Source organism: Lynx canadensis, chromosome A1, assembly GCF_007474595.2.
Source record: "Lynx canadensis isolate LIC74 chromosome A1, mLynCan4.pri.v2, whole genome shotgun sequence".
Taxonomy (NCBI): Eukaryota; Metazoa; Chordata; class Mammalia; order Carnivora; family Felidae; genus Lynx; species Lynx canadensis.
The window spans coordinates 190,048,086-190,120,174 of record NC_044303.2 but is presented as its reverse complement, the minus strand read 5'-3'; the positions used below and the strand labels follow the sequence as shown (position 1 = coordinate 190,120,174).

The following is a 72,089-nucleotide window of genomic DNA, read 5'->3' as shown; positions in this document are numbered from 1 at the left end:
ACCAACATCTGTTGTTGCCTGAGTTTTTAATGTTAGCCATTGTGACAGGTGTGAGGTGATATCTCAATGTGGTTTTGATTTCTATTTCCCTGATGAGTGATGTTGAGCATTTTTTCATGTGTCGGTTGGCCATCTGGATGTCTTCTTTGGAGAAGTGTCTATTCATGTCTTTTGCCCATTTCTTCACTGGATGATTTGTCTTTTGGGTGTTGAGTTTGATTATTTCTTTATAGATTTTGGATACTAATCCTTTACCTGATATGTCATTTGCAAATATCTTCTCCCATTCCATCGGTTGCCTTTTAGTTTTGCTGATTGTTTCCTTTGCTGTGCAGAAGTTTTTATTTTGATGAGGTCCCAATAGTTCATTTTTGCTTTTGTTTTCCTTGCCTCCGGAGACATGTTTAGTAAGAAGTTGCTGTGGCCAAGGTCAAAGAGGTTTTTGCCTGCTTTATCCTTGAGTATTTTGATGGCTGCCTGTCTGACATTGAGGTCTTTCATCCATTTTGAGTTTTTGTGTGCATGGTGTAAGAAAGTGGTCTAGGTTCATTCTTCTTCATGTCGCTGTCCAGTTTTCCCAGCACCACTTGCTGAAGAGACTGTCTTTATTCCATTGGATATTCTTTCCTGCTTTGTCAAAGATTAGTTGGCCATACATTTGTGGGTCCATTTCTGGGTTCTCTATTCTGTTCCATTGATCTGAGTGTTTTTGTGCCAGAGAACTATTATTTATATTTAAAACTTTACATTAAATTAAAAGAAAGTTTAGTTTGATAAAAAATTGAGACATAAGCTTTTTTTAAAAAATAAAAAATAAAAATTAATTAATTATTTATTTATTTTAACATTTAATTATTGTTGAGAGACAGAGTGCCAACAGGGGAGGGGCAGAGAGGCAGGAAGACACGAAATCCAAAGTAGGCTCCAAGCTCTGAGCTGTCAGCGCAGAGCCTGACACGGGGCTCACACCCACGAACTGTGAGATCATGAGCCAAAGTTGGATGCTCAACCGACTGAGCCACCCAAGTGCCCCTAAAAAAATAAAAATTTAAGTGGACTCTCTCTTCTCTTTTTCTTCCCCTGTTGACTGGTGTTTAGAAGCAAAAGATAGTTTTGCCAATCTCATCTGGACAGCTCTTTTCAAAGAATGTTGATAACTGTGGAAATACTGTATTTAAAACATAAAGGTTTAATAATGAGTACCATGATGAGACTGCTGGTTTTAACTTTCTCAACATAGGGACTCATGGAGTCTTTTCTTCTCTGATGTTATATACACAATCTAAAAAATATTTTGATTCAACTAGGTATTCTGTGTAGACATAGCCAACATTGTTGCTGGAGGGAAAATATGAAGAGGCCAAAGTGAGAAAAATCATAGCCTGGGGATAAAAGAAGAATAAAGAGGAAAAACAATTGTACTCTTTATGAAGAGCATTAAGACCAACATTTGAGCTGTCTCCAATGTTTATTGTGATCTGGGGCCAATAGAAAATATGTTCCTTGATAGTGTCATCCAAATTTTAACTGATAGGCCGAAATAGTGTCTTACTGTTTGATACAACTAAAGTTGAGCAAAGTATTTCTTTTACTGTGGACTTTTGTTCTTAATCTTCTGCCCATTTTTTATTGAGTTGTGTGTTATTTATGTTAAATTGCTTCATTGTTATTCTTGTGTTATTTATTAAGCTTATTCTTAGTGGTTTGTAAAAACTCTTTACATGTCATGAAAATGATGCATTTAACATGAAGAAATTTTTGTATTTCATATAGTCAAATTAATGGCATTACAGTGTCTAAGATATGAATCAGGAAAGCATCAATGTCTTAAGTTCTGAAAAATGTGTGTGTGTGTGTGTGTGTATACCTATTTGTTTTATATAGTTTATTTGCACTGTAGGCATGAAATATCACAAAATTAGCACTTATTCCTAATTAAAAGAAAGCAAAGAAAAAACAAAAGTTCAAATTTTATTATTGTTTCTTTTTTTTTAATGTTTATTTATTATTGAGACACAGAGAGAGACAGAGCATGAGCATGGGAAGGGCAGAGAGAGAGGAGGAGACACAAAATCCAAAGCAGGCTCCAGGCTCCAGGCTCCAAGCTGTCAGCACAGAGCCCAACTCGGGGCTTGAACTCACAAACCGTGAGATCATGACCTGAGCCCAAGTAGGACACTCAACTGACTGAGCCACCCAGATGCCCCTATTGTTTCTTTTTTAAAAGCATCTCTTTCTTATGAACCTCTATTAACAAAGATGTTTGATACATGTGTGCCACTTTTCTTCTGAGGTTCACTAAGAGTTTTATTCATACATTTTAGTCTTAACAACATGTCCAGATTGGATAAGAATTCTGTTAAGAATGCCACAGTATTTATTTTCTCTGTTTTTCCTTCTAGATATAACATTGAGCAACAATAGTATTTTGCTTAAGGAAGCTCACTGCATACAACTTCTCCCGAGGTACTATCTTGTGCCCTTACACTGTTTGGATATATTTGAATGTAATTTCTTGTCTTTCTTATTTTTACCAGTAACATCTAACACTATTTTCAACTTCAGGTGTGTAATAATACTTATTAAATAGTGAAATTAAACTAAGTCCATTGATGCATTATTAATACTCATTATAGGAGCAATAGTAGCAGAAGTAATATTTAGAGTTACAGTTTTTAGTATTTTTTCCATAGGACATAAGAAAAGAGGAAGATATGATCAATTTCCTAATTGGTAAAACAGGAACACTAATAGCATTTTCCCTAGGAGAAAAGGGTGTCCTTTCTCCAGTCCCAAGAAAATATACAGTGCTCAGCAATGCTCAAATCACTCCCCAAATCAGCAAAATTAAGTCCCTTTTTAAGAAAATTACCCAAATGGAGGAAGGAAAACAACTACAAGCTATCCAGTATTGTGTGCATACTGAGGACATTAATTACAAGGAGTTTGGTCCTGTGCTTGACCAAGAGAGAAATGAGATTCTTTCTGAGTTGAGCACATAGGCATTTAGAGACGTTTATCGTCAAAAGTGCTTCGGGAAGAGTTTCCCCTCCATTGTCGTGGTTTATTATTGGATTATATGATTTTCATTTTTCCATCCCCAGACTTACCACTTTAAATGCTCCATCCTTTGCAATCAAATGCAATTCTTAAGCTTCATTTAGAAGCAACAATAGTGATGTTCTATGGAATGGAAAAAGAAAAGGAGGGAAAAAAAAGAGAAGAGATGTAATTTACCAGAACACATCTTAAGAAATGAGAAGAAGATAAACCTGTCCCTTGGAACTCACATGCTCCAGTACAGGGCCCAGTGTGGGTTCACAGGGGTTTGGGTTTTACAGGCAGATTTCTGGGAAACAGGGTTTTGTTGGAATGGGAAACCACAGAGCCACAGACCTGTTGCAAAAGTGTTGTGTGGCCCTGTCTCCATAACAGCTACTAAACACTTCCAAGAATAAGAAATGCTAAAAATAATAAGCAAATATTACCAACCTCTCTGAGTTAGGAGCAAGCTTTGGAAGTGTGAGGGTCATAGAAAACTAAGACCCTGCATATAGAAAAAAAATCAATTTCCTTTATAAAGCCTTGTTTGCTACATCTGCCTGTTGGTTCTTGTCTGTGACCATGCAGAGGGGAGAGCACTTAGGAGTCTGAAGAACCAGGGGTTCATAACCACACTTTGATCTCAAATTATTTTCTCTATGAATCTACAACTTTGAGGGTCCTCTTATGATGGCCTGTAATCTGTGATCCTACCTTGCAGGGGCCAGATCACAATGTTAAATGTTAGCAGAGCCTTTCCAAGCAAGTTAGGCTATTTTGATGAATATGCTTTTATGTGAAGTCCTGGACTTTGTGACCACAAAGTTATTAGCTTTATCAGTGTCTCAGCTGCTTCTACCTCCCATCAACCCACCCATTTCCCATGCATTTTTAGATTGTTTTAAAACCAGCCTGAGACATGCTGACAGGGAAGTATAAAATATAAGGTTGTTAGACTAACCCTTGTATCTTAGGATTTCAGAGTTGGTTAGGCCCTCAGGGATTTTCTGGTTCAGTTTCCTTATTTTAGAAAGAGCAGCAAAATGATTTTTACCTACAGATCAGATATTGCCACTGCCATACTGATAACCTTCAGGACTTACCATTTCAGTGCAGTCGGCCTGAACACTGACCAGGGATGCATCTCTTTGCCTAGGGCTTTCTCTGGTCTTTGAAGCCCACTCTGTCCACACATATGACAAGCCAGAAATGCCTGGGGAATTACTGCCCCATACTCCAGCAGCCTTTTGTCAGCGATAGACAGGAATTCATAAATAAGTACCCCAATTTTTTCACCATCAGTCTCCCTCTTGCCTGCTAAATAATTGAGGCATGTGTTGTATACTGGCCCCCAGGGTTCCCAACAGATTAAGTTCTATTTGCTCACAGTGGTAACTTGTATAGTTACCACCTATAGGATATAATATGTAATATCAAATAATAGGTGGTAACTATAAAATACATATAATATATATTATAAATATATATAATATGTATAAATAATTATACATATTATCTATAAATAATCTATAAATAATTATAGTAGAACACTTCCTCCCTTACTGGCATGTTTCCTTTCACAGGTCATTTCCGCATTACTCTAGCCCTGCTTCCTAGATTGCCTTCCAAATACCTGTCATTTCCACTCGATCCTAACCATGGGATTAGGGGATCCTAACCCTTGCTTCTAGGGGAATTCAAAGTTAAACCTCTGCACCTTGCATGTTAACTTCTACTCCTTTTTTTCTAGCACGAGGTTTCCTAGTGATTTGTTTTTGTAGCTGTTACTCCTATCAGTTAGCTGATTTGTTGAACATTGTCAATAGCTTTTCAGCTTTGCTTTCTCATGTCTTAGCACTAGCACATAGTAAGATGCAGTACATGCTCATGGCAGTGAATTAAATTGAATTTGTAAGACTTCCTCACTGGTTACTCCAGAGCTGGAAGAGAGTGCTCAGGGTTCCCCATGGTGGTCTTCATGCAACAGTGCCATCCATGCCTTTTGTGGTGGATCTTTACTGTTGATGCCCACCCAGCAGGCATTCTACCTTGGCCAATCTCTGTTTTGTTTTGTTTTTTTTTTTTAGAGAGAGAGAGCACACGAGAGAGCATGGGAGTGTGTGTGCACACACGTGCACGTGCATGTGCATGTAAACACAAGGGCAAGCAAGCCGGGCAGGTCCAGAGAGAGAGGGAGAGAGAGAATCTTAAGCAGGATCTATGCTCATCCCAAAGCCCAACTCAGGGCTTAATCTCACCACCGTGGGATCATGACCTGAGTGGAAATCAAGACTTAGTTGCTTAACCAAAGGAGCCGCCCAGGTTCCCTAAGATAGGACTTCTGATCCATGTAGTTCTTACCTCTGACCATAGTGATTTGCTCAGAGATCCAAAGTGATGCAGCTGCTGGGAAAGAGAGGCTTGTTCTTTCCCTCTTCTTATTTCCTTTTACCCTTCCTTCTTGCTTTCCTTCACCCCCCTCCCTTCTTTGATTTTTCTCCCTCTCTTCCCTCCCTTCTTCTCCTTTCTCTCTTTCCTCTCTCCCTCACTCCATCCCCATCCCCCTCCCTCCCCTCCCTCCCCTCCCTTTCTTCTTTCTCTTTCTTTCTTTCTTTCTTTCTTTCTTTCTTCTTTCTTTCTTTCTTTCTTTCCTTTTCTTTCTTTCTTTCTTTCTTTCTTTCTTTCTTTCTTTCTTTCTTCTCTCTCTTCCTTATTATTAGAGTTACTGAGCTTGGAGGAATAAAAGCATAAAGTTTCTTGATGAACAGCTGACTATCAACAGAAGACAGTCTGCTTATGGTAAAATCAATAGAGGGGAAGGCAGAATGAATGTTTAGAGGAAGTGAGGGACGGGGCTGAAACATGAAGACGCTTAGTTTTTGCATACAGATGTGTCTAAAGATCTTGAACTTTTCAACTATGTAAGTCAGTATGTTACCATTTTTGCTTAAGTCAGTTGAGTTGAGTTTCTTAGAGTCAAGTACAAACTTTTGTTAAATTACCCACTTTGCACCAGATCCTGGCCAGGGACTGGAGACACAGGGATATACATACTATCACTTTCCCCATAATATTTGCATATTAATGGGTGATTTGAGGAGTAATAGTATATACAACACTGCTTTTAATCTTCTTGGCTTCCTTTTTTGGAGCCACCATGTTTCTTCTTTTCATGTCTTTCAGAAGAGACAAAGAAAGCTGGTTTATTTTCCTTTCAATTTCCTTAGTAACACAAAACTCCCTTCTAGTACTTTTTTTAAGAGGCCAGCATATCCTGGTTGTTTGTTCCATATGATGAATGTCCCCATTGCTTATTAACCTCCAAAATAGGCAGCCCCCACCATTAGGGCTTATGGTCTATATGAGACAACATAAAAACAAGACACATTCTCCCCCATGCACATTTCAAATGAAATGTAACGGAAGAGAAATAAATAAAAATGGGAAAAAATGCCTTAAATGGTTTATGTTAGAAAATGTTATATGGGCAATAATGGTGCTTATATGGGCTTTGGGCAGAGACTTTGATAATGAAGGTTAAATGAGGGAATGTTGCAAAAAATGTTCACTGTTCATAAAAATAAATCTCTGGTATGAACCAGAATGAAATAAACAGAGTTGCAGGCGCCGGGAGCAGCTGGGGTGACCTCAGCTTCAGGTTGGTAATAGCCAGACTTGCTGGAACCACACACTCTCACCTCAGCAGGATTCACTTAGCTCTCCATCACAGGACATTGAGTTCTACAGCCTTAGGGGTGGCTCTTCAGCTGTCTCACTGAAAAACAAAAGCCTTGTCGTTTCCGGTATTTTTCCTCCTTGGGTCCTGGCAGGGTTTCCAGGAACCCTGCCTTTCTAGGTTAAGTATCAGCCCAGGAGTTTCAAACACAAATGTCCATGGGGGCAGCAGTGAATGAGTGAAATGGACTTGGAGAGAAGAGTGGCAAATTGGAGAAAACATGCCCCATTTGAAAGGGTCACCACCACTCAGCTCCAGCTGACAGTGGGAATGCTGCTAGCTCAGTGGGGTCAGATCTTTCTATTTTTCAAGGGTAAGCTGGAAACCTGAATTTTATATGAATTTTTCTGATTTTTAAATGGGGCAACACATTTCTCTCTCCGTCTCTCTCTCTCTCTCTCTCTCTCGTGTGTGTGTGTGTGTGTGTGTGTGTGTGTGTATAGTATATATAGTAGTGGGGGTAGGGTTGAAGGCAAAAGAATACATGTTTATGGGACAGAATTGGCTTAGCAGCAGTCAGTTTCAATCCCTCACTAAGTGAATGCTGAGATTGAAACTATCATTGTTTGGTTTCATTGGCTGTTGATGCAGATCTGTCATATAAAGGCCTTCCATAGTATTCAGTCTTGGAGGTAAGAGTTTATATTAGAAACAGCCATTCATTAGCATGTATTATGTGCTGGGCATTTTGCTTTAAGCTTTACGTGGATTATTTCATCATAGTCTCCCTGCATTCTTAAAAGGGAAGCACTAGTGTTACCTTATTTTTTAGAAGGGGAAACTGAGGTTTCCAGAAATGAAGTAGTTGGCCACAGTCATTGCAGAGGACACCCCGTGTGTACCACCTTACTTCTTCTTGGCCTTGCCATTGATGCCAGCCAAAGCTTCTCTCCAGCTTCCTCCGGTTGCTGGGGATGGTAACACATCATGGGGCAACCCTCAACCAATGGGGGCAGGAGCCAATGGATAAAAAGGTTTTTATCCCTGGCTGACAGTTTTGACACATATTCCATAGGATTCCTCGGAAAGTCCTGCTTGAAGTAAGCAGTTGCCTACAGCAATTAGTGCTTTCTTGTATTGGTTTTTCCTCTTCTGTTCAGTTCCCTGCCTCTCGTTTGGAGGATCACATTCTCCAATAAATACACACATCCTCATCTCAGTCTGTGCTGTTGGAAAACCCACACTAAGACAGTGAATGGTAAAGCTGGAATTTGAATTTAAGTTTGGCTGGTCCTCAAGTGAATACTCTATCAAACAGTCACTAAAGTCTCTATGTGATTCCTTTACCAGGTCCTTTTGGTATGATTGGTCCTGAAATAAAGCTTTAGAGCAAAAAAGTCTCTAAAAGGATTCTTAAACCCACAAGAAGAGAGGATGGTGGTGGTGGTAAAGGGGAGTTGGTATACAGAAATCAAATGGGGAGGGGGAAAAGAGTACAATATAATTTTAGTTCATAACACATTTTATTTTTCGGCACCCACTATATGCCTGGAACTGTGCCAAGAACTAAAGAGGGCACTTGGAACTATGAATGAAAAGTATCAGGGTAAAGACCAATTTCCAAAGATTTTCAGTGACTTTCAGCAGCGATGTCAACCTCAAATGCTCACAAGGGCCAAGTGAGAAACTTAAGTTATACCAGCCTGTTTTTTGTTTGCATATCAAACACAAATGCAGTTTTCACTCCTACAAAGAATTAGGCTTTAAGTTTTCTCCCATTTTTCTTCCAACATGTGGCTATCCCAGTTTGCCATTAATTTTCCCACTTTAGACAGACATGTGGGTATGAAAAATATTTCACTTCCTTTTCTTTTTAAATTAATTAACTAAATTTTTAATTGAGATATAATTGACATATAGCACTGTTTAACTATAAGGTATATAACATGTTGGTTTGATACATTTATACACTGCGATATGATTATAATAGCGTTAGCTAACATCTCTATCACATCACATAATTGTCATTTCTTTTTTATGGTGAGAACAATTACAATTTAGTCTCTTGGCAACTTTGAAGTTTATAATACAGCATTATTTATTATAATCACTATGCTGTGCATTAGATCTACAGAACTTATTTTTTGACTAGACCAAAGTTTATATCCTTAAACAATGTGTCCTCAATTTTCCCACCCACAACCCCTGGTAACCACCATTCTACTCTGTTTTTGTAAGTTCAACTTTCTGGGGTTCGACATACAAGTGGTAACATAAAGTATTTGTCTTTATGGTTCTGATTTATCTCACTTAACATAATAGTCTCAAAGGTCTACCCATGTTGTTGCAAATGGAGGGGTTTCCTTCTGTCTCAAGGAATATTATTCGTGTGTGTGTGTGTGTGTGTGTGTGTGTGTGTACACCACATCTTTATCCATTTATCTTTTGACAGACACTTAGGTTGTTTCTGTATCTTGTATATATGAATATTGCTGTAATGAACATGGGTGTGTAGATATTTCTTTGAGACACTGATTTCAATTCCTTCAGATATGCACCCAGACGTAAGATTGCTAGATCATATGGTAGTTCAATTTTTAATTTTTTGAGGTAATGCCATAATGTTTTCTATAATGGTTCTACCATTTTACATTCCTACCAACAGTGTATAAGGATTACTTTTTCTCTATATCCTTGCCAACATTTGTTATCTCTTGTCTTTGTTAATAGCCATTCTAACAGATGTTAGGTGATATTATGGTTTTGAGCCCTGATGATTAGTGATGTTGAGCATCTTATCATATACTTATGGTCCATTTGTGTATCTTCTTTGGTAAAGTGCCTATTCAGGTCCTTTACCTATTTTTTAAGTTTTATTAACTATTTTGCTATTCAGTTGTGTGAGTTCCTTATATATTTTGGATATTAAGCCCACATCAGATACATGGTTTGTGAATATTTTCTCTCATTCCATAGGTTGCCATTTCAATTTATTAATTGTTCTGTGCAGAAGCTCTGTAGTTTAATGTAATCTCACTTATTTATTTTTAGTTTATTTTGCTGTCTTGTCCAAGAAATAATTGAAAAGACCAGTGTCAATGATCTTTCCCCCTATGTTTTCTTCTTGGGGTTTTATAGTGTCAGGTCTTACATTTCAGTTTTTTACCAAGTTCGTGTTAATTTTTGTGAGTGGTGAAAGATAGTGGTCCAGTTTCCTTCTTTTGCATGTGGATATTTGGTTTTCCCAACACTGTTTACTGTAGAGACTGTCCTTTCCTCATTGTGTGTTTCTGATGTCCTTCTCAATAATCATTTGACTATATATGCATGGGTGATGTCTGGGATCTATATTCTGTTCCACTGGTCTACAGGTCTTCTGTTGTACTGGTCAAATCTAAGGAAAGTAGAAAAACTCAAAGGATAATGACAAATGGCAACTGATCCTGTCTTTCTGACAGGGAAACATGATGAAGTCTAGGAACTGGGGTGACTGGCCCCTGTGCGAGCTAAGACTCAGCTCCAGCTGGCTGTCACTATGCAGGAATGCAGATCCTATCATGCCAGATCTCCTAATTGTTCAAGAGAAGTCAGAATTCAGAAACACTTGTGATATCTCCAGATTTTTAAATATTAACAATGAATTCAAATTTCTTAAAAACAGTAGGCAAGCCAATACTGGCAGACCAAATAGAACACATCTGCAAGTTGTATTTTACACATAGGCCTCTGATTTGCTTTCTGTTATAGGTTCTGCCCTCTTTTTCCTCCAAAATCCTTGAGCCATGTTTTCCTGGGAGAGATGCAAGACTTGGAGGAGTGCAGAGTATGTGGGAGGCCACTGCATTTGTCACTTAGGATTCTCTTCACTTTCTGTTTCTCGGGGAAATAGGTTAAGACATGTTTATGTATTTGTGTGTTTGTGTGTTTGTGTGTGTATGTGTGTGTGTGTGTGTGTGTGTGTGTGTGTGTGTGTGTTTGCTAAGGATCCAGAAAGAGACCTAATTCAAGAGAAACAAACAAATATTACATTGACTTTCCTCAGATACTATGAGAAGGCCAAGGAAAAACAAATTAATTATCTAAATAGGTGTCTTTTGCTGATGGATGGCAATATTTGAGTATGGTAGGTAGAATTTTTTAAAAAGCATTCTTAAATCATCAAGAAGGGAGTATATGACTTTCATTTTTTTCTTTGTGTAAAATTATTGTGTCCCCTGACCAGATTTCTATTGGCCTTGATGATTAGTTGGCTATTTTAGCTGTTCATTGTGTCAGCCTTTAGTAAGAGCCTCTTCTGAATGGGACTCACTATGTCATAGCTATATAAAATATTCATTAACATGATGCTTTTAATGGATTTGTTTGGAATGAACTTAAGTGGAGGGAGCCACCACTGATTTGTGGAGCAGGAGGGCTGTTTCAGGGCTATGTCTGCCCCAAGTTTGGCCTTGTCCAACAAGCCCCTCCACCTGCCCTCTTTGCCTGCAGGCTCCAGTCTGAGAGGGGACACTGATACCATTCTGATGACTAGAAATTATATTCCTTTTGAACGAGTGTGTTCCAACTTGGAATTTTTTTTTTAGTGTTTATTTATTTTTGAGAGAGAGAGAGAGAGAGCAGGGAAGGGGCAGAGAGAGAGGGAGACACAGAATCCGAAGCAGGTTCCAGGCTCTGAGCTGTCAGCATTAGCCCGATGTGGGGCTCGAACCCATGAACTGCAAGATCATGACCTGAGCCAAAGTTGGGCATTTAACCCACTGAGCCACCCAGACACTCCTCAACTTGGTATTTTTATATTGTGTTCAATAGGGGTGTGTTTCACCTTTTCTGAATCATACTAAAGTACTTTTGCCATGTAGAATCGATTGTCCAGTGTGTGAATGCTCAAGCTCTGGAATTAGACAAATGTAGCTTTGAATTCTGGCGTTGCCACCTACTAATTGTGTGGCCCTCAGGCAAGTATCTTAACATCTCTGAGCTGCAACTTCATCATCTTTTAAACTAGAGAAATGCTAGTGTTTTTTTTTTAAATTTTTTTTCAATGTTTATTTTGAGAGAGAGAGAGTGGGAGCAGGGGAGGGGCAGAGAAAGAGAGGGAGACACAGAATGTGAAGCAGGCTCCAAGCTCTGAGCTGTCAGCACAGAGCCCCACACAGGGCTCTAACTTACAAACCATGAGATCATGACCTGCGCTGAAGTCAGAGGCTTAACTGACTGAGCCACCCAGGCGCCCCAAGCAATGCTAGTTTTTAATTCATATATTATTTGAAGATTGAATGGGGATAGTTTGCAAAGTAACTTATTGCCTGAGACAAATCAAAAACTTATTAACATTAGCCATTATTCTCCAAGTGATAGGCATCCAACTGCTGTCACACATCTGGGTCCATTTGAAGTTTGTATGGAAGCTTCTGCTAGACAAATACCATTTGGTTCTTACATACCAACCCTGACAGTAGAGCAGGTATAACTGAGCACCTTTATAATTATTTTTTTAATGTTTATTTATTTTTGAGGAAGAGAGAGAGAGAGAGAGAGCATGAGCAGGGGAGGGGCAGAGAGAGAGAGTGGGAGACACAGAATCTGAAGCAGGTAACTGAGCATCTTTAAACAAATGAATGAAATATGGACCGGAGAGGTTAACTAAAATGATCAAGATTGCAGTGCAAGGTGGTGATGGAACCTGGGAACAGAATTAAATATTTTGACTTCTTCCTTGGCATTAATTTCAATCTTTTATATCAGATTTGAACCTTTTTTTTTCTTTGTATTTTTTTCTATCCAGAGGATATCTGAATTTGAAACATGCCATTGTGAGTTCTACTATTTAATTTCTATCTGTGTACCTCTGTACTTTTCAGTCTTGAGCACCCACCTTTTTTTCAATCTTTTGAAATATGGTGACGTGAGATAAATAATAATAAAGAATCCTCCCTGTCTTAACACTACCAGTCTCAAAATCTGGAGTCTTGAGGCCCAGTCCAAGCATCCAGCAAGTATGCTATCATTTCAGCCCATCTCACTCTGTTCCCTCCTGGTTCTGTAAACTGTGTATCTATTAGGGACCTGTAACTCATTTGGGACGTGACCTTGGGCAAATAGCTTCACTTTTTGGGTCTTTGTTTCTCTATTCTTAAAGTGGGAAAGATTATTAATATATGAATAAGGGGATAATACTTCCCTATAAAGGTATGGAAGACATTTAACAATGATCATCTTTGCATGTTGCAATCTGGGGCTGGGTGGGGCTAAGGTTTTATTTTCATAATCTTCAAACTGGAGTCACAAACAATTTTCATAAGATTGCTGGAATAATGAAACAGCTGTTTCTCAGGGCAGCGTCCAGGGAAGTGGCACAGGATGGATCAACCACATGGGAATGGGCCGGAGGCTGCTTCAAATAGACTCTTCCTTGGTGCCTTAGTCCTGGGAGGGAAAATACGCTCATCAAGATCCTGATTAAGCAGGGATTGCCAAGGGCACTCTTTGTAACCAGGCAAACAATAGCTGCACCGCCCTCCCCACCCCAACTCCTTCAGCTCTTAAAACAAAAATCTATCAAGATTTAATCACATTGCTTTATCTCTAGGATCTAACCTCTGAGTGTTCATGAGAACATTTTGCTTTGTCTCCAGGCCCTAAGGCATGTGCCTCTATGGGAGTCATGGTCCCTTTAGGGTTTTTACTTGAGTGAAAGAAGCAAAGATTGCTTTTTGTTCCCTTTTGACTCTCTTCTGAATTAACATGAAATTGAAGATGACTGTAGTTAGGGGGGAAAAAAAGGAGTGTGTGTGTGAGAGAGAGAGAGAAAGAGAACAAGGAGGAGGGGGCAAGGGAAGAAGGCTGGGAAAGCCTGTGTGAAGAGAGTGTCTTGGAACCCAAGGGAAGCTCTGTGTTCATCAAGCTGATAGTTCCCTTCCAGGCCACCAGCAAAATGAAAATGCCTCACCCAAAACCATTTAAATCCTTTCATCTAGGTCTCTAAAACCTTTCTCTGGGGAGTGCACATTGGAGTATGAATTTCTCCAAGTTGATTATCTTGGTGTAAGTGCCCCATGCCATCCTCCCCCCCCCCCACCACCTTTGGTGGCCCTTCCATTATGAGGGACTTTCTGGGGCTTCAACACCAAACTCATGCCAGCACAAGGGGGCTGCATCTGAATGTGTAATTGAGGAACAACACAGACACTGATGTCTCAGCATTAATTAATGGAATTTGATGTTTACTGCTGTCATGTCAACCAATCACTTTTCTCAGAAAATTAATTAAACCATGGGTAGGGGTTTAACAGCTCCCTACACAAGGCCGAGGGCTGATTGGGAGCCTTTGGGACTCGGGAAGGGAACTGCATCTGTGGTTTGAGTTGTGTGTGAGCCTCGTCTAAAACCACAGACTTAGATTCCGACACTGAGAGATTGGAGAGAAATGTGGGGAAGGGCTCCTTGCTGCCTCTTACCTTAAACAATTCTCACTTTCTTCACTGGATTATTCTTTCTCGCTTCATTCCACTGACTATCCCTGTTCTGTGCAGGGCAAATCCACCCATTTGCCCACTGAGATGAAGTGTGGAATGAACAGTGCAAAAGAACTCTCAAGAAAAATCTCAGTAAGGCTTGTTCAGATGCAGTCACCAGATGGCTTGTATTACACAGAAAGGCCTGGATTTCAACATTCTGTCCTTCTAAAATGTTCCTCATTAGCATTTTTGAATGCTTCCTTCTTTTCCTCTTCCTTCCTCCATCTCTGTTCTTTACTCTTTTTTCTTTTCTGGCTAAACAGAAATTGCATTTATTTCAAGTGTTTTGGATAATGTCATTTTCTGATTATAAACTGAAATGATATATATTCATTATAAGAAAATTGATTAAAAACAGAAAAGTGTGAAAAGAATGCCAATTGAAGTATAATAATTAATGTTCCAGTGTTTACCAGGTGATAAGCTCTGTGCTAAGTGCTTTATGTATATGATCTTATTTAATCATTTTAACAGCCACGTGAAGAAGATACTGTTTTTATCTGTTTTGTAGATGAGAAATTGAAACAGAGAAGTTAAGTAATTTTTCCAAAGTCACACAGCTACTAAGGAGTATCATAGGCTTTGAACCAAGGCAGTCTGACTCCAAAGTCTACATTCTTATCATATGCTATACTGTCTTGCAATGGGTTGTGCCAACTACATTCATTCTGGCCTAGGCACACACATCAAGATAGAGGGTACAAACTGAAGAGGTCTCCAATCACTCAGACCAGTTCTCCTGGAAGACATCTAGTCTGGGAAACTCACCACCCTCCACACTCAGGTTCTCTGCCTAATAGGTTCAGAAGCCTGTTTTTCACAATGATGAATTAACATGAATTGGGTTCATAGTAACAGCTATGGTACCCAGAATTTTAAGCTTGTTGAGTTACAAGAGCAAAGCCACAGTCTAGAAGCACTTGTGTTCACCTATCAGTGCATCGTCACCCTGCAGTGAGGCTGCAGAAGCTAGCCAACAAATGTTTTCTTGGACTGGGTGTCTGGGATCAGTGCCTGGGGGGACTTGTTTAGCTAACTCTTAGCTGAGTTTTCTTTTCAGTACCACCTCTTTCCTCTCCTCCTACCTGCCTCATGACAAGAGTAATGGAAACACCAACACAATGATGCTCTCTAAGTCAAGACCATCTCTCCCCTTTACCTGTAGTCCCCAAACTGCCCACCCTCCATTTCGATAACAGATTCCTTCTGTAGATTTCTTCCTATGTTGTCAGGTTATAGTCAAGTCTTGTTGGCCTGGGAGTCATTCTGTCTTCCAAAGGTGATTTTGTAGATCTCTGCTGAGGTCTACTAACTTAATTTAAAGCTCATCTTTAAAAAAAAAAAATCAATTTTTAAAAGTTTTTATTGAAATGTACTTTACATATCAGAAAATTTACCCATTTTAAGTATACTGTTGAGTGATTTTTATCAAGTTTACTGGGTTGTGCTTATCATAACACATTCATCTGTTCAGTAAGATCCATAATACTCATTTAAATTTAATCTCTGTTCCCATTCCCATTTCATATAAATAAAATCCTATAGTATATGGTCTTTTGTGTCTGGCTTCTTTTGGTTACAATAATGTTTTGTAGCATGCATCATGCATTCCTTTTTATAGTGTTTTATTGTATGGATATGCCATATTTTGTTGATGGACATTTGAGTTGTTTCCATTTAGCTATTATGAATAACGCTGCTATGAACATTTAAGTGCAAGTCTTTGTGTGGCCATGTTTCCATTTCTTTCGGGCAGATACCTATGAGTGGAATTGCTGGGTTATATGGTAAATTTACATTTAACCTTTTTTTTTTTTTGAGTGGGGGATGGGCTAAGGGAGAGGGAGAATCTTAAGCAGGCTCCACACCTGGTGTGGAGCTCAAACTCACAACTGTGAGATCATGACCTAAGCAAAAATCAGAGTTAGACACTCAACTAACTGAGCTACCCGGGCCCCTCACATTTAACTTTTTAAGAAGCATCCAACATATTTTCCAAAGGAGCTACATCAAAGGGCAGTTTTAATGCTCTAATTTCCAACCTGTTGGGGTATCCATCATGCTAGAGCCCCATGACTGGTAATAAAAGGAATAAAAATGACCCATAATCATCCTTCTGAGCATTTTACTGATACATATAAAAGTATTATTTTATGTATAATATTTTATAAATATAAGTGTATAAAATTTTATTTCATTCATAACAGAAAATATATGTTTATATATGTATACCTGTATTTTGTGTTGAAAACTATATATTTATATACATATATATGAAAATTATATATGAGAAGATTTTATATATATGTATATACAAATACATACTTGAGATCACATTATATTAATAATTGAGCTTTTTTAAAACTATAATGGAATTTATGATCATTTATCTGTTACTAAATATGAAGTTTGATGTTTAATATCTTCATAATATCCATATGGGTATGCCATAATTTTTAAATCCATTGTCCTAGTTTTTATTTTTTTAATTTTTTTTTTTTTTTTATTTTGAGAGAGACAGAGACAGTGTGAGCAGGGGAGGGGCATAGAGAGGGGGAGAGAGAGAATCCCAAGCAGGCTTTGCACTGTCAGCACAGAGCCTGATGTGGGGCTCAAACCCACGAGATCATGACCTGAACCAAAACCAAACATTGAGAGTTGGAAGCTTAACTGACTGAGCCACCCAGGCGCCCCTCCATTGTCCTATTTTTTAACTTTTGGATTGTGTTTTTACTTCTAAATCATAATTTAAATATGTTATACTTTCAATTTCAGATTAAACTTTTAGCTGGTCCCATTCTCATGCTTTTCTTTAATATTTTATCCCTGTGACTTCTCATGGACATATGTTTGTTCACCCTTCACCAGGTTTTCCCTCTCTGTTGTCTCTTATGGTCCCTTCACCAGAGGAGTGATTTAGAAAGCAAATTCCTGTTGAAAATGTATTTGTTGCTAATAATATCAAAGCTGATGATCAATTAAAATATAATAAAGAAACAATAATAAGCAGGATGGTAGTTTAATGAGTATAGATAGATTGGCTGAAAGATTTTACCCTACAGTAGGGTTTTATATATACTTCATCAGAGGATTGTGAAAAGGAGGTCACTTTTTAAGATTCTCATAGAAAATTTGGACATTTTAAGAATGGTATCTTAATTTAAAATACTAATGACAGTATAATTCCTTCAGTGGCCTTCTCCCACATTGCAACCTGTAAGCCATTCTCCTGACAAGGCTTGCTACTATAAGAATAAATCGTAAGTGCAGGTCTGATCGTGTGGCTGTTCAGTTCTCTCTACAGGGTCATTCAAGGCTCATCATAGTCTCCCACTCTACTGCACAAAACTTACCCAAACTGAGAAATTGTTCAATAAGAAGAGACTTAACCCCTCAACTTTTTTTTTTCTTTTTGGGACATTTTATTGAGGTGTAATAATTCAAAACCCCCAAATTTCACCCTTTTAAACTATATACTTTAGTGGTTTTAAGTACATTCATCGATAGAGTTGTACAGCCATCATCACTATCAAAATTGAGAACATTTTCACCTTCATCATTCTGAAAAGAAAATCTGGTCACTCCTTGTTCCCCTCTCCCCTGGATCCTGACAACCACTAATCTGCTCTCTGTCTCTACCGATGTCTCTGTGACCTTTTATATCTGGCTTCTTCACTTAGTATGTTATCAAGGTTCATACACGTTGTAGCATGTATCAGTACTTCATCAGTTTTCTAGGTCAAATAATATTTAATTAGATGGTTACATTATCTTTTTAAAAAAAATTTTTTAAATGTTTATTTTTTTTTTGAGAGAGACAGAGACGGAATGCGAGTGGGTTAGGGGCAGAGAGAGAGGGAGACACAGAATCCAAAGCAGGCTCCAGGCTCCAAGCTGTCAGCACAGAGCCCAATGTGAGGCTCGAAATCATAAGCTGTGAGATCATGACCTGAGCCAAGTCAGATGCTCAACTGACTGAGCCACTCAGGAGCCCCATTACATTTTTTTTAATCCATTCATCATTTGGTGAAATTACTTTTTGACTATTTGTATAATGCTTCCATGAATATTTATATACAAGATTTTGGTTGGCCTATACTTTGGAAGTTTTGCATATAGCACAGGTTGAGTGGATACTTGTCATTTGGGAAAATAGCAAATTTATATAGTAGAGAATGAGTACAACTGGAATTAGGTTAAATGTTTCAAAAAGATAACTTGCCTCTGACTGACTTTTTTCTTCTGAAAAAAATTTATTCCCTTGAAACCTTTCTATAGCAGTGTGCACAAGGTAAGAATTAGTAACTCCTCGAAGTAACTGCTCAAAAATCTTCTAGAAAAGAAACAATGTCAACCACAAAAATATAAAGAGAAAAATTCTTAGAATCAGGAAAGAAGTGTTGTGGCAAGATTATTGATCTGTTAAAACTGGGTTGGACCTATTACTATGTTTTTGTTCACTCAAGATACACTGCTTTTTTTCCCTCTTGCTGCAGTTGACCAGAGCTAGAAAGGGCGGAGGGCAGTGAGGAGACAACTCACCTCTCTGAGAGTGACCAGCTGACTGCATTCAGAATTAACACACAGGACCAAGTAACTCTCTGATGACTATAATGCTGACCGTGAAGTACATGAGGGATTTTTACCCACCAAATTTTCGAGTCAAACACTGTAGTCAGAAGAAGAAAACTACTAAACAGTATATGGATATAAAACTTGAGCCTGAGCAAAAATTTTCACCATTCACCTCATCTTCTAGATATCTACAGCAGTTTTCCTTGCTCTCAAATTTGAACATCAAAATAAACTAGAACACTTTTAATACACATGGTCCCTCCACAGACTCTCTATTCAGTAGATTCCTAACAAATTTCCAGGCAATTCTAATGCTGTTGTTGTAGGGAGCGTACTGCTCTAAAATTGTCATGCTAATCTCAACTCAAGCCCATAAAATTCCCTTTTACCACAGTGTTGCTCTTATTTGGCTGTGTGGATAGCAGTCTGATTAAACAAGTCTCTTTGAAAGCTGACTGAGTTTGCTTATTTTTGTATTCACAGTCTCTAGAACAATGAGCTTTTGTCTAGGTGCTTTTGTCTTTTAAATGAATGTATGGAACTAATTTATATTAAGTTATCAGTGCTCTATAGCAGCTTATTATTATTTATATTATTATTATTATAGAAGCTTATAATTCTGGGATATTTAAATTTTAAAGGCAGATCAACATGAATTAATCTTCAAATTATAAGAATATCACTAAACAAATGACACAGTGTAATTTTTTAAATGTATAGAAGATTTGGGGTACCTGGAGGGCTTAGTTGGTTGAGTGTCTGACTCTTGATTTCAGCTCAGGTCATGATTCCAGGGTCCTGGGATTGAATCAAGTTTCGGGCTCCACACTAAGTGTGGGACCTTCTTAAGATTCTCCCTCCCTCTCTCTCTCTCTCTCTCTGCCCCTCTCTCCTGCTTGTGCTCTATCTCTCTCTCTCTCTCTCCAAAAAAAAAAAAAAAAAAAAAAAAATGTATAGAAGATTTGAGAGACACTTTACCAGAAACGATATTTGGACAGCAAATAAGCATATGAAAAGATACTCAACATTAGTTAGCTGAGAATTGCTTTAGAGCCATGATGAGATTTCGCCACACATCTATAAGATGTTACAAAGAAACAAACAGCTACAAACAAAGAAATGAACAAAAAACCTTGACAATATCAAGTGCTGACAAGGATGTGAAACAACTGGAACTCTCATATGTTCCTAGCAGAAATGCACATGTTACAGTCACTTTGGAAAATAGTTCGGTAGTTTCTCATAAAGTTAAACTTACTATATAACCCAGCACTTCTGTTCCTAGGTATTTACATAAGTGAAACACAATCTGTGTTTTCAAAAATACATTACACAAAGTTTTATACCAGTTTTATTCATAGTCCTCAAAACTAGAAATAATCCAAATGCCCCTCAACTGTCAAATGGATTAACAATCTATGGAACATGGAGAGGTGAGGAAGCCGGGAATAGAGGAGAAAGCTGTTTCTCGCTAGCCTTGGTTCTCACGCGCCATGGCGGCCCCTGTCCAGCAGCCTCCTCGGTCTAGCGGTGGAAAGCGCAAAGGGAAAGCTCAGTATGTGCAGGCCAAGCGGGCGCGGCGCTGCGAAGGCGGTGGGCCACCGCAGCTGGAACCCGGGCTACAGGGCATTCTCATTACCTGTAACATGAACCAGCACAAGTGCGTGGAGGAGGCCTACAGTCTGCTCAACGAATATGGCTACGACGTGTACGGGCCGGAAAAGTTTACAAAGATCAGCAGCCCTCTGGAAGTGAGGCAGAAGATGATGATGTGGAGGCTGCCTTGAAGAAAGAAGTTGGTGACATTAAAGCATCTACGGAGATGAAGCTAAGAAGATTCCAATCAGTGGAGAGTGGAGCAAATGACGTAGTCTTGATCAGGACACTTGGGATAGAACCTGAGAAATTGGTACATCATATTCTTCAGGATATGTATAAAACCAAGAAGAAGAAGACTCGGGTTATTCTACGAATGTTACCTATTTCGGGCACATGCAAGGCTTTCTTAGAAGACATGAAAAAATATGCAGAAACATTTTTGGAACCCTGGTTTAAAGCTCCAAACAAAGGGACATTTCAGATTGTATATAAATCTCGAAATAACATCAACATGAATAGAGAAGAAGTTCTCAAAGAATTAGCAGGAATAGTAGGCAGCCTGCCAATTCGGAAAATAAAGTGGATCTTACCAATCCACAGTACACAGTGGTAGTAGAAATCATTAAAGCTGTCTGTTGCCTGGAAAAAAAAAATCTATGGAACATCTATGCAATGGAATATTACTTATCAGTAAAAAAAGAGTGGACTAAACGCTGATGAATTTCAAGTGCATTACGCTGAGTGAAAGAAGATTTGAAGGGATACACATTGTACTATTGCATTTTATATGACATTATAGAAGAAGACAAATTAATAGGGACAGAGAATAATCAGCTATCGGCAGGATTTAAGAGTTAGGGTGGGTGACAATAATGGGATAGCATGAGATAATTTATGGGGGGAGGATGGAAGTGCTTTTATCTTGATTGTTATAGTGGCTATACAACTGTGTGGATTTGTTAAAACTCAGAACTGTACACCACAAAGAGGGTCTTTTATTATATATAAATTGAAAGTAATTATTTTTTTTTTAAAAAAAGTGTCACTAAAGATCTTTTTTGAGAGAAAGGGGGTGTGAAGCTTGAAATTTCACGGATTAGAGAACAGGTGACCTGGGTTAGGTATGGCTCTCTGACCAAGTAGGTGCAGTGAATGGTATGCCGCCAGCAGCAAGAGCTAGTGAATAGTGACTTAACTTTTTAGGGCATCAAGGAGAGCCCACAAGTACCAGGAAGAGACGTGGCTAATAAAAGAAATGATCTTTCAGAATAGAAGTGAGGTCATAGTGTAGCTACTTCAATTGTGAATTGTTTGAGGAGAAAGGGGCCAATAGCAGATTGCTTCTTGTGGAAAAGATAAGGAAGGGGAAAATTACATAAAAAGTAGGATGAAAATGTTCTTCCTTGAATGGTTATCCCCAGAAGCATTATATTCCAAAGAGAATACACTCAGTGGTCGTCACTGAAAATACAATAGCAACCTCCTTATAGAGTGCTTATTCTATGAAGGAAACTTTCCAGGGGTTTAGCTAAGGGTACAAGGGAATCAGAAAGGCCTAGAGGAATATCAACTCTGTCTTTTACAAGCCTAGAGTTCTTGTGAAAACCACTATAATTTTTTTTTATTTTAAGTTTCTCCATCTATAAAACAGGGTTAACAATAGCACATGTGTTTTGAGTATTGAGAAAATTAAATGAGATAATGCATGTATAGCATTGAGCACAATGTCTGGAAGCACTCATTAGGAAGCACTCAGTAATTTGCAGTAAGCATCACATTGATGCCTCATTTTAGGAGCATGCATATACTTACTTTTTTCAAGTTCATACTTGTATTTAATATTTTTTTGGTCAGCCTCTCATCAACAGGAGATTCTCAAGCCTAAGAAGCATCATCTTACTGCCTAGAGTGTATATATATATATATATATAGAGAGAGAGAGAGAGAGAGAGAGAGAGAGAAAGGGAATTTGAGGAGAGACATCTTATTCCCAGAAACATAAAATCGATTATACTCAATACAAAGAACCTTTAAAAGCAAGCTGTGACTTCCTTGCTCCAGAACTGGTTAACCTGTTGGGATATTTGGTAGATGAATGCTATACCACGCTCTTTCCTTTACTATGCACTAGACTGAAAGGCAGCAGCTGCTCGTGGTGCCCTTCTTCCAACATAGAAAACCAATCTCCCAGCACCAGGGGAGACATTAAAAAGGGAAAAAATGCAAATGCCCAACACTGATTAGTTTTGCCAGCTGCTCTTCTTGCTCCAGAATCAATGGATTGGCCACTTTAGCTGCAAAATCCATTGGACAGACTCAGGTTTTGTTTTTGTTTTTGTTTTTAAGAAATGGTATTAAAAATAAATAATCTTTTCTAGGTCAAACCTGTCAAAAAAGTTGACAAATGGATAGAGGGTTTAAATAAAGAGGATAGATAATATGTCTATATTGGACTATTGCTGAAAATATGTTTGAGTCTGGTTATTTTAAACATAGGATTGCAAACTCAAATGCTTTGAGAATCCAGTCTAGTTATGTAAATGAGTGAGGAAGCATCTGGGTGTGAGGCAACAGGGAGTAAGTGGTGAGTATGGGTCTACTACTTTTGTTTTCCTACTATTAGGAGACACTTGGATACAAAAACATTTCATTTTTTTCTCAACTCTGCTACAGAGGGAAAAATAAAGAATGTATGATAATAAATGACAACTGATGCAACCTCAAAGATGTAGGACAATCTTGGTTCCCATCTTGGTCATATGGTGGACTGGAGAAGTGCATGCCATACCTGAATTCAACAGCTTTTATTCAGCTCCAGCTAACTACTATTGGACAAGCAGTGAGTCCAGTATTGCTGAGTATTTAGTTATTCAAGAGACACCCAACATCTTGATTTTGATGTGATTTCTCTAAATCACATCACAATTCTGACCATTCTAATTCTGAAAAGTCATTCCATTTGGAAAAATAATCATGGATCAAACACAACATGTCTTTATATTAGTTTTAGCCAGTGGCTATCAATCTGGACCTCTGCTTTGGACTTCAATTTGACAACTGCTGTGGAGTAGAGTACAACTTTTTGGTAGATGGTAATAAATGATAGAAACAATGTACATTATGTTATAAATAATATCTTGCTGATCTTTAAAAGGATTGTGAATTAAAATGGTATTGTAAAGTATGAAGTTATTAAAGCATTATTCTAAAAGCAAAAGATGGGAAATAGACTAGATATCCACTAATAAGGAATGATTATAAAAATTATATTACACCCAAACAATACTAGGTATCTATTAAAAATAAGGGAACTCTATAGTACTAATATGGAACACATGCTAAGATACATCATTAAGTAAAAGAAAAAAAAAGAAAAGAAAAAAAGAAAAAAAAACACAGAAAATGGTGTAAAGCATGCTACTGTTTTATTATTTAAAGTGTGATATATATAATATATATATATGTATAGTATAATACATATGTATAATATGTATAATATATGTACAACATAAGATGTATGATATATATACACACACAAATTATGCTAGATTTAAATAAAGTATAGAGTGATATGTAAAATATAATCTCTGGAAGAACATGAAAGGAAAAGATAACAGTGGTGGCTCCCTCTGGGAAAGAGATGGAGCCTGGGGAACTAAGGACAGGGATAGGGGGAGACTTACTTTTTTTTTTCATGTATATTTGGCAACATTTGATTTTTTTACCACATGTGTATATTCCCCATTCAAAATAAATGTAATTAAAACAACAACAACAACTTCTAATCCACAGGAAATAACCTCTTCTAAAAAGGTAGTGACAGGGTAGGGATGGGTTGCCATAACATAGAGAAGATGGACATTTTTTTAGGAAATGACATGGCTAATATGTGCTTCATCATCTTTCTACCATCTGTTCCTGAGGGACAATTATATTGGCTTCAATGGATGGTCACAGACTCCAATATGAAATAGGACACAGTCCCAGAAGTTATTAATTTTTATTATCAAACTCACAGGATCCTACACACAAAGGACCAAGTGGATACCATGGCAGTTTAAGTATATGGCACTTGCTAGCAGCTGGGTTTTCCTACTACGCTGTCTATTCTTTGTTATCTATATCATCTTCTTTGGGATTTGCTCATATCCTCAAAAATTGTCTTCTGTTGGCTTCCCACTTCCTTTTCTTGGTCCTGAGTTTGTCTCATTTATGAGCATGATTAGTGTCAGCTGTTGGTTTTACAAAGGATTTAGTGTTTCCTAGCATATACCTGGATTTGCCTGAGGTTGTGTTGCACATATGCACCTCTTGTGAGGAAAGGAATGAGATCATGAATGGACCTTCTTCATTTTATGTTTTTAACTTTATCTATAGCTAGATAGATATGGGTATGTAAATAAATATGAATAGGTACATAAATATACATATATATGAAACAATATAACAGAAACTGACAATGGTGACTGACTTTGGGGAGAAAGCATGATAAGTGCTCTTTTTATACCCAATAAGCTGATTGTGGAATTGACAAACTGTATTCCCAGTATTGCAGATGCTGTACTTGAGGAAAGGAGAAATGACCTAGTTTGAGATATATATACTGTATCGTTCTAAGGAAAACAGAAAAAGTCAAATTTCTAATCAGTTAGGGGAAAGTTAGGTAATTTAATAAATGATATTGAGAACTTGGCTAATCTTAAAAAAATGTCTATTCCTACCTCACTCTTTTCACCAAAAAGAGGTTGTCGAGTACAGAAATAGAATGGTCCTCAGGACCCCTGGCTCCTGGTATTCATAGCTTTGTGTAATCCCTCTGGAAGGATCAGTGACTCTCTTCTAACCATTGTAACGTGAAAAAGGTGAAATGTATGTGATCACATATGTGTAATTACATAATGGTGTAAGGTCTTGCTAGAGTCTCTCTCTCTCTCTCTCTCTCTCTCTCTCTCTCTCTGGATTTGATGAAGGAGGATGCCATGAATCCTATAGCATTAGGAAGTGAATTTGGACAACAGTCTGACAGAGCTTGGAAGTGGATCTTTCCCCAATTAAACTTCTGATGAGACACAATTCTAGCAAAATCTTGATCAGAGTGTATACAATTCTAAGCAAAGGCCCCGGTTAAATAATGCCCAACTCCTGATCTGCAGAAACTGTGAGATAATGAATGTGTGTTGTTTTAGGCTGCTAAACTTGTGGTAATTTGTCATACAGCAGTGGAAAACTAACACAGTTCCATATGGATTCATGGATTAATTGTAAAAAGGAAAGAAAAAAAAACCCATACAGATCTCTAAAAGAAAATGTGATGGAATACTTTTGTAATCTTGAAGTACAAAAGATATTTCTGAAGAAGAAATAAATCCCCAAAACCATACACAAAAAAATGACTGACAAATTTGACTACATAAAATGTTTAAAATTGAACATGGAAAAAATACTATGCTATAACTAAATTTCCTTAATTCAGTGTCTGCAAATAAAGAGATAAAATCACCAACTGAAAGAAAAATGAATCAAGGATATTAACAATATGTTCAAAGAAAAAGAAACATAAATGTCTTTAGCATTTAACAAAATGTTCAACCTTATTCATAATTAAAGAAATACAAATCTTCAAAAATGATATTTCATTTTTCACTTAATAGATTTGTGAAGCTGGAAAAACTTGATAACACTGGGGAAACAGATATGCATATGCTATTGCTTGGAATGTAAATTGGTGCAGATTTTTTAGCAACAGAAATCAAAATTTGTGGCATACCTACATAGGTCAGTCTTTGTGTATGACGTCATTCAATAGTCATGCCCACACATGTACAGTGACTTTTGAATAGGAAAACCTAGAAGTAACCAAAATACTCATTGGTAGAAGGCCTATTAAGTAAACTCAAGGGTACCTTACTATGAAAAAAATTGTCTTCTGTGTGTAAGTCATGATAAAAATAATTTATAAGCTCTATTAAGTTAAAAAAATCAACATTCACACAGAGAATGCTGGTAATTTGCCCCTACTTTTTCAAAAGGATATATTCTAACAAGACAAGTTGTGTGTGTGTGTGTGTGTGTGTGTGTGTGTGTGTGTGTGTGTAATTGGAAAAAAAGAGTATACCTGAATTTGACCTCAGCCTAGGAAAGTGTCAACATGGGGGTGGAGACCTGGATATGTATGCCCCTATAATAACATATTCTAAAAAGCAGTAGCCAAGATGAAGTATTGAGAAAATTACTATAATCACAAGAATGGAGGTCTGGGAGCAGAAGACCAGTAAGATGGGAAGGAGTAATCCTCCCTCATCTTGGAGGTCAGTCAGGGAATCAGTGTATCCTGGCAGTTTATGGTTCTAGCAAGCAGAGAATCCCAGATGTGCCTAATTCTGGAGCAAAATCTGTTTGCTTTCTGTGAAATCAACAGATAGCAGATGCTGTTATCTGGGCACTGGGGTGGGGGTCTGAGGATGTACAAGAAAGAATAAGAATTAGTCTCTATAGTATTTTTTTATTCACTGAATTCAAACATCTTGTAATCATCTATTCCTGGGAGTCAAATTTGTCATCAAGTTCTAGGTAGTAGTTTTCACTTCTCCTATTTGATCTTCTCAACTAATTTTTACAGGAATCTCAATACTCCTATTCTGTAGGTGGGATTTATAGAGGTAAAGCTCTTCTTTTTAAAGACCTTAGAAAGTGCTCTCAGGATCTGGGAGGAAACATGGGGATGTAGAAGGTTAATGAAAGATTGAATCCAGCTATGGAGACCAATTTTTAGATACCTCAACCAGTCCACAAGATAATTCATCATCTTGCCTCAAACATGCTAATTTTCTGTATACTCTGTCTTCACAAATATTTTTTAGCACCTCCTATGAGCTCAGATAATGTTTCTAGGACACGAGGACATGGTGAACTAGATAGACATGGATGTTTTTGCTCTTTTGAATAGAGAATTCTAGAAAGGAAGATAGAGAATGAGGGAGTAGCAAATAAGAAAGTAACATTATAGAAGAAGAGATAAAGAATAAGAGCAGCATCTACACAGCAAAGTTTTGATAAGTATTATAAAAAAAAAGAGTGAAGCAAGATAAGAGGACAGAGATTAGTAGTGGGGAGTAGGGGTGGGGAAAGTAGTATGCTTAATAAAGACTGTCTGAAGGGGAGTTGTTTGAGGACAGATCTGAATAAAAGAGAGAGGATCATGGGAAAACTGAGAAAAAAAAACTCAAGGGCAAGTGGTGGGATGGTCGTGAGCTTGCCTTGTTGAGGGAGCAGCAAGAGCTCCAGCATAGCTAGGCAGAGCTGAGCAAGGGGGGATGTGCAAGGAAATTGAGCTCACAGGGGTGGGAAGAGGCCAGATCACATAGAGCATTTTAGGGCATGATGAGGAGCTTGGATTTTATCTGTCAGGAAGCCATCAGAAAGATGGAAGCAGAGAAGAGATGGGTTTGATTTATGTTTAGAAAAGATGGCTCTGCAGTGGGGAAATCATAGGATATGGAAGCAGGGAGTTATAAGGAGACAGTCTCAGGTGACAGGTCATGGGGACAATGAGGAGGGTAGAGGCAGGCATGGGGAAGATGAGTGGCTGGGTTTTAGAATCCACAGGATTATTTAATGGATTAGATATACAGTGAAAATGAATGATGAAAAGTATAAGGTTGACTCCGAATTTTGGTCTGAGCAACCAAGTTATGAAGGTGGCGAGGACCAAACCATTCCACTTCTCTGTTTAAGGCACTTGCTGATTCTATAGCACCTGCAGATTCTTTAGCATGGCTTAAAGCCTCTCCCATAATCTGCCTGACCTGCCTTTCCAGGCTTCTCTCTAGCTCCCCTGTACTCCTCCCTGTGTTCTCCAGCAACCGCCTTGTTCTACGGCACACCTGATGCTTTTTGCTTCTGTGCTTTTGCTCAGGCTCACTGCTCACTATAGACTTCCTGGGCTCCTTATCATTCATGCCTCAGCTTGAGCATCACTTCCTCCAGCAAGCAGTTTCTGATTTCCCAAATTTAGATTCACCCTATTCTCCAGTTATGCCTCATTTTTAAAAAATAATTTCCTTTTTATGTTATTTTTATTTATTTATTTATTTTTAATTTACATCCAAATTAGTTAGCATATAGTGAAACAATGATTTCAGTAGTAGATTCCTTAATTCCCCTTACCCATTTAGCCCATCACCCCCCCACAACCCTTCTAGTATCCCTCTGTTTGTTCTCCATATTTAAGAGTCTCTTATGTTTTGTCCCCCTCCTTGTTTTTATATTATTTTTGTTTCCCTTCCCTTATGTTCATCTGTTTTGTATCTTAAAGTCCTCATATGAGTGAATTTATATGATATTTGTCTTTCTCTGACTGACAAATTTCGTTTGGCATAATACCGTCTAGTTCCATCCATGTAGTCACAAATGGCAAGATTTCATTCTTTTTGATTGCTGAGTAATACTCCATTGTGGATATGTGTATACACACACACACATGTACACATATATATATGTATATATATATGTATATGTACATATACATCTTCTTTATCCATTCATCCATCAATGGACATTTGGGCTCTTTCCATACTTTGGCTAAATTGATAGTGCTGCTATAAACATTGGGGTACTGGTGCCCCTTCAAAACAACATACCTGTATCCCTTGGATAAATACCCAGTAGTGCAATTGCTGGGTTGTAGGGTAGTTCTATTTTTAATTTTCTGAGGAAACTCCATACTGTTTTCCAGAGTGGCTGACCAGCTTGCATTCCCACCAGCAGTGCAAAAGAGTTCCTCTCTCTCCGCATCCTCGCCAACATCTGTTGTTACCTGAGTTGTTAATGTTAGCCATTCTGACAGGTGTGAGGTGGTATCTCAATATGGTTTTGATTTGTATTTCCCTGATGATGAGTGATGTTGAGCATTTTTTCATGTGTCGGTTGGCATCTGGATGTCTTCTTTGGAGAAGTGTCTATTCATGTCTTTTGCCCATTTCTTCACTGGATGATTTGGTTTTTGGGTGTTGAGTTTGACTAGTTCTTTATAGATTTTGGATACTAACCCTTTATATGATACGTCATTTGCAAATATCTTCTCCCATCCCATCGGTTGCCTTTTAGTTTTGCTGATTGTTTCCTTTGCTGTGCAGAGGATTTTTATTTTGATGAGGTCCCAATAGTTGATTGTTGCTTTTGTTTTCCTTGCTTCTGGAGACATGCTGAGTAATAAGTTGCTGTGGCCAAGGTCAAAGAGGTTTTTGCCTGCTTTATCCTTGAGTATTTTGATGGCTTCCTGTCTTACAGTGAGGTTCATCCATTTTGAGTTTATTTGTGTGCATGGTGTAAGAAAGTGATCCAGGTTCTTCTGCATGTCGCTGTCCAGTTTTCCCAGCACCACTTGCTGAAGAGACTGTCTTTATTCCATTGGATATTCTTTCCTGCTTTGTCAAAGATTAGTTGGCCATACATTTGTGGGTCCATTTCTGGGTTCTCTATTCTGTTCCATTGATCTGAGTGTCTGTTTTTGTGCCAGTACCATACTGTCTTGATGATTATAGCTTTGTAGTACAGCTTCAAGTCTAGGATTGTGATGCCTCCTGCTTTGGTTTTCTTTTTCAAGATTGGTTTGGCTATTCTGGATCTTTTCTGCTTCCATACAAATTTTGGGATTGTTTGTTCTAGCTCTGTGAAGAATGCCAGTGTTATTTTGATAGGGATTGCATTGAATATGTAGATTGTGTTTTGGGTAGTATTGACATTTTAACAATATTTGTTCTTCCTATCCAGGGGCATGGAATATTTTTTTCCTTTTTTTGTGTGTCTTCTTCAGTTTATTTCATAAGTTTTCTATACTTTTCAGTGTATAGATTTTCACCTTTTTGGTTAGATTTATTCCTAGATATTTTATGGGTTTTGGTGCAATTGTAAATGGGATAGATTCCTTGATTTCTCTTTCTGTTGCTTCATTGTTGGTGTATAGGAATGTAACCTATTTCTGTGAATTGATTTTATATCCTGCAACTTTGGTGAATTCATGAATCAGTTCTAGCAGGTTTTTGGTGGAGTCTTTTGGGTTTTCCCTATAGAGTATCACGTCGTCTGCAAAGAGTGAAAGTTTGATCTCTTCCTGGCCAATCTGGATGCCTTTTATTTCTTTGTGTTGTCTGATTGCAGAGGCTAAGACTTCCAATACTATGTTGAATAACAGTGTCGAGAGTGAACATCCCTCTCTTGTTCCTGACCTTAGGGGGAAAGCTCTCAGTTTTTCTCCATTGAGGATGATATTAGCATTGGGTCTTTGGTATATGGCTTTTCTGATCTTGAGGTATGATTCTCCTATCCCTGCTTTCTTGAAGATTTTTATCAAGAAAGGAGGCTGTATTTTGTCAAATGCTTTCTCTGCATCTATTGAGAGGATCATAGGGTTCTTGTCCTTTGTTTTATTGATGAGATGAACACATTGATTGTTTTGTGGATATCGAACCAGCCCTGCATCCCAGGTATAAATCCGACTTGGTTGTGGTGAATAATTTTTTTTTTAATTTTTTTCAACGTTTTTATTTATTTTTGGGACAGAGAGAGACAGAGCATGAACGGGGGAGGGGCAGAGAGAGAGGGAGACACAGAATCAGAAACAGGCTCCAGGCTCCGAGCCATCAGCCCAGAGCCCGACGCGGGGCTCGAACTCACGGACCGCGAGATCGTGACCTGGCTGAAGTCGGACGCCCAACCGACTGCGCCACCCAGGCGCCCCTAGATTAATTTTTTTAATGTATTGTTGGATCTGGTTGGCTAATACCTTGTTGAGGATTTTTGCATCCATGTTCATCAGGGAAATTGGTCTGTAGTTTGCCTTTTTAGTGGGGTCTCTGTCTGATTTTGTAGTCAAGATAATGCTGGCTTCACAGAAAGAGTTTGGAAGTTTTCCTTCTGTTTCTATTTTTTGTAACAGCTTCAAGAGAATAGGCGTTAACTCTTCCTTAAATGTTTGGTAGAATTTCCCTGGAAAGTCATCTGGCCCTGGAGTCTTGTTGTTTTGGGATATTTTTGATTACTAATTGGATTTCTTTACTGATTATGGATCTGTTCAAATTTTGTATTTCATCCTGTTTAAGTTCTGGTAGTGTATATGTTTCTAGGAATGTGTCCATTTCTTGCAGATTGCCCATTTTATTGGTGTATAATTGCTCATAATATTCTCTTATTGCTTTTATTTCTGCTGTGTTAGTTGTGATCTCTCCTCTTTCATTCTTGATTTTATTTGAGTCCTTTCCTTTTTCTTTTTGATCCAGCTGGCTAGTGGTTTATCAATTTTGTTAATTCTTTCAAAGAACCAGCTTCTGGTTTCTTTGATCTGTTGTTGTTGTTGTTGTTGTTGTTGTTGTTGTTGTTTGGTTTCAATATCATTGATTTCTGCTCTGATCTTTATTATTTCCTGTCTTCTGCTGGTTTTGGGTTTATTTGCTGTTCTTTATCCAGCTCTTCAAGGTGTAAGGTTAGGTTGTGTATCTGAGATCCTTCTTCCTTTTTTAGGAAGGCCTGGATTTCCATATACTTTCGTCTTATGACCACACTTCCTGCGTCCCAGAGGTTTTGGGTTGTGTTGTTATCATTTTCATTGGCTTCCATGAACTTTTTAATTTCCTCTTTAACTTCTTGGTTAGCCCATTCATTCTTTAGTAGGCTGTTCTTTAGTCTCCAAGTATTTATTACCTTTCCAACTTTTTCCTTGTGGTTGATTTCGAGTTTCATAGCATTGTGGTCTGAAAATGTGCATGGTATGATCTTGATCTTTTTGTACTTGTTGAGGTCTGATTTGTGTCCCAGTATGTGGTCTTTTCTGGAGAACATTCCATGTGCACTGGAGAAGAATGTATATTCTGTTGCTTTGGGATGAAATGTTCTGAATATATCTGTTAAGTCCATCTGGTCCAGGGTGTCATTCAAAGCCATTGTTTCCTTGTTGATTTTTTGATTAGGTGATCTGTCCATTGCTGTGAGTGGGATGTTGAAGTCTCCTATTATTATGGTATTATCAATGAGTTTCTTTATGTTTGTGATTAATTGATTTATATATTTGGGTGCTCTCACATTTAGCGCATAAATGTTTACAATTGTTAGGTCTTCTTGGTGGATAGACCCCTGAATTATGATATAATTCCCTTCTTCCTCTCTTGATACAGTCTTTATTTTAAAGTCTAGATTGCCTGATATAAGAATGGCTACTCTGGCTTTTTTTTGTTGACCATTAGCATGATAGATGGTTCTCCATTCCCTTACTTTCAATCTGAAGGTGTCTTTAGGTCTAAGCGGGTCTCTTGTAAAGGGCATATAGATGGATCTTGTTTTCTTATCCATTCTGTTACCCTATGTCTTTTGATTGAAGCATTTAGTCCATTGACGTTTACAGTACTGAAAGATACAAATTTATTGCCATTATGTTGCTTATAGAGTTGGTGTTTGTGGTGGTGTACTCTGGTCCTTTCTAGTCTTTGTTGCTTTTGGTATTTATTTATTTATTTATTTATTTATTTATTTATTTATTCATTCATTCATTTTTGCCCTCAGAGAGTCCCACTTTGAATTTCCACAGAGCAGGTTTGGTGGTCACAAACTCCTTTAATTTTTGTTTGGGAAATTTTTTATCTCTCCCATTTTGGATGTCAGCCTTGCTGGATAAAGAATTCTTGGCTGCATATTTTTCTGATTCAGCACTTTTAATATATCCTGCCACTCGTTTTTGGCCTGCCAAGTTTCTGTGGATAGATCTGCTGCAAACCTGATCTGTCTTCCCTTGTAGGTTAAGGACTTTTTATCCCTTGCTGCTTTCGTGAATATTTCTTTGTCTGAGTATTTTGTGAATTTGACTATGATATGGCTTATTGATGGTCGGTTTTTCTGTAATCTAAGGGGAGTCCTCAGTGCTTCCTGTATTTTGATGTCTCTGTCTTTCCCCAGGTTAATAAAGTTTTCTGCTATGATTTGCTCACATAACCCTTCTACCCCTATTTGTCTCTCTTAGTCTTCTGGGATCCCTTTGATTCTGATGTTGTTCCTTTTTAATGAGTCACAGATTTCTCTAATTCTTAAATAGTGCTCTTTTGCCTTTATCTCCCTCTTTGTTTCTGCTTCATTATTCTCCATAAGTTTGTCCTCTATATCGCTGATTCTCTGTTCTGCCTCATCTATCCTTGCCACCATGGCATCCATTCCAGATTGCAGCTCAGTTATAGTGTTTTTTATTTCATCCTGAGTAGCTTTTACTTCTTTTATCTCCACAGAAAGGGATTCTAATGTACTTTGCACTCCAGCTGGTATTCTTATTATTGTGATTCTAAATTCTGGTTCAGACATCTTGCCTGTATTTATGCTGGTTAAGTCCCTGGCAGTCGTTTCTTCCTGCTCTTTCTTTTGGAGTGAATTCCTTCATTTCATCATTTTGAAGGGAGAAAAGGAATTAATGAGGTAAAAAAAAATTAAAATTAAAAAAATTAAAATTCAACAATATATTAAAATTAAAATATTAAATACAAACACACACACAAGAAAATCGAATAAAGGATGCTACATCCTAGGTGTGTTTTGGCCTGGGTGTTGAAAGGGGCTTGATACATAAGAGAAAAAAGGGAAAAGGAAAATAAAAGCAAATCATTTGAAAATTTGAAAAAGTGAATACACTACAGTCAAGTAAAATGAAACGATGGAAGTGAAATAGGATTTGAAAACATTTACACAAAAGTGAAAAATATAGTAGAAAAAAATTAAAGAAAAATATTTTTAATAAAAATTGAAAATAAAAATGATTTTTTTCTCTTTCTATATTCAAGAAAAAGAAAAGAAACGAAAAAGGGAAAAAAGGAAAAGAGAAAAAAGAAAAAGAAAAAAAAAACAGATGGACCAGTGAACAGACTGAAATATGACTGAAATTACTTTGTTTTCCCCTAGAAGTCAAACTATTAAGCACTTTATAGTCCATAAACTAAGCAGGTGAAGAGACTTGTGTTTCTGAAGAGCGTGGTTGGCCCAGTTGGGCGGGGCTTAGTGTAACGGCTCTGCTCTTCTCTAGATAGCACTGCTAACCTACTGGGGTGGAGTGTTGTGGCACTCATAGGTGCGTATGTGCGTGCACAGGAGCGGTGAAAATGGCATCACCCAGCTACCAGGTCTCTAGTATTGGAACTGCGCTCTCCCAGATCAGCAATCCCACAATCATCCCTTGTCTTTGGCTTCCATCCACTCCCCGCTTTTACACCATCCGTAGGCAAGCTCCAGGCAGAACCTCCCTACTGAGTTTTATCTCAGATGTGGCTGTGTTTCCTTACCCCTTATTTCTGAGGGACTGCAGCTTTGTCGCATTCTGTGCCTCTGCAGGAGGATCTCCCAAGCAATGGCCAGGTGCAGGCCGCACCCTGAATGTTTGCACTCCAGAAAAAGTGCACATTATTGTGTAGCAGCAGCGTTTCAGTGATGGTGGCAAATCACAACACGCATCTGGCACCAGGCTTCACCCCCAGTGACCTTGTTCCAGCACCAGTGAATGTGGTTGTTCTCCTGGGTCCACTGGCACCTTTGCCTTTTGGAGAGTCACACAGCCTCTACCAGTGTCTTCCCAGCAGGGGAACTTGCTCTTCCCATGTGCCCCTAAGACCTCTGGACTTCACTCTGCTCCTGGGGATTAGCCCTTTCCACCAGAGCACCGCCATGTATGGACCTGCAGAGTTTCAGAATCTGCATTCTGCCTGTTTATAAAGTCTTAATGGAATTTAAACCCTCTCCTCTCAGCTTTTCCTGTATTCTCCTCCCTCTCCTCCTCCCCACCCCCACACCCCACCTCTCCATCCTCAAAAGCAACTCCCTGCCCTCTGCAGCTTCTTTCTCCCCCAGTTCGCCTCTCCACACTGCATACCAGCTGAATTCTGTGGCTCATGTTGTCCAGGTTGTTGTGTTAATCCTCAGATCTATTTTCTATGTGTGCAGGATGGTTTAGTGTTGGTCTGGCTGTATTTCATGGACACAAGACACAAAAAAAAACCTTCCATGCTCTTCCATCATCTTGGCTCCTCCCCCATTTTTTATGTTTTGTATTTGTTTTTGAGATAGAGACAGAGCATGAGCAGGGAGGGCCAGAGAGAAGGAGACACAGAATCCAAAGCAGGCTCCAGGCTCTGAGCTGTCAACACAGAGCCCGATGTCAGCTCAAACCCACGAGCTGTGAGATCATGACCTGAGCTGAAGTCAGATGCTTAATCCATAGAGCCACCCAGTCACCCCTAGCTATGCCTCTTTAATGGGCTGAGCTCTTTTTGAGGGCAAGTAGCTCATTTCATTCATTTTTGTGTCCTTTGGGCCTAGCATAGAGCCTGGCACATAACAGATGGGTACAAATAGTGTTTGATGAATGAGTACATGAATGCAGACTGGTATGTACATAAAACTAGGTAGCATTTGGGGTTAAACATTAAATGATTGTACATTTTTTAAAGTATGTAGATGTATAAAAGATGAAAACAGGATGTATAAAAGATGTATAAAAGATGAAAAAGATGAAACAGACACTTCATAATTTTGAATCCTGAGTTTTGGACACTAAGACCATGTCTAGAACCATCAGGGAAGCTACATGATCTCTGTAAAGGCTTTGCCCAAGTGGGTTTTGGGGCTACATACAGGAAGGAAGAATTTAGTCTAGAACTAAGAGGATTATGTGCAAGTTAGGCATAATCTGACCCTCCTTTTTATCCTTCCTTGAAAACACCCTACCTCAAAAGTCATTCTTGAGACATCTCCTAGTCTCCATGTCTCTAATTCTGCTTATAATCCAGACCATGCTCTGAGATACATGGTCTGTGGCCCTTCTACAACCCTCTCCCCACTTCCTTTAAATACAGCCACTCTACCATTCACCTAACCCCGACAGAACAAAATACAGTCCTGTCACAATCTTGTGGCAAGCTAGATCTCCCAGCATTAAATCACCATTAAGGGTTGCTGTGAGTTTGCTAGCAGCTTAACTTATTCCCCCCTCCTTTCCTTTTCTCTCATTTAGAACTCAGCTAAATATTTCCTGCTGTGGGAAGGGAAATGTTATAAAGACAAAGGATCGACTACCCTGTCCTCCACAGGTGCACTCATACCACAATTAAGCAGGAGTAGAGCAGAGGAATTCCTAGAAAAGCCCCTTCAGGCAGAGCAGTCTTGGCTTGTAGAGCTGTTGGCAGTAGTAGAGAATGTGGTCAGCATCTGCATAGCCATTTATGAAACGCTTTCACATCAGGTATTTCATTGGATCCTAACAGGAATCTTATTAAAAGAAGTATTATCATGCCCATTTTAAAGATAAGGATATAAGGATAAAGAAGACGTGGTGTCTGTGTGTGTGTGTGTGTGTGTGTGTGTGTGTGTGAATATTACTCAGCCATAAAAAAGAATGACATCTTGCCATTTGTAGCAATGTGGATGGAGCTAGTGAGTATTGTGCTAAGTAAAATAAGTCAGTCAGAGAAAGACAAATACCATATGATTTCACTCTTATGTGGAATTTAATAAATAAGACAAATGAGCAAAGTGGGGGGAAAAAGAGAGACAAACCAAGAAAGACTCTTAACTACAAAGAACAAACTGATGGCTACAAGAGGAGAGGTGGGTGGGGAAAGGGGCTAAATGGGTGATGGGCATTAAGGAGGGCACTTGTGATGAGCACTGGTGTTATAAGTGAGTGATGAATCACTAAATTCTACACCTGAAACCAATATTACATTGTATATTACACTGTATGTAACTAACTGGAATTTAAATAAAATTTTGGAGGCAAATAAAACATAAGGAACCCAGGGTCCAGAAGTGTGGACTTGTTAATTGGAACCTCAGGACTGAACACAGAACCTCTGACTCGGAGACTGGAGATCCTGAGGAACTTTGAAGATTTACTAAGTGATTTTTTTTTCTTTCTCAGGTCTTCCCCATGCATGTCAGCCTCTGAAGGTAGACATTCTAGGTTCAAATGTTGGCTCTGCCATTTACCAGCTGAGTGACCTTGAAGAAACTGCTTATTTCTCCTTCTACCAGCTACAATAATGCCACAATAATATTGCTTAACAAGCAATTGCAAAACTTCAGTGACACACAATAATAAACATTTATTTTTGCTCAATAATCTAGAGATTGGCTGGGAGGTTTTGCTGATCCTGGCAAAGCTCACTTATGTGCCTGTGGTCAGCTGGTGGGTCAACTGGGGGCTGGTGAGTCAGGTAACATGACTCAGCTCTTCTCCATGTTCCTCCCATAAGATAGCAGGCTTACCCCAGGTTTTCACATGCAGTAGCAAAGCTTTAAGAGAGATCATAGAAACATGCAAGTTTTCTTAACACACAGGCTCCGAACCAGCATATTGTCACCTCTGTAAAATTATTTTGGCCAAAGCAAGTCACAAGATCAGCCTAGACCCTAGGAATGGGGAAAGAGATTCCATCCTTTGATGAGAGGAGCACAAAGTCACCTGACACAGGGTATACATACCGAGAGACCATTAAATGGTAACATTAGTGTAAAAAATCACCTCAAATCCCTGAGATCCTTTGTTTTTGCATTTTAGAAATAGGGATTAAAACAATATCCATCACATGGGGACATTGTAGGGATAAAATGAGCCAATGCATGTGTACCATAGTGCATTGTATATAGCACATGTAACAAGTGCACACTGTTAACTCACACTTATTATTTTGGATCCCTATTACAGAAGAAGGATCCCTTTCCCTGCTTCAGTTATGCAGAACATTTTCAATCCCCTCTTACTTCTCCTTTAAAATATTTTTGCCTAGGGGCACCTGGGTGGCTCAGTCGGTTAAGCGTCCAACTTCGGCTCAGGTCATGATCTTGCGGTCAGTGAGTTCAAGCCCCACATCGGGCTCTGTGCTGACAGCTCAGAGCCTGGAGCCTGCTTCGGATTCTGTGTCTCCCTCTCTCTCTATTCCTCACCTGCTCGCACTCTGTCTCTCTGTCTCTCTCTCAAAAATAAATATAGATTAAAAAACTTTTTTAAAATAAGATATTTTTGCCTAGAGGGTAATGCCAGTACATTAGCTTCTTCCCACAGCACTCTTTGTTGTATATTAGAATTTTGTATGAATATTTACTTAGATGATATTTCAGGATCTTCAGTCACTGATGAATACCATGCCCTTAGTTATAAAGAAGTTTCACGTACAAGGTAACTAGGATGCCTGGGCAGTGTGGAGGGAGGCTCTGGTATACTCCAGAAGACAGTCATGTGCCATGCTCCATGACATTCAGTTGCCAGCACAACCTGTCCATGTGCCTCCTAAGTTTGATCATACCTAAATTCAACCAGTTCATAAATTTCTGCTTGTGTTACATCATTTTACCTCTTGAATGCCTGTGGAGCTTGCTTTCTGTCTAAATTATTCTCTTTGTCAAGGACCTGAACTTGATGTCTTGCACTTAGGTACTTCCTTAATGTGTTTACTCTGGAGGAAGGATTAGCTCATTTCTGTTTCAATTTGAAATTCAAAATAAATAGTATTTGATAACAGCCTTCTCTCTTTCTTTTTTCTTTCTCTTCTTCCAGTATAGAACACATGCCAAGCATCAACCATGTCTTGGAAGATGGAAGAGAATAAGAGCTGGACCCTGCCCTCAAGGAAACTATGATCAGGTAGGGGACCTGGCATGCACTCACATAGGTAGCTATAACACAGGCAAATGTGAAAAAAAAATGGGGGGGGGGTATGACAAGCAAGATTTAAGATTTAAAGAGAACTCATTGGAGGGAGACTGGGCTTCTACTGGTTGATAAAGGGAGCCTTCATGAAATAGGTGGTCTTTCAGCTGTCCTAATGGATAAATGAGAGGTTGCCAGTGTTTTTTTTCTTATATGAAATTGCTACAGGTCTTGCAGAAAAAAATAGGAAAATGTAAATAAAAGTGAAGTGTAATAAAATTGAGTCATGTTTTGTGTAAGATGTTTGTTGGTTGATTACACAATATCCTTTATCATGCCACACCAAAAATCAAAGAAGGAGAGAAGTGCAATCCTACCACAGGTTTGAAATGATAGAAGAAAAGACTATTGGTTAGCAGAAACAATGACTTCTGTACTATGTTCTGGTATAAGGAGCAAAAAGTTAGAAAGTTCTTGAATTCCTATGACTTTGTGGCTTGCCATATCAGCTCTGGACTGCCCATCTCCAGACTTCTTCCACTAGAGAGAATAAACCACCATGTATTTAAATCATTATGATTTTTGGTTTTCTGTCACAGGGATCCAAATCTAATGGATTCATATCTCCCTCACCATTTAGGCAAAACAGATATTATTTGATGAATGTACTGGAGAGGAGACATGAGTCTTTGAGGGTAGCCATGCTTTCAGTGGCTTCTGAGAGGAGCAGCCATGGCAGTGCCTGATGTGTGCATTCCAGTTTTGTGTCATGTGATCATGCCACCCTGCACATGAGTAATTAATTGGATCAAGGCCACAGGCACCTGTCTATCGGCTGATCAGACCACTGGCCATGAAATGGCCTGGCCTAAGAGCTCTTCCCAGTGCAGGGGCTCCATATTGGGTGATGACTGACTGACTGAATCAGACCCTCACATTTATGTTTTGAATTTGAGACACAGAGAGCAATAGAAAGACACTGAGAGAGCAGAGAGGCTGAGAGAAGCTGCATTCATTACATAATGTCAGTCCCTGGAGTATCTGGCTACCTCTTGCAGAGCAATATCACAGTTTTGAACAGTTAGCAGGGGGTTCAGTTCTCTGTGAGGTCTGGCTGTGTCAGTGCTGAGACATTTCTTCCCTTTCTTCTTTGTGTGACCATACAATAAATTTCCTATGACGTGATAAAAAATTAGAGACCGGCCAACACAGTGTGTGTCCTCTTCCTATGTTCTATACTGTATCTATCGATGATTAAAAAAAAAATTTAGTGCTTATTTTTTATTTTTGAGTGAGAGAGACAAAGTGCAAGTCCGGGGGGGGGGGGGGCAGAAATTGAGGGAAACACAGAATCTGAAGCAGGCTCCAGGCTCTGAGCTGACAGGAGAGAGCCCGACGCAGGGCTTGAACTCATGAACCGAACTCAAGAATGGTGAGATCATGACCAGAGCAGAAGTTGGAGGTTTAACCAACTGAGCTAACACTGGTGCCCCCTTGTTGATAGTTTTTTTAAAGGGTACTTTCACCTAACAGTATGTCATGATTGCCTTTCCATGCTGTTAAATACTCTTTACAACAGTATATAAACTGGTATATAGTACTTTATTGTATGACTTTATTATTTAATCAATCCTTACTGTTGGATATTTAGGTCATCAACTATGCTTTTGTTTGTGTGTTTTTTGCATATATGCATGATGCTAGGTAGGAGTTTGATAGGATGGTGTTTAGTAAGATGCAAGACATTTTAAACCAGGGATATGGCGTGAAATAAACACAAAGTTGTGAAGTAGAAAAGCACAAGGCATGTTATCAAATAATCAAATTTTGATAGTGTTGGTTACATGTAAGGAGATAGTAGCCAAATTATTGATAGGCTTGAATGCCAAGTTAAGTTATGGCCATGGATGAGGATTTTGTTTTTGTTTTTGTTTGTGTGTACATGGACAGAAAATCTGGACTATCTTGGGGTCAGTCTCTCTGTCTTTGCAAGGCTAGTGGTAGTATTTTTTTTAACATTTTTTAATGTTTATTTATTTTTGAGAGAGACAGAGAGACAGAGTGTGAGAGGGGAAGGGTCAGAGAGAGGAAGGCACAGAATCCAAAGCAGGCTCCAGGCTCTGAGTGGTCAGCAGAGATCCCAACGCAGGGCTCGAACTCACAGACTGTGAGATCATGACCTGAGCTGAAGTCAGACATTTACCTGACTGAGCCACTCAGGTACCCCACGGCTAGTGGTAGTGTTAAAGAGACAGTCAGCAGAGGTTAATTTGGCTCATTTCATACTAGTGTGATTTATAGTAAATGAACAAAACTACCTTTTTGTACTTTGTATTGTGCTTTGTTAAAAAAATAAAATGCTGTGATTTCAGGGAACTTTATCAGTATAGAAATAGTCTTAAAACAAATAATATCCTAAGTAAAGATAATTCTGTTATGGGTTAATACCACCACTTCATATTTGTGTCAACTTTTTGAATTTTTTTCAAAATATATAAAGTGTTCCACTGGATCCCCAAAATAGCCTAGCCCCAGTGGAAGGTAACCTGCCCATTTTACAGATGAAGGAACTGGGATTAGGTGATTTAAAGATGTAGAGTGTCAGAGCTAGAATGTCAGAGCTTGATTTTTCAAGGTCACCTGAGCCCATGTCTGCAATTTCTGGGGGTGACAGTGAGGTTTAGCTTAGTTACTAACCATCATCACACAGTTCTTATGTGAAGGAGGTAGGCCTGTTCCCCCTTCTGATTTCACATCCTGTTTTCATTCCCCTCACCATGATGTCATCCAGCCAGTTGGCAGCAGAGTCTGGATGGAGGACCAGGTAGACTGATTTCAAGTTCAGTGCTTTTTCCAAAACACAAGTGGAAATACCCTTGTCCTACTTTCTTTCCTCAAGGAATTCAAACTTTAACATGCATAAGAATCATCCAGGAGCTTGTTAAACATGGAGTGCCTCAGGCCCTGCCCCCAGACACTCTTCTTTTGGTGGGCCTAGGGTTAGACCCAGATATGAGTATTCTTCACAAACTCCTCAGGTGATTATGAGAAAGGTGGTATACAGAGCAGACTTTAAGAAACACTGCCTGTCGAATTTGGAGCTTGAAATCTGCCTTGTCTCCTCTTCAAGCATGCCTGCTCTTAGAAATATGACTCCAGCCCCACCTCACTGTAACCCCTTATCAGTTCTTTGTGTTTTGCAAATTGCATTTGCTCTTCATTTATGGACAAACCAGGTCAGCACTGCCAGGCCAATAAGAGCTGGATTTTCCCTGGCCTCATGCATCAGTGACATATTTGCCAAGATCAGCCCGGTTCCAACATCCCTGCAATCGGCAATGGTTGATGATGATGCAGGACACACATGACTCGATTTGCAGAGAGCCTGCTAAGCTTTCAGGGAAGTCAATAAGAAAAATCTCATTTTGATCTGAAGCTTGGGCTCATTTGATTTGGAAGTTACTGGTGCCAAAGAAATATGGGACCCAGGGATGTCTCTTCAAGCCCCTCTCTGACTGTAATCACCCCTAAGAAGCAGTTTTCTCCACCTGTTCCCTCCTCCCACCCACCCCCCTTTCCTAGATTCGGTGTGTCAGCAACAGGGGGAAAAAGGCAATAACTCCTCTAAGACTTTCTGGACCATCCTTCTGTCTCACTCTGGATAGAAAAGAAAGGGTAAAAACAGCACCCAAACCATTCCCTGCATGAGTCCTAGGAAACCCAGTTGGCCTTTGTGACTTTTCACACAGGTCTGTGGCTTCCAGCTTGAGGAGGTCAGAGAGGAAAAAGTGAATGCATCTTTATGCCCTGTGAAGTAGCTCTCAGATCTGAGTGCTCCATAGGCTAACGTGCATGCCAAAATGGTTAAGTTTACCTCCAGACTATCTCTTGACTCCACTGAGACCTATTTATTCTCCCTGCCATTACCCTATGTCTCCTGTAGATTCTATAATACCCTCATTTCTTGTTTCCCTGCTTCCCACCATTTCCCATCAAATCCATTATCCACAGAGAAGCCTGGGTGATCTTTATACACCATCCCCCATTGTAGCCTTTTGGTAACTTTGCATTATCCTAAAGATAAGGTCTACACCTGTGCTGTCTAATGCAGGAGCCACTAGCCACACGTGCCTGTTGAGTAGCTGAGATGTGATGAGTCTGAATTGAGATGAACTATAAATGTAAACATCAGATTTCAAAGATTTAGTAGAAAAAAGGATGTTATATATCATATTAACAATTTTATATCAATGACATGTTGAAAAACATTTTAGATCTGTTGGGTTAACTAAAATATATTGTTAAATTTAACTTCGGCTCTTTTTTACTTTTTAAGATGTGGCTACTTAGAAGAGTTAAAATTACATGTGTGATTCACATTGTATATCTTGGACAGACCTAACCTAAATTCTTGAATATGACTTACTCTATTTCCTTCTTGCACCATCTATTTTGGCCATATGAATTTCCCTTAATCTCTTGAATTAATCACTCATCCTTTAGTTTCTGGAATTTGGGTGGGCTATTGCTTCCTTCTATTCTACTTTCTCTTACTCATATTTCAGGATGTCTTCTGGATGTCATTTCTTAGATGTCACTAGGTCTAGGAAATTGTCCTTGACTTTGTGAGTCTGGCTTAGATGCCTCTCCTGTAGATCCAGTAGAATCTTTATACTTTCTCCTCTGTAATAATTTACACACCCCTTTGGATTTACTAGAAAAAAACCCCACATATGTATAAAGGACATATATGTGCCCATGCTACTAAATTGTAGACTCCATTAAGACAAGGGCTATCCCTGTCTTATGCTCCTTTTACCCCAGTGTAGAAAACTCAATACATGTTTGTTGAGTAAGTTTGGTCACTTTATTAAATTGGGAAAGGAATTGAGGTCCAGACTGGGGAGACTTCCAAGTTGAATTCACATAGTGAGTTCATGGCAGAGTACCCGAGGCCAGTGGTGTGTGGTGAGACACAAATTTAAATAAGGTATGACATTGGGAGAATTTTAAAATATTCAGCAGACAGAGATTAGTGCATGATGGTTTTACTTCTGCCCAAAAAGGTGAAGAAAGAGCTAACTACCTTATGTAGAAGCAACTGTGATGCAAAGCTTGGTCCTGGCTGGAACATTCTCCAGCTTAAGGAAATCCCTTCTCCATCAACTCCATACTTTATTTCTAGCATTAGAAATATTGCATTGGGAGGAATAGGGACAGGGAAGGAAGTGACAAGACCATGGAGATCTGGACTAGATATAAGTGGAACAGATACATAGGGCAAGCTGAGTCAGGGCTTTAATGTGCTGCAGGGAAATTGTTTACCTGGATCATAAACCACAGGTCATTTCTTGAGATGCCGGCATAGCTATTCCTCATGTTGACGTGTTTCTGAACAGAACGAAACAAGAAGAGCTCTTTTTAGTCATGAAGCCTCCAGGGTTCTGGTATCATCCTCTGCCATACTTGAACCTGCAAGACAATCCTATCTGGTTCTAGCAATACATAGTTTAGTGTATTTGCAGAATGTCATGTCATAAGTGCTTTTGGAAAAAAAGTGATATAAGGAGAAATCTATCTTTTCTGTAGGATTTTCTACTATAATTTCAACTTTTTTTCCCCTATATAAGCTCAGTGCAGGGAAGTTGGCAAACATTTCAGTGCAAAGAAGGAAAGCTTTCTTCATAATTCCATCAGCAAAAATAATCCCACTATTTATACTTCCTGGAAGTCTTTTGACTGTTCTTCATGTATATTCACTTATACAATTTTATAAAAGATGAAAGTAGGATACTGTGAATACTATTTAATAGTATTTTTCCTCTTAGATATATATCATGAACAATTTCCTATGTCAATAAGTACTCTTTTGTAATATGATTTTGATTGCTTAATATTCCAATATATTTAAACCCTCCCAACAATCTTCTATTACTGAACATTTAAATTGTTTCTAATTTTTAAGTATTATAAATCATTCTACTGTAAATTATATGCACATATCTTTGATTTTTGTAAAGGGTAAATTTGTAAAAATAGAATTTCTTACTAAAAGACATGCATATTTTAAAGAATTTTGACACTTATTTTCAGTCAGCCTCCTAAAAGTTTTAGCACAGACTGTTTTTCAATGTTCCAAAGTATTCTTTGCACACAAGTTCTTTCATGTTTTTACATTGTACCATCTACTATCATGAAAATTGTCTCTATTAAGTTGATGATATACCCCAAAGAGAAGGAATTCCCCAAAAATATCAAAGTGAAATAAATTCTAGACTCTAAATCATATCGATGTCCATCTGATTATGTCCACTCTCCTTTAGATCCTTAAAAGTGACGTTTCCCAAAATGCCCCATAGGAAAAGAGTTCTGTGGTCTGGTAGGTTGGGGAAAGTTACTTCCTCCGTCTCCATGTAGATCTTGAAAAATCCTGCTGTAAATTTCAGCAGGTTCACATCTGTTTAAATCAGTTTCCTTTCTTAAGGCTATTTGGTCACCAAACTACTAAAAAAAAAAATCTGAGCCTATAAATTTTCCAGTGTATACACTTAGAGAACCTAATTGTCTAGAGTAAATTCAAGGCGGTACACTATAGGGGCTATATATGGTTTTTTTTAAGCCTTTGTATTTTTTAAACATTTATTATTTTTTTTTAATTTCAGTATAATTAACATACAGTGTTATATTAATTTCAGTTGCACAATATAGTGATTTAAGAGTTCTATACATTACTCAGTGCTCATCACCATAAGTGTACTCTTAATCCCCTTCACCTATTTCACTCATGCCTTCCACCCACATCCCCTCTGACAACTACCAGTTTGCTCTCTGCATTTAAGACTATGTTTTTTGTTTGTTTTGTTTTATAAATTCCACATTTGGGTGAAATCAAACGGTATTTGTCTTTCTCTGATGGGCTTATTTCATTTAGCATTCATTATATTCTCTAGAACCATCTGTGCTGTTGCAAATAGCAAGATTTCATTCTTTTTTGTGTCTGAGTAATATTCCATTGTGTGTCTATAACACATCTTTTTTATCCATTGATGTATTGATGGACACTTGGGTTGCTTCTATATCTTGGCTATTATAAATAAAGCTGCAGTACTCTCAACAATAGCCAAATTGTGGAAAGAGCCTAAATGTCCCTCAACTGATGAATGGATAAAGAAATTGTGGTTTATATACACAATGGAATACTACGTGGCAATGAGAAAGAATGAAATATGGCCTTTTGTAGCAATGTGGATGGAACTGGAGAGTGTGATGCTAAGTGAAATAAGCCATACAGAGAAAGACAGATAGCATATGGTTTCACTCTTATGTGGATCCTGAGAAACTTAACAGAAACCCATGGGGGAGGGGAAGGAAAAAAAAAAAGAGGTTAGAGTGGGAGAGAGCCAAAGCATAAGAGACTGTTAAAAACTGAGAACAGGGGCGCCTGGGTGGCTCAGTCGGTTGGGCGGCCGACTTCGGCTCAGGTCAAGATCTCGCGGTCCGTGAGTTCGAGCCCCGCGTCGGGCTCTGTGCTGACTGCTCAGAGCCTGGAGCCGTTTCAGATTCTGTGTCTCCCTCTCTCTGACCCTCCCCCATTCATGCTCTGTCTCTCTCTGTCTCAAAAATAAATAAACGTTAAAAAAAAAAAAACAAAAAAACTGAGAACAAACTGAGGGTTGATGGGGGGTGGGAGGGAGGGGAGGGTGGGTGATGGGTATTGAGGAGGGCGCACCTTTTGGGATGAGCACTGGGTGTTGTATGGAAACCAATTTGACAATAAATTTCATATATTGAAAATAAATAAATAAATAAATAAATAAATAAATAAATAAAGCAAGCTGCGATAAACATAAGGGTACATATATCTTCTCTAATTAATGTTTTTGTATTCTTTTGGTAAATACCCAGTAATGGAATTACTGGATCATATGGTAATTCTGTTTTTAATTAAACATTTTTTTAAAAAATTTATTCATTTTTGAGAGACAGAGACAGAGCATGAGTTGGGGGGAGCAGAGAAAGAGGGAGACACAGAATCTGAGCTGTCAGCACAGAACCTGAGGCGGGGCTTGAACTCATGGACCATGAGATCATGACCTGAGCTGAAGTAGGACGCTTAACAAACTGAGCTACCCAGGATCCCCTCTATTTTTAATTTTTGATGAACTTTCATACCATTTTCCACAATGGCAGCATGATTTGCATTTTCACCACCAGTGCGTGAGGATTCCTTTCCCTCCACATCCTTGCCAACACTTGTTATTCCTTACATTTTTTATTTTAGCCATTCTGACAGGTGTGAAGTGAGATCTCATTTTGGTTTTGATTTAAGCCTTTATATTTATTCGTAGCTGGCCTGGCCAGATCAGTTTGAGTCTTGTGTCCATGGTCACATGGCAAATCTGAAGGACTTTCCGACATCAGATCTTACATATCTTTCTAGTTAGTCAAGACTATTTTTTGATGAGCAAAGATTAGAATTAAGCTTCCCCCCTGCCACAAAACTCTGTTCCCTCTTCCCAAAACAGATTTGCTTATGAATGTGTGATTGCAAATGAAAAGTTCTTCTATGTCTCATCTTCATAATGTCTAATTGGAAAGTCATTATTGTTACCTGTTTAATTCCTTTCCAAAATTATTTTAAGACTAAAATAAATAACATGTTAAAAATATACTTGTTAAAAACTTCTCTTAGACCAAGTTTTCTTGGTCTACTTTTAATACAAAAACCAAAAAAGTTTTTAGATGCCCAATGTGTCTGTTTCTCAAATATCAGAGTTTTGCTTATAGCCATATTTTCTTATAGTATTATTTTGTATTTTTCCTTAAATTAACTTAACAATTTCTTGATATATATTCTTTAGTTTGTCCTCAACAACATCATATGCAAAAATACATATTTGGCAGTTTTAATAGATATTAAAATAAATGTTACATAACTATTAAAAAATAAAACTGTTTGATTTAAAACACCTGAAAGTACCTCAGGGTTTGTGTTGATAAACTTATTTGTAAAGGGTCAGAAAGTAAATATTTTAGGGTTTGAGAGTCATGCTGTCTGTGTTACAATTACTCAACTTTGCTGTTATAATGCAAAAGCACCCCTAGATAACAAGCAAACAAATGGGCATGAATCTGTTCCAATAAAACTTTTATTTACAGACAGGCAGAGGCTGGATTTGGCTCATGGGCTGTCGTTAGCCAATCTCTTCTCTAGATGAAACAAGGAGCTTATTGACATGTTCACCTTCTATGTGACTACATTGGTTCATTTTAGGCACAATCTAAATGCACTAACCTGGGCACTATTTAAATTTTGTATTATTTATATTTTACTCCTATTTTCAGAGATAGTCCCAATTTCAAGCCAAGTGTCTCAAATTTTGGGATTATATTCACCGCCCTGAATGTTATAGGACTAGTATTAAAATAAAAATCAGGGGCACCTGGGTCTCCGTCGGTTAAGCATCCAACTTCAGCTTCGTAGGTTCATGGGGCTCTGTGCTGACAGCTCAGAGCCTGGAGCCTGCTTCAGATTCTGTGTCTCCCTCTGTCTCTGCCCCTCCCATGCTCACGCTCTATCTCTCAAAAATGAATAAACATTAAAAAAAAAATAAAAATGAATAAAAATAAAAATCAGAAAACAGCCTTTGCAACAAAAGAACAGACATCCTGAGACAGATTAACATCAACTCACCCTCCTAATGAACTTTACAGGACTTCCCTGCTCAGTGATTTTACCCTTGCAAAATTATTCTTCATGTGAGGAAGAAAAATAACACAACCCAAGCAAACTGGGCTCCTAAATTATTGACACATTAAAATTTAAAATGTTAATTAACAGAGGCTCTTATCTGAGAGAAGCAAGTGTGCCATTAGTTCCCAATCTCACTGAATCTAGACTCTTATACATCTTCTGTTTGATTGAGTTGGTTCAAGGTTTACCCGGGTGACCTCAAGATTTATAAGAGGGAAACTTCCTAAACATGGTAGAAAACAAGGCTCACTTCTGCCACCCTTCTGCATTGGGCCACATCATTGGCCTTTGTAGATAGGAGGAATATATGTTGTGTATAAATATGATAAACCCACCTCTATTTACTGCTCACTGTTTTCCATCTTAGACATTCACAAATAATGATACACCTGAATAGCATTTTTCATATCTACAAAGCTTTTCCAAATGTATGGTCTCGTTAAAGTTGCTCAATAATTCCAGGAGCTAGGAATTATAATTCTCATTTTACAGGTGAGGAATCTGGGGTTAATCCTGTAGTTGAACTGCTAGCCACATGTTATGAAGAACCCTGGAGCTATGCTAGCCAATATCTACCTGCTAGAATAGGATTGCCAAGTGCTCCTCAAGGTGATTCTTTTCCCTACTCTGCTCTGCCACACTCTGCTTATCTCCATCATCCCAGGTCATACCCTCACCCAGCCCTCCATCTACCATGGTGGCCCCAATGGGGTCCATTCAAAGGTGCCTGGCTGGGTCAAGGTAAAACCATCTCTACCACTGAAACATAACTCTAACTTAACATTACAACTGGTAATGTAAACTCCCATCCCTAACTGGACTCATATTTTCTAATTCTATGTCTAGTGTTTTCCTATATTTAGCAGCTTCTTCTGAGATACCGAGGAACTTAATTAGTATTGGCAGAATTGCTAATTCAACTTTCAGTTATAAAGGGTAGTTAGAGAATTAGGATGGGTAATTGTAAAGCAGCATACATTGATGGATCTATTTTCTCTTCATTTGCAAACTCTTCTGGATTCATCCACAATCCAAGATTATAACTTAAAGGCTCCTTAACTATCACCTAATTCAACTCCTATATTTCATATTTGAGGAGATATGGGAGAACTTTGCCCAAAAAAGATTAATAATAATAAATAAGAATGATGATCATCATTTGTTTAACTTAGCATGTGCCAGGCACTATTCTAAATGCTACAAATGCATAAAGATTGTTACTCTGGTCTAGAGCTAAAACATCTAAAACTTGTAGAGAAAAATGGATTTGCCTGAGGTCATGTGTATGTAGGTAGTGGGGCCAGGGTATGAGGTCAGGCCATCTGACTCCAGAATATCATTACAGCATAGTTTTTCTCTCTACAGAGCAGAGACCAAAGTTGTGAAGGGAACAGCACTACCCTGTCATGAGAAGGGTACTTTGGCTCTGCGGTCTTCCTGTTCAAACCCATAGCAGCAGTCCAACTATGAGAAAAACATCAGACAAGTCCAAACTGAAGGATATTTTACAAAGTTCACAACTTGCACACTGCCCAGAGAATGAGTGCCCTGGACCTCCCTCCACAGACACTAATTTAACTAGTCTTGAGTGGGGCCAATATACTGGCATTTTTTAAAGCTCCCTGGTGATTCAGATGTGCAACCAAAATCAAAATTCCACTGAGCACGCATTTTTTTTCCCAGAAAGAGAGAGTTAGCGAATGAACCAGGAGGGAAAAGGAACCATAGAACCCAGGCTGGATGAAGCATTGTATCTGAAACAGGGGCTTTCACTGTCCTGGGTGTGCAGATTCTTTTCACTGCAGGAAACAACCAAGAAAGAGGACACAAAGTGCTGGAGTGGGGATGCCTGGAGGCTGCAAATTTCAGTTTCCTAATCAAGAGGACTTTTAGGAAAGCATTTGGGGATCACTTTGGCTCTAAAGATCACCACATCCTTTGCTCAGCAAATTGCTGGTTTCCCCTGCCTTTCTTCCCTTGAATATCGCAGAATACTTGTTTACAATCAGCCCCACATGTAAGTGGACACTTGTCAGTTACGCCGCCAAAAAGTGTGTGAACAACCAGCCTTGTCAGCTAAAAAGGAGGCTGACTTCTTGCATTTAAAATGAATATTGACTTGAAAAGAAGGGGGCAGGGGGAGGGAAAAAAATCAAAAGTGAGAAAAATGGCTGAGTCAGGCCAACCTCAATGCATATGGTGTAAAATAACATCATTAAGAGTTTGGCCAGGGGTTGGGATTATGTAAGAGCCTCTTTCAGCAAACCTAAAATGTTTGGGAAAATTGTTCTGGAAAGTTCTATGTTAAAAGGTTAGGAAGAACTGGAAGGTTACCTGAGAGGATACACATAATACTTTAGAAAACTTAAAATAGAGACTCTCATTACTACAAAGAAATGGATGCTTTTTTTTTTTTTTTGAGACTTCACTAAACTGATAACCCCAAACTTTTGCCCCACCACTGGCAAATTACTTAATATTTCTGAACCTCAGTTTACTATTCTGTAAAACGGGATTAACCATGCTGGCCTCATAGATTGGTTAAGAGGATTAAGTGAGATAATTTGATGCAGAAATCAGTGACTTGGCCGAAAGTGATGTAAATAGGAAGTGACAAGACAGCTTTCAAACTCATGGCCCCCTGTGCCGTGGATTTCTATTTTACGCCCATCCCCATTCCTGGTAAAGATGCAAAAGCCATGGATAATACAGTCACCATAATGTGTGCTATGCTCCTGGCTAAGGAAGCTGCATGGACAAAGAATTTCCAGAAAGGACACTTTCCCCAGTTCCCCAGTTCCCCAGTTCCACAGGGAGACTCTCTGGAGGAATTTTAACCTTCTTTAGTGAGAGAAAAGGATAGTGACCCCAGCACTTTCATGTAACTTGAGAAGACCCTGAGAGAAAAGGAAAATTTTATATGTGATGGACACATTAATTATCAATGTGCTTTACCCCACATTACGTCTTGATGAAAATTTGGGAATCATCAACTCCTACCTCATCTCTCTGAACCCAGCCAGTCACCAAGTCTTGTCAGTTCAGCCTTAGTGAAGCCTTTTCCCAAAATAATCTTCTTCAAGTACATCTCTGACTGTGTCTTCTTCTGCTTGCAGCTTTCCTGAAGGCCATCTTTCTGTATGGCGGACTTCAGCTGAAAAGCTCATCCTTCTATCCTATCCTGCTTTTTCCTCATCCCCTCCTGCAGCCAAACATAACTACCCAGTGTCCCCGAGCACAGCTGCAGCCCCTCTTTTGTATGAACTTGTCCTGCCAGTGGTACTGCCACTTCCTTCCCAAGTACCTGGAAGTAGTATTTTCGTGGTGGTTAGGAACACAGGCTCTGGATTCAAATTCTGACTTGACCTTACAGGATATGTGTTCTTGGGAAAGTTATTTTATTTCTCTCAGTCTTGAGAATATTATGAGGGATAATAATACCTAATTCAAGGGGTGAATTCATGAGATTAATAATGCCTAATGCATGGGGTTGATTAAATGAAGTAATGTGAGTCACCTGCTTCTCACAGCATCTGGAATGCAAAAGGCACTCCACAAGTGTTAGCTGCTATTATTACTGCTGATTTCTTATTCTTGTTTTTACTGTTGCCCATTTAAACAAACCCATCATTTAAACATCACCTCCTTCGAAAAAGCCTCCTGACAGCACCCATGCCCCTTGAAAAGTAATCTCTCCTGGTTTTATGTCCTCGTAACACTTTGCAGACCTCTCATGGACTCACCACGTGTTTTCTTGTGTGTGTCTTTATCTTAGTCTTTCCTTTAGAATATAAACTAATTGTGGGATGTTATCTTGGTAATCTTATATCCACAAAAGCCCTAATCACTGAGCAATGACCTAATATTTGTGACACCTAAATAACTTGGACAAATAATAATAATAGATGCTGTTAAATGTGATCATCTAAGAGGCTCTTAACCTAGGGCTTGATTCATAGAAAATGCTCTATAAATGTTAGCTGTTACAACCGTTTATTGTTGACTGTGATATTTCATGCATTATCTAATTTGTTCCTCATAACAGCCCTATCAGGCAAGTTCTATTAATGCTACCATTTTGCAGTTGAGGGCTAAGGCACAAAGAAGGTGAAGTAATTTGCCCATGATCATGTAGCTAGTGAGGGGCAAAGCAAGGATAAGGACCCCTGGGGATTCCATTATATTCAAAGGCCTTTATCTCAAGCAGTGAGTGGGGATCATTGGATTTTATGGTCAAATAACAGATGAGAAAACTGATGAATTGAGAGTCAGTGCTGGGTTGACCAGTCCAGTGGGTTATGCATAGAAAGGAGAGGAGGCCATAGGTGAAAGACATTTTAAGCTTTAACTTGTGTCAAACTCAAGTAAAAATCAGATTTCATCAAACCACTGATCAAAGTGCCAAAAATGGTTTAATTTTTTAAAAGCACATGTAACTTATTTTCATCTGCTTGACTGGTCAAGCCAGTAAAAACAGTAAAAGCAGTTTATTCAATGAAAAACACCCACACCCACATGGTGGTTGTTGGGCCAAGCTGCCCAGCCAAGCAGACAGTTAAAATAGTCATCCAGGTGTGGATAGAGTCTCAGAGGAAAACACTGAAAGAAGCCATTAGCAAAATGCTTTCATGTCTGTGGAGGACATTTAGAGTGTGTACACCGAGGTATCTGGCCAAAGAAACTATGGCTAAGCAAGCGAGAAGGAGGAGAGAGGTCATTTGCATAGGATCCTAGGGATCTTCTATGAGAGTCAGGACTGAGCCCCTCCTCCTCCTTTCAAAAAAAAAAAATGTAAGCTGCCTTGAATCTTTTGGAGTAGACTGAGGATCTTTGACTGACTCACTTGTGGAGGAGAGGTCTTGTGACTCCAAGGGTTGAAATACACCAATCTGGACTTTAGCCCCTCGTTACAGTAGTAAAGGGAATGGCTCTTCTGGGTTCAAGAGACAGAGGACCCTGGCACGTGCCCTGATTCAGATTTTTTAGGTTTAACACTGAGCCTTGGGAAGATACTCTTTTAGTGAATTAAAACACACACACTCTCTCTCTCTCTCTCTCTCTCTCACACACACACACACACACACACACACACACACACACTCACTGTAATTTGGGAGCCCAGAGAAGTTTCACCATGGAAGAAATCAAATGTAGCACTGAAGACCTATTGGCTCTTCAGTAGGGATGGGCTCTGGCAAGGATGGAGCGCCTGAAGGCCCACAGAGGGAGTAAAGGTCATTCTTGAACAATCAGCACCGGAGCAGGGGAGGCCTCTAGGTTCAGGAAGGCACACTGGAGTTCTGGTTCCAATGGGCAAGACCAAGCTTGACTTCATCTTAGAATAGTCAGGAAATGGAGATGCTGGGTTCCTGCTAACCCAGGAAAGTCACTCCATGCATATTGTACTTGGGGCACAGGGAGATGCTACTCAGGGTGAGGGAGAGGGGAGATTGTTATTCACACCCAAGATTATAAAGCTAGACATACAGCTACTGGTCACTTTCCAAAATCCATTAGACCTAGATAGATAGATAGACTAGATAGGTAGGTAGGTAGGTAGGTAGGTAGATAAATAGATAGATACTGAGGGTAGAATAAAGGCCTATTTAAGAATGAGGATAGGCCTGGAGGAAGAAAGCCATTAGAAAAGCTACACAATTGAAGTTACTTCTAAACCTGTCTTTAATGAGAGAAATCAAGAAAATAAATTTGGTCAATTAGAAAGTAATGAGGACCTTGCAAAAATAACTATTGACAAAAGGTGGCAAGGGATTTCTCAAGTAATTTGAGCATAACACACACTGTATGAGTCAGCAGGTCAGGAGGGGTTGCCTCCTAGGAGATTAGAGCTGGTATCATGCCTACTCGATTTTTGGCAATGATTTCTTCATTTAGCAAGCAAAATTGTGATCTGAAATGAACCCAGAAGCAAGATAAATGAGGTTCTAAACTTCAAAACCAGGAGGAGGCCACGTATTAGTGACTATTTGTCCAGGTAAGGCTGGTGCATTTAAAGGGGACTGGGCCTGAAGGAAGGATATCCTAAAACAAAAACACAAAAAGGAATTCGAAGGGCAGGCCATGGTCTATTAAGGTAAATTTATGGTGTATTAACCAGCTTTATAACCAGATTATCAGAAATAGCATAAATCATTCCAGACAAATAGTTTCTTCTTTAGGTTATCAGAAGGGAAGGCAGTGCAAAATCTTCTTATCAGAGTGAAAGTGAGGACATTGTTTCTTTTTTTGTGTATATCCATCAGGAAAAAATGATAAAAAGCTGAACTCCTACAGGGCTGGGTTCCATAAAGTTTCATTTCCAAAGCAAAATGTATATGTGTGTATATACATCTGTGTGCATGCATGCATATTTGGTGGGGAATGAGACTTTGGTAGAGCCTGGATGGTCTCTTTCTGAAAATGTAGAATATGGGGAATAAATGTAAGGTTGGTGTGGTGTTACAGGTATGGGCCCAGGACTTACTGTGGTCTTGATCCTATGAGAAGTCAGAAAAATATTCACCAGACCATTAACAAATGATAGTGTAGAATTTTAGGGTTGAAGGACTATCAGGGATCATCTAGTCCTGCCTGTCTTCTTAAACATTTACTAGACCAGAGATGTTAACTCCTTTTCTAAAGCCACATGGTATGTCCACGTCACAACCTGAAATGAAACTATACTGACCGGGAGTGGTCTTTGTGTCTTATCATCCCACTTCCTGATGATGCCAGTTCACAGCATCTGTTGTCAACTGCCAGGCTAAAATAACCCCAGAGTTTGAAAATAATAGGAGGAAATTCCACTGGAGAAGAAAGTGAAAGCTTAGTTTTCTATGTAAAAATAATCAAAAGTGGCCAGTCTTTACTGGTGGGCAAATGTCCTACGAGTAATCATGCTGGATGAATCTAGAGAGTAATTTAGTCCTGTGTTGAATCACCTGGCAAGGGGAAAGGCCTTACTTGGAACTGTTTGTAAGGCAACATCAAAAAAGAGGAAGGGCAAGTTTGTCAGACTACATTGAGATCCTGTCCTTAAATTTTGGAAACACTTCTAGGTTAAAAAAAAAAGAAAAGAAAAGAAGAAATCCTGGACATTGGAAAGATTCCAGAGAAAACAGCACATAATTAAGGGAATGGAGTAGAGAAACTGATTTATGGAAGGAATTAAAGCAACACATTTTTTATGGCTCTGTTACAAATAAGGGCACATCTTTGACATATATCAAGGACTTTAATTGAAATAATAAGTTAATCCAAAGAGAGATGATTTAAGCATAGTATCAGAAGAAAGGGTAACATGATAGGATTGGAGAATTACCTGTTGAGATGATGAAATTGTCATCTTTCAAATGAAAACTAGACGAATACAGAACAATTAGGGAGATCAGATTTAATAGTAATTTTATATAAAAAGATTTGGCTTTTAGCCTTTGAAAAAAAAAACTATGAGCCAGTAGAATCATACTTTCTATGTTTCCTCAATTCTTAAAGAAACTTGAACTTATGATACATCATCAATTTAATAGCAGCTATTATACTGCATTAAATGTACAGGTTGATTGCAATCTACATCTCAATTTGAAAAAATGTTAAAATGTGAAAAATATATTCATTTTAGAATTGGAGAACTACATCAATTATTTAAGTGATATACATATACAACCCTGTTCTGTAAGTTTAATTCCTGACTACTTAAAGGCTAATTGTATCGCTTATATGAAGGTGGATGTTCTATGGAATTTGCTTGCTGTGTCCTCATCCCCTTCTCAGAGAATCTGTTCCCACCCTGGTGATTGGGAAGCTGACCAATTTCTCTGGCCATTACTGATTGGGCCAGGAATAAATATGTGACCTGAACTAGGCCAGTAAATTCCCTTTAAAAAAAAATCAAAAGAGAAAGAGGCAGTCAGTGAGATGGGAGCTCATATGAAGTTGGGGCCACCATTAGGCCATGGCATCCAACACCACAAACAAATTAGTAAAGGGCAGCAAAGCCATCAGTAAAATGGAAAAAGTTGGCATGGATTAAGAAAAACAGACCAGATGTCCAGCAAGCACCAGAGAAAATAGATGAGTAAATAGAAAGGTACTGTATTCACTTGTAGCCTCCCCTCCCAAAGATTCAATGTGACTCCACAGGAGGCAGAGGGAGGAGCTTCCATGCTCCACTTTTTACTATAGGTCCTAGGTGGTCTAACTGAATGCAGTATCCAATCTTTGGATAACCTTGACTTTCCCTTCAGTAAAGATACACTTTTATCTGAGCCAGTTTGAATGGGTATCTGTTCCTGGCTACTTGGATCCCTTTCTCTCTACCTCTGCCCATTTCATGAATGCCTCCCAGTTATAGCATATTAAGAAAAAGCTTTTCAGAGCAAACTCATAATGCTGACAGTCCGGAATGTAACAACAGTTGTAGCAATCCTACAAATGAATAAACTGATATAATTTCTGATGCCTAAATAACTGGCTGCAAAACCATTGTCTCAGCCATTGGAGAATGTGATGCAGCCTGGGTTGACTCTTGTCCAGAAGCCAGGTCCTAACTCAGGCTGTATTTTCTGGATCTTCTTGCCTTCACAGATGCCAGGGTAGCCCATTCTTATGAATTGTTCAACCGTGAGACTCCTTAGACCATGACCAGTCTACCCACCCCCTATCACAAACATTCTTTATCTGGGACCAACATTTACATTCTCAGAATCTATACGTCCTTTCATCTGAACAGCCCACATCATTGACATTTTGATAAGAAGCCATTCTGATTTCAAGAAAAACTCATTTTCTGTTCTGAATTGCAGTGTCTTCTTCTGCAGTGCTTCCCTAAGCAAACATACGGGCTGTTTGCTTTGCTTTCAACCCTCATGAATTTTTAATGATTTACAAGGAAAAGATTTTTTTCTCTCTGGTTTTTTTTTATAATAAATTTAATGACTTAATACACATCAAGTGGAATTGTTGGTTTGTGGTGACGGTTTTATAATTCCAAGTTCAAGGTTTCTTTTCTATTTAATTATGCAAAATAACACTCATGGAATATAATGCAATAACAAAAACATGCACCAATGTTGGCATAAGAGCCTGTTGTTTATTAGTATTGGTTCTGTGCTTTATGTTTGAAATAAAATATTTGGAACTAATGTTGGCCATACTTCCTCCAAACTAGATAAAAAAAAAAAGTTTCTTTCTGAAAACACCATGCTCCAACCTTTGGCGATAAAAGCCAGCAGCTCTTGAGACACCAAATTAAATTTTATTTGTAGAAAGCACTGTGCTGTGTTTTGTTGCTTCCTCAGAGTTATTTTTTAATACTAATAATTTAATAAAGTGGAAGACCGATACATTGACCTGTGTTCTCCGAGGCACCAGAGGATTTCCCTGGGTTAAAAGGCATAGTTTGTTGAAAGGTTGTTTGTTTTACATTCTAACCTATTACTTATTTCTCTTTCTGTCTTGCCAGATCTAGCCTTAACTTTTGAGATCATTTTTGAATTTTGGAAAACATAAAGTAGTTGAGTTTTCAGAACCTCTAAGCCAGATTTTTAAAACTCTGATGGATAAGGACTGTTTTTCCTAAGATCCAACACATTTGAATTTTGTATTGCTGAATAGTAAAATTATCTCTATTCTTTGACTGAAAAAATAATTTAGAGTCTCTTGGTAGAAAGGATGTAGATGTTCAGTTTCATCAAACAAGTTCAGCAAGAAATCTTGTTCAACACATCCATATTGGAGGGAAATAGGTTGCAGTTACAAGGTGAGAGGATTTATCCCAAGGCTCAGCCTGAGATATCTGGACTTAGGTGAGGGTTGTCTGAGAGCCTGGTATTTCGCACAGGTACAGCAGGACTAGCCTGGGGGCTTCATGGTGTTCAGCCAAGTTGGAACCAAAAGACAATATCTAAACATAAAGCCAAGGACCAAGGAGACATTGCAAATTAAATATCCATATAAAGGAGCTGGGGAGGAAGACTGAAATCAGGTATAAGGGGATAGGATGAAAACTAGATGCCCCAGGAGACATCAAGGATGGAGGACAGGGACACTACCTGGAGAGATCGTCTGAGGTCCTAGAGAAACCCAAGGATTCATTAGAGAGAGCCTGTGGCCTTGCTGTGGAGGAAAATATAATACAGTATTTGAAGTTACTAACTGAGGAATATGGACATGGGTTCAAGTTCCAACTACACAGGTCAGTTGCTTTATGTGCAAAATGGGGAAAGTAAAATAAGCCACTTCATAAAGGCTGTCATAAAATTTAAACAAGATAATACTACTGTTGGTTCTTATCAGTGCTGAGTCTGATGGGAAAAGCTGCAAAGTCAGATTCCTTTTCATGTAAAAATGCTGCTTTTTAATTGTATACATATTTGAATTGATAGAAAGGTATGGATTTTTGGTCTTTTTATACATAAGTGGTATCTATTTTTTTTTTGATATTTTATTATTTATTTATTTTATGTAAACAGTTTTTAGCTGAGGTATAACAATCGTTTAGTGAAATGCAGTATACACCTAGGTGTACTGTTTGATCAATTGTAATAAATACATTCGCTGATATAAGTCATATCCCTATCAGGATATAGAATATTTCTATAATTCCAGAAAGCGGCATTCTAGAAAACCCTCCCACAATCTCATGACTGTAGAAGCACATAGTCATATGAGTTATCACGATAGATTAGCTTTTCCTACTCTGGAACTATATTTAAATGATATATATATATATCAATATATATATTTAAATGATATATATATATCAATATATATATTTGATATAGATATATCACGATAGATTAGCTTTTCCTACTCTGGAACTATATTTAAATGATATATATATATCAATATATATATTTAAATGATATATATATATCAATATATATATTTTGTATTGGAATTCTTTTATCCAGAAAAATGTTTTGGAGATTTATCCATATTGCTATGTGTAATGGTGGTTCTTTCCTTAAAATTGCTGAGTGATACTCCATTTTATAATTACATCATCTTTCTTATATTCCTGTCAATATAAATTTGGATTGTCTCCATTTTAGGACTACTATAGGGAAAATTGCTAAGGACATTCTTAGATACATCTTTTTGAAGCATATGTTTTCATTTCTTTTGGTTATATACCTATGAATAAGCTTCTGCATCATCAGTAGGTATTAGTTTAACTTTATGAGAAAGTACTAGACTGATTTCCAAAGTGGTCATACTGTTCTATACTCCCATCAGCAATGAATGAGAATTCTAAATTTTTTATATCCTCCCAAATATTTGATATTGTCAGTCTTTTAAATTTTAGCTATTCTAATGGAAACATATGGTTTTGCATTATGATTAAAACATCCTCTTAACAAGCTAACCTTTTTGTACTTAAAAAAATTTATTTCTGGCACAAAAACAGACACACAGACCAATGGAATAGAATAGAAACCCCAGAACTAGACCCACAAACGTATGGCCAACTCATCTTTGACAAAGCAGGAAAGAACATCCAATGGAAAAAAGACAGCCTCTTTAACAAATGGTGCTGGGAGAACTGGACAGCAACATGCAGAAGGTTGAAACTAGACCACTTTCTCACACCATTTACAAAAATAAACTCAAAATGGATAAAGGACCTAAATGTGAGACAGGAAACCATCAGAACCTTAGAGGAGAAAGCAGGAAAAGATCTCTCTGACCTCAGCCGTAGCAATCTCTTACTCGACACATCCCCAAAGGCAAGGGAATTAAAAGCAAAAGTGAATTCCTGGGACCTTATGAAGATAAAAAGCTTCTGTACAGCAAAGGAAACAACCAACAAAACTAAAAGGCAACCAACGGAATGGGAAAAGATATTTGCAAATGACATATCGGACAAAGGGCTAGTATCTAAAATCTATACAGAGCTCACCAAACTCCACACCCGAAAAACAAATAACCCAGTGAAGAAATGGGCAGAAAACATGAATAGACACTTCTCTAAAGAAGACATCCAGATGGCCAACAGGCACATGAAAAGATGTTCAGCGTCACTCCTTATCAGGGAAATACAAATCAAAACCACACTCAGGTATCACCTCACGCCAGTCAGAGTGGCCAAAATGAACAAATCAGGAGACTATAGATGCTGGAGAGGATGTGGAGAAACGGGAACCCTCTTGCACTGTTGGTGGGAATGCAAATTGGTGCAGCCGCTCTGGAAAGCAGTGTGGAGGTTCCTCAGAAAATTAAAAATAGACCTACCCTATGACCCAGCAATAGCACTGCTAGGAATTTATCCAAGGGATACAGGAGTACTGATGCATAGGGGCACTTGTACCCCAATGTTCATAGCAGCACTCTCAACAATAGCCAAATTATGGAAAGAGCCTAAATGTCCATCAACTGATGAATGGATAAAGAAATTGTGGTTTATATACACAATGGAATACTATGTGGCAATGAGAAAAAATGAAATATGGCCCTTTGTAGCAACGTGGATGGAACTGGAGAGTGTAATGCTAAGTGAAATAAGCCATACAGAGAAAGACAGATAGCATATGGTTTCACTCTTATGTGGATCCTGAGAAACTTAACAGGAACCCATGGGGGAGGGGAAGGAAAAAAAAAAAAAAAAGAGGTTAGAGTGGGAGAGAGCCAAAGCATAAGAGACTGTTAAAAACTGAGAACAAACTGAGGGTTGATGGGGGGTGGGAGGGAGGGGAGGGTGGGTGATGGGTATTGAGGAGGGCACCTTTTGGGATGAGCACTGGGTGTTGTATGGAAACCAATTTGTCAATAAATTTCATAAAAAAAAAAAAAAAGAAAAAAAAAGGAAAAAAAATTTATTTCTGAAGTTTATTTATTTATTTGAGAGAGAAAGCACGTGGGGGAGGGGCAAAAAGCAAGGAAGAGAGAGAGAAGCTAGACTCACACAAAGGGGTGATCATCCTAACGGGGGCTCACCCTAAGAAGGGCTTGAGTTCACCCGATGCCGGGCTTGAGCTCATGAACCATGAGATCATCTACTGAGCCGAAGTCAGATGCTTAACTTATTGAGTCACCCCGGAGCCCCTATTTTTCTTTATAGAACTTTTTATTATCTGAAATATATTTATTTGTTTATTATCTATCTTACTGTAAATAAAAGCCTTATATTGGCACTAGAATATGCCTAATATATAAACACATACTTCATAAATATTTGTTGAATACATTCCTTTTTGTCATCCTTGAAATTTTTTCTAACCTGTTTGTGTGTGTGTGTGTGTGTGTGTGTGTGTATGAATTATGTATTTTAATTAACAGATTTCATCTCTTCATCTAAAGGCTTTGGGAAGACTGTGACCTGATCTTTTATTTCAACATATAGGGTAGACTTCCCCTAAAGGAGGGTTCTTAGGCGATATTTCCTGACAATTGACAGTAGAAGAAAACGGGTGGCTATTTTTCCAACTTGTTTATTTGTTTGTTTATACATGTGTGTATGTTTGTATGTATGTATATATATATGCATGCATTTTAACTAACAAATATTACCTCCTCATCTATAGGTTTTTGGGGGATAGCAATCTGACTTAAATATCTTCAACACAGTGTAGACTTTCCCCAAAATGTTTATATATATATATATATATATATATATATATATATATATATATATGATTTTAAAAAAATACAGAAGACCCAGAGTTTAATTCTGAAAGAATCCACAGTCATCTGAATGACAGTTTGGGGGTATGACTGGGGACTGGAATGGACACAGAGCTCTTTTAATTCTCTCTAACAAAGCCACAGACTAATGTTAAGGAATGTTTGTGTGATCTCTCCAGCGTGGAATCAGTTACCCAAACACAGGAGTCTTTGCAAAGATCCAAAATAATCATAAAACCATTATAACCACAAGACCTCTTCGGAGTTATCCCCTCAATAGTGAATGCTGCCCTTTTAAGCCAACTCTAATATTCAGAGAAGGATTGTAATATCTCCAGCCTGGAAGAAATCCCTATTCCTGTGGCTCATTTACTTCATCTCTGTGGTTCTTGGAAGGAAACATGGAGTGAAAGCCACCCGAGGCATTTGACTGAATTCTAGTCTTAAGCAGCGTACAGAGAGCTTTAATAAACTTTGGCCATTTATCCAGCCTTCATTCCTGGGAAATACTGTCCAACTATCCCCAAGTCCCAGTAAATTGTTTGTCATAGGACAACCCTCTGATTTATGGTCCTGGGCATTCTTAAGAATGTGACCAGAGAAAGAAAAGGCATACTCACCATGCAGGAGCTCTGAAGGGAAAGCTTGCCCTTGAACCATCAGATGCTTTGAGAAGGGTACCAGTGGACATAATTCTTCTCTCACTTTATATCTTGTTTTCATTGACATTTCCTGCTCTTTCACACATAGGAGTCACTCCATAAATATTACATGGAAGGGAGAATGAAATAATGTAGGAGAAAGAATGAAACAAAGGGAGGAAATGAAAAGGAAGGAACTCATTTTCACTGGATGTCGGCCATCTAATGGGGGAGTGGGGAAAAGAGTTCAACTGGTTTTAAGTTATAAAGCAAGGTTAGAACTTATACTTCACTGTGAATTCACACACACAATTTTTTACTTAACATTTGCATTCTCTACTAGACTGTAAACTCTATGAGGGTTGAAACTGTATTTAAAATGTGTGTGTGTGTGTGTGTGTGTGTGTGTGTGTGTGTGTTTTGACCCACATAAAGAGCCTGACATCTGAACCCATCATGGGCAAGAAACTAAGTGGGCCCTTGCTGTAAGCTGGTCCAAGGATGCTTTATGTTTGTATCCCTCACAGACTTTAGATGATTGGTACAACATGGATGTTTAGTAAGGATTTCATAAATGAACACCTGATTGAAAAAAAATCTGAAAAGCTTTATAGCAATGGATCCTTGTTATGTTCTTAGAATTCATTAGAAAAACAACTCTGCTGGATGTGAAGTTGAAGCACCAGGTTTTTTTCCCCATGTTCTGTTAACCTCTTGCCAATATGATGGGTGATGCCAGCAGAGTTCATCAAACAAGATAGTGGGATTTCAAGTCATTACATAATAAAGAGAATTTTTCAGAATTCTCAAACCTGCTTTGAAAACATTTCTACGCCGGTCACATCATGATCTATTTGCCATTTGTAAAGTAAAACACCATCATGAAAAAGAATATTTAATGCCATAAAGAAAAACCCTACTTTTACCAGCTAATAAATGTCAGATTCCCCATTCCAGCTGCATGGGAAAAAAGGAATCATAAAGTAAGATCATAGCCTCCTGTGATTTTTGAATCAAAATGGAAATTAAGAAATGAAGGTTTAATAATCCTTAACGTTTGCTCTTTGGGAAGTCTGCTATTTGTTGAGAGCAGGGCTGGCATACATTAGGGGGTGGAGAGCTGGGATCAGACTCCTTTTCATCACCTTTCTCTTGCAGTGTTCGTTTATGCAAACTTCCTTGCTCCAGGGTTGTGCAAATACAATGTTTCCCCCTGATGGCTTCACAGCATGAGAGGAGGCAAAGCTGAGGAGATGCCAACTCTAACTTTCTGAGACCTGTTTCAACATGAGAGCTCAAGCACCAAAGAAACCAAGTACCTGGCATTGCCCAGGTGCCTCTGGTTGCTTTGGTCTCAAGGCTTTTGGTGGCCATCTTTAGCCTCCTACAGATAGAAATGCCTTTTCTTCAGATCTTCCAGTGAAAGAAAATTCAGAGTTTGCTTAGTTACTTTATATAAGGGCAGAATGTTTAGCACTCATAGACATTGTAGAAAGCATTTTCATATCATCTACAGGATGGCCACAATGTCTGAAAACATTTTTGTACATTTGATACATGTGATACATTTTTGATGCATATAATACACATAGATATGTGTATTCATAGATATCAATGTTTTATTGATATGATGATATAATTTATAATAAAATAATATTACATATGTTTGCAGGCTTTCAGACACCATGTATTACAGTCTTAATGTACACACTCTATAAGCCACACTCCACTTCTCATTCTCTCCTTGGACCTGTGCTCAGGGAAGTGCAAATAAGGATGTTCACTGTAGCCATGATTGCACTGCCAAAAAAAATAAATAAATAAATAACTGGTGATATCCTAAATGTTTATTGATATAGGTCTGCTTAAGTAAATACTGTGTATATGAGAATGAGATAATAAGATAATGAGTAATATATAATGATTTATAAGAATGGCCCTCTCACACAGAACATTATAAACTATGAACTAAATACAAAATACAAAAACACCTACCTAAGTGCTCTAAAGAGTGAACAATTGGCAGATTTGGGGAAGAAGTCAAAACTTAAAGTTTCTTTTTTTTGTGGTTTTGTCTTATAGTGGGCAGCAGTTTTAGTACACAGCAGGGCAACAGAAGACACCACTCACACACACGCACACACACACACACGCACACACACACACATGCACACACGCACACACACATACGCACACACCTACCTCACTATTTTTCTGGTCTAAGGAACTAGAGACGTAGCCTGGGGCAGACACTGTTATTAATCTAGAGGGCATTTTTTTTAATATATGAAATTTATTGTCAAATTGGTTTCCATACAACACCCATTGCTCATCCCAAAAGATGCCCTCTTCAATACCCATCACCCACCCTCCCCTCCCTCCCACCCCCCATCAACCCTCAGTTTGTTCTCAGTTTTTAAGAGTTAGAGGGCATTTTTAACAGCAGGCCACAGATTCCTGCTTTGGTTTAATAATTTGTTCAAAGATGCAAATTCTTGATTATCAGTTTTAACATTTGGAAGTTTAGTGAAGGCATTGGGCTCTTTCCTTTAAAAAACAAAAAAAGGAATGTAAGAAGAAGCACACAAAAATCTACATGTAATTTCAGAAGCGTCACAGACTCTTGAAAGACATTCATAATCCTCAGATTAAAAAAAAACAGCTCTGCTGTAGGGTAGACTGTCTTCATGACAGAAACTAAAATAAGGTTGGTAGACCAAGTAATATCACGGAAAAAAGAATCAGGATAAAACATTTCTTTAAGGATGGGGATGCCCCAAAATTCAATCTGCTATAAATGTAAAATCTTGCATTTAGGTCTAAATAATTAATTGCAAGTGTACGAAATGACAAAGATATGACTCAGTGGACTCATAAATAGAAAAAAGCTATGGAATTTTGTTGATAATAAGCTCCATTATGTACTATAAATAATATTACGTGACTGCCAAAAAAACAAATATGATCTTCAGTTGCTTTAATTGAAGAAAAGTCTAGAACTGCACTGCACAATGTGGCAGCCCCTAGCTATGTATAATTATTTAAATTAAACTAAGTTTCATTTAAACAATATAAAAAGTCCAATTTCTCAGTCACAGTAGCCACATTTCAAGTGCTCACTAGTCACTTGTGGTTAAGTGGCTGCTGTATTAGCATTGATATAGAACATTTCCATCATCATAGAAAGTTCTGTTAGATAGCACTCTTCTAGAATAAGGGAGGTAAGAGTCACACTGGGCTCTGCATTGTTCAGAACACACTTGGAATAGTAGACACATGTGTTTTTTTGCTGCTCAGAATGGATTCCTCACTTTCCCTGGAAACAGAATGTTGAATGTCCTATGGGAAAGCACCTCCTTCTCATTCTCAGCCATGTGATTTGGGCGGGATTGGTGCCTCTATTAGCTTTAGGAAGAATGGGCTCTTATTAGCTTTATTAGAGCCTCATGGCTCCTTCTGGACAATGTGGTATAAGGATGAGAGATACAGAACTGCACAGGTCTTTTGATAGCATCACTGGAGAGTTCAGACCTGCCAGTCAGCCACCTGAGGATATGCCAATGCCAGATTATAGGACAGAGAGACAGAGGGAGATGAAAACTTGGTGGCATTGTCTGAACTTCTGGATGAAGCTTCACCTGAAGCCCACATGATTTCTTTTATATAATACAAACTTATAACCTCTCTTCAGTGTTAAGTCACTTGAGTTTGGTTTCCTACACTTGGGACTCTTAAGAGCCCTAACTGATGTCTCTGATAAATTGAGTTCAGTTCAGTGAGTGTTCCATTTTGGACAATGATACAGCATGATGGAATGTTTTCAGAGGAGAAAGACCAGGAGGGTGAAAGAACTTCAAGGAAATATTTATCTGCTATTCCCATGACCAAATTAAGTCCTCATTCCCAGGCTAGTCCAAGTGGCTGATGTGACCATTTTGACATTTCATAAATTCCCCTGGGAAGAAGGATTCTAAAAGCTTTCAGTCTTCATTTAAAGTAGTGTGGTAGAAGGAACAAGATCATTTGATGAAGTCCCTGAATCATAGATCTCCTCATATCATCAGGACAAAAAATAAGAGAGAAAATCATGTAAAATTACTTTCCTTTTAAAAATAAGTGACATTCATACCAGCTCAAGGCTGCATTTTAATAACTATGCTGTTCCAAAATGTGTCACTTTAGTTGGATGATACTATAAAAGAAAACCAGTGGATATTATTTTTGTGTCATTTTTCAATCCAGTACATTTTTATAAAATTCTACAGATTGAATTAATATTTTAAAGCTGTATGTATGATGAAATTTACAATATCCTGTGAAGATAGCTCTCCTGGAAGGCTGATAGAAATGTCCAATAAAGGGCTATAGAGAATTGTTTTCAGAAGCTTGAGTGGGAAGGTAGAAAGATTCTGTGTACTCCAAATCATTTTTAATTTTGTTGATTGTCTTGTGAGCTGCCCACTTGGCTCCTTGCCTGCCACATCACCCTCCTTCCCATATTGAAATGAGAAGGTAAAGATTCTTCAGAGATTAGAAGTTTACAACCCTGTCTGTACACTAGAATCACCTGGGGAACTTAAATATGGATACTATTAAGTATAGAATTATCATATGATCCAGCAATTCTGTCCTTGGTACATACCCAAAATAACGGAAAGCAGGGACTCGAACAGTTACTCATATAGCAATGTCCTTGGTGGCATTAGTCACAATAGCCCAAATGTGGAAACAATCCAAACATCCATCAATGGATAAATGGATAAACAAAATGTGGTATATACTTACAATGGGATATTATTCAGCCTTAAAAAGAAAGGAAATTCTGGTATATGCTACAACATGGATGAACTTGGAAAACATTCAGTGACGTGAAATAAGCAAGACACAGAAGAACAAATATTTTATGATTTCACTTATATGAGCTACAAAGAAGAGACAGGAACTAGAACAGTGGTTTCCAGAAGCTGGGGGAAGGAATAATGGGGAGTTTTAAGGGTACAGTTTGTTTATAATGATGAAAACACTCTGCATGTTGAGGCTGATGATAGTTGCACAATAATGTAAATGTATGTAACATCACTGAATTGTACATTTAATATGTACAATTATATATAAAAAAGATGTACATATATAAGATGTATATATGTAGATGCCAAGGTCTCACCACCAGAAATTCCTATATGGTTGTATGGGGTATAGTTAAATGTTGGAATGGTACAGGCCACTCAGATATTTCTAATGTGAAGCCTCATGCCACAGGGTCCAGGCAGGTAGTATAAATGACTGAAAGCAGCCAGGTGGGGATTGTGAAGACCTGGAAGGCACATGTTCTGTCTTTGGGAAAGAGCTTCCACCACTTGGCCCTGGTGAATTACTGCCTTGATGGAACACAGGTCTCAGAATGTCCAGATCTTCTGAATTGTTAAAAGAAGTATGTACCTGGATGTTTTTAGAAACACTTATTTTTCAATGATTCTAACTCAAGTTTTAAAAAGAAATAAAATAACAGATGACAAAATAAAATATGTCTGAGGGCTACATGCTAGATATTAACTCTCTTGGTTTGCCGGGGACTGTCTTAGTTTTACTACCAAAAGTCTTCGTCTTGAAAAATTGCCCAGTCTCAGGCAAACCAGAATGGTTGGCCTCCCTAGTACACTACTAGTTTATGTCTTCTGGTCTGAAGGCAGGGCAATACCCATATATTTGATCCCCTTCAGTAGCCATGTGCTGGGGATAGTTTACAAACAGGGAGTTCACAGGGTTTTTATCTCCCTATGATATTCATCAGTGGTCCTACCTCAAACCATCCCAAATAAACCTGCACTCTATATAAAAATGTCAAACATGCTAAGCAAATCCAGTCTTAAGACAAATCTCACTGCATTTGCCCTTATTAGATTTATGCGTCTATGCTCCTCCTTTACAGAAAATTTGGAACCACCACTGGCATAGGCAGCTACACAAGGCACAATTCTGGGAAGAAAGAACCATGGTCACGGTTTCTCATTCATTTTTGTTATAAATGAAGTTGTAGAAATGATAAGGAAAGACGTCGTGCCTGTTCCAGAAGGGGGTCCCTGGATGTTGCCTAAAGTCTCTCATTGTTCAGGTTTCTATCAATCTCTGTGGCTCTTTTTTTCTTTTCTTTTCTTTTCTTTTCTTTTCTTTTCTTTTCTTTTCTTTTCTTTTCTTTTCTTTTCTTTTCTCTCTTCTCTTCTCTTCTCTTCTCTTCTCTTCTCTTCCCTTTTCTTCTCTTTTTTTTTGATCACTTTTTGTCAACTACTCTGCTTGGAGACATTTCCTTGGTCTTCATCCTCATTTCTAGCACAGAGCTCCTAAAACCCTTGGAACTTCCTAAGGGATGAGAGCAACAAAGGTGTCTTCTGTTATGTTAATGAGTTGACTTTAGAAAAGCACCTAAGGGTGGGGTCAGTTGCCTGGAGAACCAGCCATGTAACTAGAAGGTTAGAACTTTCAGTCCCACGCTCCTGACCTCTGGGGAGGTGAGAGGGACTAGAGCCTTAATCAATGGCTAACAGCCAATGATTTAATCAACCATGGAAGCCTCCATAAAAATCCAAAGGATTTGATTTGGAGAGCTTCCTGGTTGGGGAACAATGTAGAGATTTGGAGACAGTGGCTTGGAGAGGCCATGAAAAAAACTCTTTGCCCTTTATCCATACCTTGCCCTATGCATCTTTTCCATCTGGCTGTTCCTGAGTTATATCCTTTTATAATAAACCAGCAACTGAGTGAGTAAATGGGTTTCCTGAGTTCTGGGAGCCATTCTAGCAAGTTAATCAAACCCAAGGAGGGAGTGGTGGGAACCTTTGATTTATAACCAGTCAGTCAGAAGTACAGGTTACAACGTGGACTTGCCACTGACATCTAAAGTGGGGGCTCTTGTTGGACTGAGCCCTTAACTTGTGGGATCTGATGCTATCTCCAAGTCAATAGGGTCAGAATTGAGTCAAATTGTAGGACACCTAGCTGGTGTTGGAGAATTGCTTGTCCGTGAGGGAAAACCCCACATCCAGCTGGAATTGGGTGCAGAACTTTCAGTGGGAGGATTTAGGGCTATTCACAAGTTTTCTGCTTCCTCTCTTTCTGGTCACATGGCTTTCCTGGGCCTCCAGTTTGCAGAGCCAACCTATAGATCTTGGGACTTGCCTTCTCCCATAATTGTATGGGCCAATCCTTTACAATAAATATCTCTCTTTTTCTACCTCTCTTCTTGTTTCTATATCTCTATCTCTCTATATAAAACAAAACCAATAGGATGTGTGTGTGTGTGTGTGTGCGTGCACACACACACACACACACACACACACACACCTCTTATTTTCCTCCTGGTTTTATTTCTCTGGAAAAACATAATACAGCATGGCATGTAAAAACATTGTATATTTCCAAGCCATTACTTCTCTTTGACTGGTGTTCAAGGCCCTTCCCAAGTAGGCCTAGACTCCAGCATCTCTTCCCAAAACAACCAGTGATGCAGCCTCACTGGACTCCTCAAACATGGGGACATCCTTACCTTCATGCCTTTGCACATTCCATTCTCTGTGCCTGGAGTGCTCTTCCCTTCCTCTGGAACTATATATATATATATATATATATATATATATATATATATTTTTTTTTTTTTTTAAGCTATCACCACTATGTATTTCTAGAACTTTTCTGTCATCTCAAACATAAACTCTGTACCCAGTGAACTATGACTCTCATTTTCCCCTTCCCTGAGTCCCTGGTAACTTCCATTATACTTTCTCTATGAATTTGCCTGTTTTAGGTAACTTATATAAGTAGAACCATAGGATATTTGTCATTTTGTGTCTCTCTTATTTTACTTTGCATGTTTTCAAGATTTATCCATTTTGTAGCATGTATCAGAATTTCATTCCTTTTAATGCCTGAATAATAGTACATTGTATATACCACATTTTGTCTATTTTTGAATTGATTGGTCTTTTTTTTTTGTTCTTGCTGAGTTGTAGGAGTTCTTTTTATATTCTAGATATTCATCAGTTATCAGTATATAATTTGCAAGTGGATTGCATTTTCACTCTATTGACAGTGTCCCCTGAGGCACAAACATTTTATAATTTTGATGAAGTTCAACTTATCTATTTTTCTTTTATTGTCTGTGCTTTTGGTTTCAAATCCAAGACATGATTGCCAAATCCAGTGTCATGAAGATTTTCCTCTATACTTTCTCCTAAGAGTTTTACATTTTTAGTTATTACATTTAGGTCTTTGGTCCATTTTGAGTTAATTTTTTTGTGCATTGTGAAATAAAGGTCTAATTCTATTCTTTTGTATGGAATATCTTGTTACCCCAGCATCATTTGCTGAAAAGATTATCCTTTCCCCATTATGGTCTTAGCACTATTGTCTAAAACCAATTGACCATATATGTAAGTCTATTTTTTTTAATGTTTATTTATTTTTTGAAGCACAGAGACACAGAGTGTGAGCAGGGAGGGTCAGAGAGAGAGAGAGGGAGACACAGAATTGGAAGCAGGCTCCAGGCTCCGAGCTGTCAGCACAGAGCCTGACGCAGGGCTCAAACTCATGAGCCATGAGATCATGACCTGGCTGAAGTCGGACGCTCAACCGACTGAGCCACCCAGGCACCCTGTAAGAGTCTATTTTTTTAAATTACAGGAAAGTTTATTATTTTTTAGTCTGATTTCTTATTGTCTTTTTTTCCTAATTACATAACAAAATTCAACTAATGCTTGCACCTGTTGATCAGGTAATTGTAAATGGAAGACAAAATGGAAAAGCTTAAACAGTGTCTATCTTGTATTTATATGTGTATTTATGCTTGTAGTCAAATTCATAGTTTGATATAAAATATTATATATAATATGTAGAAGATTAAATCTTATATATATTTTTAGTATAGAAAGCTTAGGCACACTTCAGTATTCACAGGAAGAAAGAAAGAAATGAAATGATAATCCTTTTAGATAGGTGTTACCTTACC

General features: G+C 38.4%; 1 protein-coding gene across 1 annotated transcript; it reads left to right on the top strand.

Annotated features, from left to right (window-relative positions):
• Positions 1 to 20,303: 20,303 nt before the first annotated feature.
• On the top strand, positions 20,304 to 51,664 carry LOC115521362 (THUMP domain-containing protein 1-like). The gene is given in 5 exon segments (XM_032594003.1): positions 20,304 to 20,535; positions 20,538 to 20,971; positions 20,974 to 21,046; positions 49,320 to 49,436; positions 51,435 to 51,664. Coding segments are annotated over 5 exon segments (1,086 nt in total).
• Positions 51,665 to 72,089: the final 20,425 nt, after the last annotated feature.